The sequence below is a fragment of the Oncorhynchus keta genome, chromosome 19 (genome assembly GCF_023373465.1).
Source record: "Oncorhynchus keta strain PuntledgeMale-10-30-2019 chromosome 19, Oket_V2, whole genome shotgun sequence".
NCBI lineage: Eukaryota > Metazoa > Chordata > Actinopteri > Salmoniformes > Salmonidae > Oncorhynchus > Oncorhynchus keta.
In genome coordinates, this window is record NC_068439.1 from 54,186,530 (window position 1) to 54,258,618 (window position 72,089).

At 42.4% G+C, this 72,089-nt stretch overlaps 3 protein-coding genes and 1 pseudogene across 8 annotated transcripts in view; 2 read left to right on the forward strand and 2 right to left on the reverse strand.

The window, feature by feature from the left end:
* The first annotated feature begins 6,467 nt into the window (after positions 1-6,467).
* Positions 6,468-14,010, forward strand: crip2l (cysteine-rich protein 2-like). The gene is made up of 8 exons (XM_035793878.2): positions 6,468-6,676; positions 10,797-10,891; positions 11,447-11,504; positions 11,696-11,824; positions 11,983-12,051; positions 12,418-12,512; positions 12,943-13,000; positions 13,133-14,010. Exons 1-8 carry the CDS (start codon positions 6,634-6,636, stop codon positions 13,213-13,215), a joined length of 630 nt encoding a protein of 209 aa, XP_035649771.1. The 5' UTR covers positions 6,468-6,633; the 3' UTR covers positions 13,216-14,010.
* A 2,446-nt stretch (positions 14,011-16,456) lies between these two features.
* Positions 16,457-18,736, forward strand: LOC118398497 (retinol dehydrogenase 14-like; annotated as a pseudogene).
* A 135-nt stretch (positions 18,737-18,871) lies between these two features.
* si:dkey-174m14.3 (uncharacterized protein LOC563117 homolog) lies at positions 18,872-53,459 on the reverse strand. 6 transcript variants are annotated; one of them, XM_035793880.2, is made up of 7 exons: positions 53,201-53,458; positions 44,499-44,719; positions 41,211-41,372; positions 40,879-40,945; positions 23,936-24,043; positions 23,583-23,663; positions 18,872-21,493 (listed from the first exon to the last, which is right to left on the reverse strand). In XM_035793880.2, exons 2-7 carry the CDS (start codon positions 44,597-44,599, stop codon positions 19,994-19,996), a joined length of 2,019 nt encoding a protein of 672 aa, XP_035649773.1. In that variant the 5' UTR covers positions 44,600-44,719; positions 53,201-53,458; the 3' UTR covers positions 18,872-19,993. The 6 variants fall into 6 exon arrangements, with proteins under 6 accessions (XP_035649773.1, XP_035649772.1, XP_035649774.1 ...); XM_035793879.2 differs by lacking the exon at positions 53,201-53,458 and adding an exon at positions 52,564-53,157; XM_035793881.2 differs by lacking the exon at positions 53,201-53,458 and adding an exon at positions 44,827-46,579.
* A 16,633-nt stretch (positions 53,460-70,092) lies between these two features.
* Positions 70,093-72,089, reverse strand: part of LOC118398498 (protein transport protein Sec16A-like) — a 5,271-nt gene continuing 3,274 nt past the window's right edge. The window contains exon 8 of the mRNA XM_035793886.2: positions 70,093-72,089. This exon is cut by the window's right edge and continues 9 nt beyond it. Within this exon, the coding sequence (XP_035649779.1) occupies positions 71,917-72,089 (173 nt within the window). The 3' untranslated portion in view covers positions 70,093-71,916.

Below are 72,089 nucleotides of genomic sequence, written 5' to 3' on the forward strand. Positions count from 1 at the left end.
CTCTAACAGAATAACTCATATATCGTGACATTACTTTGTCAGGTAAAGACTGAATCAAAGCTCAAAAGAACAGACTGTTTCACCACGCTCCCCACCGGATCTGCGTCGCACTAGAAGGTGGGCGTCACAAACACCACGAATCTTCATCTTAAATTGCTTAACCTCCACACTTAACGCTACCCTAGAAATCCCTCCCGTCAATGGTGCCATTGTTATTACTGGCTTCAACAGATTCACACCCATCCTCTGCCTCCCTCAGTCTTTTCAACCTCCGCTCTCTTTCCCTCCAATCCTCCTCCCTTAACCAATTACCCGACTCCTTCTGAAAATATTAAACTTTTCAAAGCCTTCATCTCTTTTTTAGCCTCCTCGAGAGACATGTTAAGCCCTGTACTCCGTCCACTTCAAACTCCTCTGACCCATACCGCCACTTTGCTTTGGATTTTGGTAAATGTAGTCATATGGGACTGTCAAAACCACTGCACTGGGTCCCGATGCAGTCTTTTTTAGGCCTGGGTCAGCTTGATGCATTTCTCATGAAGAATTAATAGAAAACTAAACACATTCTTTCAAATAAAATATATTGAACATTTTGTGCTATTGTGATGTGGTGAGACTGTCAAATAGACAGCAGCAGCAAACATCACGACTTGAAGCAGTCTCACAGGGCTGTGTGATGAAATTCCAATCTCAAATAAATGACAGCTTGCTTATCGTCTCTCTTTCTCACTCTCCCTTTTTCCCTCTGTCTAGACCCCATCACTCCATCTCCCCCAGCCTGTGTCTGTATCAGTCCGTCTATTGTTTGAGGTGTGCCTAGTGCAGGATGTAGGCCCATGTAAGGCCATAATGGCAGGGTTCTCCCTTATCACCAGAGAGATAAGAACCGCTTCTGCACCCAGAGGTTGGGAGCCGTGTCCCTGTCGCTGAAGTGGCCAGTTAAAATAGAGGATGACTAAAGAGTACTGATAAGAATACCGGTAGTTTGCTCTGCCAAGTTATCCCTAATGGGAAAGGGGCAACACAACAGACTATTGTGACAGTTTTTGTAACACATGTAAAACATCATAAGGACACTGGGTAGGGTTCAATATAGAGTGCATGGCAGAGGATAGGTAGAGACAGATGGAGGACCATGGGAGAGATCAGTCTGGAGACTGGGGAACGGAGCTTGGGTGAGGTCTGATCGTCTGCTATCGAGACAAAAATGTCCCTTACACCAGTTCCATCCATTCTTGGTCACTGAGCCAAAAGGTCCTGGACAGACCATTCTGAAGGTGTTTATTTTATGATTAGTGCATTCCCAGGCTCCAGAGGGAAAGCAACAAAGCTGTTTCCATCTACATTCATTCTCTTCATGTGTGTTTATCTTATTATAAAAATTCAATATGCATTAGTTGGATTTTAATGGAATGGTATTTCTCTTGGAATCAGATCAAGATTCAAAGTGTAAATAATTGTGAAAAATGAGGTGGGCTGTCTGTCAGAGTTTTCTATAAGGCTTGTTGTGTAATGGGTGCGTGCTGGTGGCAGGGATGTCAGGCGCAGGAGAACGAACTTGGTATAAACGGAGTCGTTTAATAAGTGCTCACAAAACTCAGACAACCAAAATATACAAAATAATAAAAGTGGGTACAAAACTTGTCGCACACCAGAACATAACTTGCACATAACATACAATCAAACAATCACCGACAAGGACATGAGGGGAAACAGAGGGTTAAATACACAACATGTAATTGATGGGATTGGAACCAGGTGTGAAGAAGACAAGACAAAACCAATGAAAAATGGAAAATGAAAAATGGATCAGCGATGGCTAGAAGGTCGGTGACGTCGACCACTGAACACCGCCCGAACAACTCTTTTGAACAAATATCGATTATTATATTAATAGGGCATCATTTAGAAAACAATCCATTTAAATCCCTTCTCTTCTGAACAAATTCTAAAGCATGACTGTAACAACGATGGGCAGATTGGCCATCTGGCAATTCTGGCAAATGACAGCCTGGCCAGAACATCTTTTATTATTAAGGTGGGCTGGTCGAAATTGACAGGCCCATGAGCCTGTTTTTTTAAGTGAATTTTGTGCTATTTCTCTGTTGTCATAATCTTCTACATTAAGCATTTGTCTGAACAGTGGGCAACGGCCGGCCCCACTGCCAAAATGGACCATTTTTCTGATTGGCTGAGGTGATGCAGATTCACATCCAAAGTCAAACGAGCATCATCAAAGAGAGTGAGACCCATTCTGACTCTGTCAGTCACTCAGTCAAAACAGAAGAACGGAACGGTGTTCCCGAAAAACATAGGACCAAAATAGCTGATGCTGCTAAAAGTATGAAATTAACCCGATTATTTGCTAAAAGTTCTGGTTCTGCTTGTCCGAGTGCTGAGTTTGTGAGAAATTATAGATCAACTGCCATGGTGCAGTCGAGATAGGAAGAAAACAGAGAAAGACACACTCACAATACTGATATAGAACCTAATATTTTGACTGTATATTGTATGCAATATATTTTATACCTACTATAGGCCTGGTAGACTAATTAGGCAATGGGTATTTGGGGAACATTTTGACTCTAGGCTACTTGCAATATAGCCTAACAAGTCAAAATTGGCTTTTATAACACTTAGGTAAGGCAATAGCCATCTGCTAGACATTTATTTATATAGTGCTTTCTGCTAATCATCGGTGTATTCAGTAAAGGTCAAATCAGGGAGTGTCTGTGTATTTGAATTGTTTTATCAATGTATATTCGCTTAAGAATTTCAGTCTCTTCAGCCCGGTGAGTTAGTCTATGAGCTGTAAAAACAAGTGACTCTGGTGTCAGATGACATTACATGGCCACTGCAGTGAGGGCTGGAAAGTCCTGCCTATCTCCCGCTTACTTCATTCGATGAACGGCCTGTCACTTTTGGGTGGAACAATATGTATATGTGTGCAGCACAGTCAAACAAAGCACAACGCTGGACATCCATTCGCATCCATATGAACTCGTCCGCCATCATTATTCAACAAGCAGAATGTTTTACATTGAATTCAATAGAAGAAGAGAGAGGGACAGAGAGAAACTGGCAGTTCCTTAGGTTGTCTCTCCCCTCTGTCTCTCTCTGTTTTCTTCTATCGAATTATATGCAGCCTAATACTTAAATACTTATCTATATTGGCCGGGGGAACACTTGAAATGTGCTAATTTTAAATATGTAGTTAGGCTGTTATAAGCAAATGGCCCTCTATAAGGCATTTATTCAGTGATTTTCTTCCTTGTCTAATTTATGTGTTTATTCATTCACGACTAGGATGGGTAGCACTTTATTTTAAAAGTCCATAATAAGTCATTTATAAAGTGTGTGTTCTCCATTTATTAATCATCACACCCACATTCATAAACCATTTACTAATCATTAGTAAAGTATTTTTTGCAGTCCTTAATCTAAAGTGAGTGCTATTTTACCTTATAAATACTTTATAAAAGTTTTGAAAGACCCGTGTAATTTCTCACAAAATTGGCATGCCATTGGTAGACAATCCTGCAGTACCTGGTAAAAGAACAAGCACACAACATAGGAGGTTTAAGGAAATATATGTACATGTGTGAATAACTTGCTTACTAACATTTACAAATGTGGGAGTAATGGGTAAGAAATGTTGAACAAACGGTTTGTAAATGCCTTATAAATGGTTTACTCTGGACCCTTCAAATAGTGTTAACCTGACGGTTTATTTATACGGTGGCTATATTTTATATATGTAATAGTAATGAACCCTTAGGCACTTATATTTTCAGCATTAGGAATATTTGTCTTTATCTAATAAATGTGTTTATTCCTTCATTAGGATGCTGCTGGGCCTAGCACAGGCTTGGAACATACAGACCACATACACTCACTGGACAGTTTTTTAGGTACACCCATCGAGCACCGGGTCGGACCCCCCTTTGCCTCCGGAACAGCCTGAATTCTCTGTGGCATGGATTCTATAAGTCGGAAACGTTCGACAGGATTGTTGGTTCATGCTGGCGCGATGGTACCACATAGTTGCTGGAGACTGGATGATGGTGCACCGCCGCAGCAGCCTGTACCGTTGACACCAGGCAGGATGGGTCCATGCTTACGCCAAATCCTGACTCTGCCATCAGCATGACGCAACAGGAACCGGGACTCGTCGGACCAGGGGATGTTTTTTCATTCCTCAATTGTCCAGTGTTGGTGATCGCGTGTCCACTGGAGTCCATTCTTCTTGTTTTTTACTGATAGGAGCAGTTGCAGTGCGTGGGTAAAATCCCTGGGGAAGCCAGTGTCATACAGGACACCAGGGTTCAGCTCCAATAGATTTACATTTGGGAAACCACTGGGTCAGTAACTGGTTCAAATCCCCAAGCCGACGAGGTGAAAAATCTTTCTGTGCCCTCTGTCGCTTTGGATAAGAGGATCTGCTGAATGACTAAAATGTATTTTCATGGATCATATACAAATATAAACCCCCCCCTAATTTCTGTTAATGACGTAAATAAATCTCAATGGGATTTGATAGGAGTGATGCCACATCCAAGCTGGCTTCCCTTGACACTTTTTTTGGTTCATCAGGACCATTCACAGTTGAGTTCGCTCAGTTTAGCTCAACGCTGATTGGCTAATTTTTGTATACTTTTTTGTCAAGGGAGGCCAGATGCTAGCTGACTTCCCTTGCCTTCAATGCTACAGGCGGCAACAATGTCATACTCTTTATGACCAGACAGCATCAGATTGATGGCCTACACATAGAGAGAGGGTGTAAGGGTTTTCTTCTGGTGAAAGAGAGGCGGACCAAAATGCAGCGTGGTGGTTATTCATGTTTTTAATAAAGACGACAATACATGAACAGACTATACAAAACAAGAAAAGTGAAAACCTAAACAGTCCTATCTGGTGCAAACACAGAGACAGGAACAATCACCCACAAAACCCAACACAAAACAGGCTACCTAAATATGGTTCCCAATCAGAGACAATGACTAACACCTGCCTCTGATTGAGAACCATATCAGGCCAAACATAGAAATAGACAAACCAGACACACAACATAGAATGCCCACCCAGCTCACGTCCTGACCAACACTAAAACAAGGAAAACACATACGAACAATGAACAGAACGTGACAGAGGGGTGCTGTTTCGCTCACTCGGATGCTTTCTCCTGTGAGATACATTCAGCCTCTTGTGAATTGAAGGAAAATTATGAAACACAGAGAGACGAAAGATAAATGATTGAATTTAAAAATAATAACGAATTGGTCACTTTTGGGGGGAAAGCCTGACATCCATTGGCATCCATAAATAGACAGCTCGGAGGTGAGTGCAGTGGAGGTCGGAAGAAAACAGAGAGAGACAGATGTATTGCCAGTTCCTTAATATGTTGGCACTATATGTAATAACAATTAACACAGACAGACAGACAGACAGACAGACAGACAGACAGACAGACAGACAGACAGACAGACAGACAGACAGACAGAGACAGATTGTCTGCAGAGAAGATGCAGAGGCAGACTACACAACAGGGAGGCAACAGAGGCACATCTATAGCAGTGAGGTATATCATCACGAGCTGGTTAAAAAGAGCTGATTAAAAAAAGCAAAGGACTATGTTTTTTCACCGGTCGATGGTACAGTAAAAGTTGAGTAATGCTGTACTATAAATGCCTCTGTTATGTGTCACTAGCATTACCGACTGTCTGTGTTAGTAGCTGGGGTGCGCACGGTGCGTGAAGTGATGTGGGCTGGTGTGGCTGAAATGCCAGGGCAGATTTTTTTTCGTCCCAGTCCACCCTGGTAACAACTGTAACAGCAGTCATGACTGTAAGGACAGGTACAAATCCTGTCATAAAGCCCTTCTGAACTTTTAATGAGACCAGAAAAGGACTAGACCGTTTAGCCTCTTTTGGGATTCAAGATCATTTGTAGCAAATACCTAATGTGCATTATATGAATGCCAAGAATCTACAGTAACCTACAGTATCCTTGGGACTTGCAGAGCATCACTTAACATTCTGTCTAAGTAGGACAGGGGTAGGCCTATAAGAGAGTATCCTAACAACCACATGAAGCTGAAACAAACAGAGACGTCCAGTGTTGAAAAGATGAAGTGTGAGAGTAGAGGAACTGTCCCTGTTAGGTTGCAATGCGATTAATCGAGTTGACATACAGGGACACCTGATATAGAAGTGATGACATCGACTCTCATGGAAATGATTCACAATAGCCTGCTGTGATGGCACAAACCAAGTTGGCTCCCAAATAAGAATCAACCACAGTTATACTGCTGCTACTGGGTATATTTTGGTTTAAATATGTATAACGTTTATGTTAAATCTCTGTCCTCATGGATTAGGTTCTAGTCTGCTGTGCAGTAGCCAAAGGAGCCATTTTAAAGTATTGGGACGAGGCCAGAATCAGCAGCTCTTACGTCATCATAGAGGAGGGGCTATGTAAATTTAGCAGAATAACGTATGGGGATGAAGCCTGCTATTTCCACTTGCCCATCAATACAATCTAGGGGGGAAAACGTCGATTCAAATTGCTAATTTAAAAAAGAAAAAGGATATCACATTCTCTCGTCTCCAGGCATTAGTCCAGAATATATGGAACATGGCATCGAAATGTCCTAAATGCGACAAGACGGTTTATTTTGGTAAGTGCATTTTCCATATGATCATATAGCCTATCGTCCCATGTCTAGTGTGTGAAAGCCCCCCCGAGTGAGCTATGTAGACACCGTTACAGCTATTGTTTACTAAAATATAAACCCACTGTCACATTATAATTATACAGTAAACCTAAGACAATATCACCCTACAGATTGGGGAAGATCTAATTGGAAATTGTACTGCCTTTGATCTATTTTATTAGAATGAACCAGTAGGTTATTTACTTTAGGTATGGGTCAGCGGCGTCAGCCTAGCGTGCCTATATAGGCTCAACCAATTAGGCCCGGGTCCCTGACTGTACATGACTTCGGAAGTGTGGTATAGCCTACATCTGCTTTAAACCATGCAAGGAGGTGGGATCATTTCTTCCTTCATCAGGACATATGGGAAACCTACGTCCCACGAGTATTGGCTAGTCTATACATCGATCAGAACAGTGAAAATCTTCGTAATATCAGTCCAATTCAACGCCCTGCAGACGGGTCACGGCCAAGTCTACTTTCAGCGCACACCGCTAACCTGCAATTGATCAGTTGGGTTTTGGAGGGATATAGCCTAAAGTGAAAACATCTGTCCCCAGATTAATGACATAAACAGCCTTTCCCATTGATGGCTATTAGATGGATTTAAAAGTAATACATTTCTCCTTAACCGATAGCCTATTTACAGTAGGCCTATTCAGGGAATGTGTTCGTGGTTTAAAAATAATTGAGATAGCCAGCCTAGCTGCTTGGCACAATAATCAGATTGAGCTAAACCAATTAATTAGGCATGTTGCTGTGCTGATAGATAGGCCCTACCTTCCATATAAATAATTAATTTGTTGCATTGACTTTGCTCTGGCCTACACTACATGATTAAGTATGTGGATGCCTGCTTGTCGAAAATCTCATTCCAAAATCATGGGCATTAATATGGAGTTGGTTCCCCCTTTGCTGCTATAACAGACCCCATTCTGGGAAGGCTTTCCACTAGATGTTGGAACATTGCTGCGGGGACTTGCTTAAATTCAGCCACTAGAGCATTTGTGAGGTCGGGCACTGATGTTTGGCGAATAGGCATAGCTCGCCGTCGGTGTTCCAATTCATCCCAAAGGTGATCGATGGGGTTGAGGTCAGGGCTCTGTGCAGGCCAGTCAAGTTCTTCCACACGGATCTCGAAAAAACATTTCTGTATGGATCTCGCTTTGTGCGCTGTGGCATTGTCATGCTAAAACAGGAAAGGGCCTTCCCCAAACTGTTGCCACAAAGTTGGAAGCACAGAATTGTTTAGAATATCATTTTATGCAGTAGGATTAAGATTTCCGTACACTGGAACTAAGGTGCCCGAACCATGAAAAACAGCCCCGGACCATTATTCCTCCTCCACCAAGCTTTACAGTTGACACTACGCATTGGGGCAGGTAGTGTTCTCCTGGCATCCGCCAAACCCAGATTCATCCTTCAGACTGCCAGATGGTGAAGCGTGATTCATCACTCCAGAGAACCCGTATCCACTGCTTCCACTGAAATAACCGAATCCACTAATTTGAAGGGGTGTCCAAATACTTTTGTGTATATATATATATATATGTAGTGTAGCTCTGGAGAACAGTAAACATTCAGATTTCAGAACTAACTGGCATGGACAGCTTCCAAAGAAGGAAATGGAGTGGAGCCTCGCGCTAGCCAGCCGCCCAACCAAACCAATGGCAGAGCGTGCGTGTGAGTCCCGAGACACTGTAAACGACAAGCCGATTCAACATGTTCTCTCATATGGCCTACCAGACCCGGCCTACTATATGTTGAAACATACATGATTCAATCTAGTCTCTGTTATTTATTTCCCACTCCACTGTAAAAAAATTAGGCCCCTATGCACCATAGTAAAAAATAAAAAAACAATGAAAGAAACAGATTGTTTTGATAGTTATTCTTAGACTATTTTACACTCTTTTTCACGAGTTAAAAGCGGTAAGTGTGGGTCTATGATAGTCATCGGCAGTGCATCAGAATAAAACCTCTGGAAACCTCCTCGCAACACTTTTCCTTCATCTTGAAGCAGCTATTTCTTCTTACCTAATTAGCCCAGAATGGGCAATGTCTTGGGCTTTCTATCTGGTAATAACTGAATGCCTGAATACCAGATAGTACTTGAAATCTGCTTACTGTCTATTATCTTAATCCTTTCCCTTATGGAATGTCCCTCTGACCCGTTCGTTGGTAGCGTGTCACCAATAAAGAGGGCAATGCCACTCTGTGTTTATTCACATAATCACACGCTGCCCCCTTAGGCTCCTCATCTCTTAAGTCAGTGTCTGCTTTGATGCTACCATTGAGTGCTGCTAAATCTGCAGTGTTTGCTTCTCTACTCCCACTCTCATTATGAAATACTGCAGATTCTCTCTGAGTCCTTTTGCCTCAGGAGTTTAGATGATGTTTGATGTACGTTGCGTAACTCCGAGTCTTTGATTCGGCCCCCGCAAGATCTCCTCTCTCATTTCAACACTCTAATCTGGGCCATTGCGTAATCGTCATCAGCCATATCTCTGAAACTGTACTGACTTCATGTGTCATTTACTTGCTGTTCCTGTCCATGAAAGCTGATAACAATCCTCCGTCCTCCCTGACTGTCAGAGTCATAGGCTGTGCCTCCAATGGTACCCTGTTGCCTATGTGGTGCACTAAATAAGGAATACACTCCTTGAAAAAAAGGTGCTATCTAGAACCTAAAAGGGTTATTCGGCTGTCCCCATAGAATAACCCTTTGGAGAACCCTTTTTAGTTCCAGGTAGAACCCTTTTGGGTTTCAGGTAGAACCCTTTTCACAGAGTTTTTTTGCAGAACCCAGAAGGGCTCTACCTGGAACCAAAAAGGGTTCTCCTATGGGGACATCCAAGGAACCCTTTTGTGTAGGATGTCATTCGGGATCCTGCCATAGAGTCCTGCTCCCACACTGCCACTGGATTGATCTCATCAACAGATACAGGATGAGACATAGTCAGATATTGTACACAAGGGGAAACATAATACCCTTAATCAACCTTAATTATTTAGACTGAACAACCCCCACAGCCTTCCCTCTTTCTTTCTCACTTTCTCACTGTCTTTATCTCTTTCTCATTTACTCTCTCTGTCTCTGTCTCTGTGTGTGTGTGTGTGTTTGTTTGTGTGCATGCTTGTATGCCATCCATGCATGCAAATGTAGAGAGGGAGAACAAGAGAGAGAGAGAAAGAGAGAGACCGACAGAGAGAGAGAGGGAGAGAACACCCTGCAGGGACAGACTCTCATGACTCTCAAAGAAAAGTGGCTATTGTCTGTCTGCCGAGGTGACTATGTGGTCACTGCCTCCCACTTAACTGTATCTTGCATTAGTGACAGGTCGCCAGTCTAAAAAGCATGTGATATCTGGGTGTGCCAGAGGCATGTGGCCTGCCTCGGGATTCTGGGCTATATCTAACAGAGGTTAGAGATAAAAGCCTCATTGAGTAGCTTGTTCTATGTCCTCTCTCTCTCTCCTTGCAATCCCACAGCAGCCAGGGACAGGCATTAGACATTGGACAGGAAGCATTTGCAACATATTGTCTCCTCTCTTACTGTAGTCTAATTTGCAGGCAGATTGGGACTGTGCATGCGTGCCAATGTGTGCGTGTGGGCGTGTGTGTGTCTGGCAGAATGATGGCCAGGCGGAATGGTCAGAAGTGGGGCAGAGGCTTTGGGATTTGAGATATGAAACAGGCTTTTGAATTACAGTGGTGACTCATGCTATGGGAAAGTCTGGCACAGCAGGGGGGGACTGGAGGCACAATAGAGATGTGGAGAAAATGGTGGAATCAATATAATATGATCATCAACATGAAAGAGAATCTACTCCTCTGTACAACAGAGATAACCAGACTTCCGTTCAGAAGGCAATGGACAGGGTGGGGTTTAGGTTGATAAAGAAATGAATGACTAACCAATCCAATCCAACCACCAGAGAAATGTCCTTCCGTACCGAACTTGCTCACTCTGTAGCATCTCATACTCAGTTGACATCTACATATGTGAATGCAACCACAACATGTCCCTTTCCTCTACAGTAATGTAGCACCCCCCCCCTCTCTCTGTCTCTCCTCCCCCCAGCGGAGAAGGTGACATCCCTGGGGAAAGACTGGCACAAGTTCTGTCTGAAATGTGAGCGCTGCAACAAGACCCTGAACCCAGGGGGCCATGCTGAAGTAAGAGGAGTCTGTAGCTTACCCCACACAGAGACAGTCAGGGGACAACCACAGGGTGCTTTGTGTACAATAGAGAGGAGTAACTGTGCAGACGTTTTTGGCTCTGCTACCATAGATCTCTGGGAGGGTTAGAGAGGGTTAGGGCCTCATGGGGCGAGTAACCAGCATTCTGACAGAGCCTATTCATCAATATGGGCACTGTACAGTACTGCACAGGAGTCTAGGCCAGTTACGAACAGATGGGATTGGCTTCTATTGAGGTTCATACAGGCTACTAAAGGATATGGTTTTACGTGTAGTGTACAGTGCAATCTGAAATCCATTGGGTTCCTCTCGTATTTGTGGCATGTTTGTTTAAAAGATCCAAAGATCCCTCCAAGGCTACGTCAGCCATTTTAAACTCAAGTCAGTCATGCAGCCCTCAATGCTGGGATGGACATCAATATGTTATAGGGGTATTTTTTTGACTTGAGTTTAATACCAAAATGAAGCCCAACACAGTCCAATGTGTTTGTTCCCAGATACTTTTGCTGTTGTCTTTCCTTCTGTTCACAGCATGATGGAACACCCTACTGCCACAAGCCATGCTATGCTGCCCTCTTTGGACCAAAAGGTGAAATACATCAACTTTATTGTCAGCCATTCTTTTGTTTTGTGCTTATGTGCTAATAAAATGTTTAATTACAGTGAGCCCTTAAGATAGGCCTAATTTATACTTCTCCAGAGTCTCATAAAAGGAAACTGCTTTGGGTAATGTGCTTGCACAGTATGCAATAAAGCCTCTCTCTCTCTCTCTCTCTGTAGGTGTGAACATAGGAGGTGCTGGCTCTTACGTCTATGAGGCTCCCGTTAACGATACCCCTGCCAGCGTTTCCACGGAAACAGGGGCGAAACTCGAGGAGAAGAAAGCTCACGCCAGAGGCCCAGTGAAGGGTAAGGAACATGACAGAAAAAAAATGAAAAAGAGGACAAACTCAAAAAAGAAGGATAAAGCTACTGTCATGTGTTATCCCATATAGAGAGGGTATTCAGTGTATTTTGACCACTGGTTGTGTAACAGTCCTGTTCTCCACCATCTCTTTCTGACACAGCCGCAAGCTTCTCCACTTTTTCTGGAGAGCCCAGTAAATGTCCAAGATGCAGCAAGACAGTGTATTTCGGTAAGCCTGTTATGTTAATTAAGCCTGTTATGAAAAGAAGCCAACAAGTGATCAGCATATGTGGGAACTCCTTCAAGACTGTTGGAAAAGCATTCCTCATGAAGCTGGTTGAGAGAAGGCCAAGAGTGAGCAACGCTGCCATCGAGGCAAAGGGTGGTAACTTTGAAGAATTTGTGTATCTGTATGTATCATGTATCTGTGTATGCATCTGTGTATCATATATCTGTGTATGTATATGTGTATGTGAGTGTGTGTCTACAATGCACATGGTTGCTGGCAACTGTAAGTACTAGAGGAATGTTGTTTCCATGGTGATATGCCTGATATTGTGTGTGCGTGCGCTTCCGTGTGTGCTTGTGTGTGCAGCTGAGAAGGTAACGTCCCTGGGGAAGGACTGGCATCGACCCTGTCTGCGCTGTGAGAGATGCTGCAAGACCCTGGCCCCTGGAAGCCACGCAGAGGTGAGAGACAGAAAACAGGGAGAAGGGAGAAGGGGTAGGGAAGAGGGAGATGTGGGGAGTGGAGAAAGGAGAGAAAATAGACAGATTTAAGTAGATGCCCTATCTGTGCTCTCTGAATCTGAATGACATTTTCCACGTACTCGGAATTTGACTTAGTGAGAAGGTGCTGCTAGTGACAGACAGACAACACATAATCTACATAGAGTACATACAATATAAATACAATAAACAAAGAACAGTTACACATGATAAGAGAGTATGCAAATTTACAGTTGAAAATGTACAGAGAATATACTAAGAATATACTTATAAAATGTACAATTTACAGTGGGAGTGTAACGTAGTGCAGTTCTAGTAATTATATAATCATATTGCATGTGGCAGGAACTGTCTGGGTACAGTCAATGATATGAATTCCATTCTGTTTCAGCATGATGGGCAGCCCTACTGCCACAAACCATGTTATGCCACCCTGTTTGGGCCCAAAGGTATGCTATACTCACCCAAGACTTTCTTCCTCTTAACCAATTGAAAGACCAACCACCCTATTGCTATGCTTTACATGTATTATGATATTTCATAGATATCACCATAGTCAGATGTCCATTGTTCCATTCCAGGCGTGAACACTGGAGGTGTTGGGAGCTACATCTACGATGAACCCAGCACTGAGGCAGAGGCAGAGACTGAGGCCCAGCCTTGAGTCTACCCATATCCCCCACCACCTCCTCCTCCAGGCAGACCTCTTCAGCATTGGCTCTCTCACCTCATGCCTTGTTACTATCCCCATTCTTAGATAGGCTGAGTATATCTGTATTTCCAACCTGTCCCTACACTTTCTACTCTGCTTCTCCATTAGGTTATTCAGCATGTACAGAAAGCAAGTGTCAAATAGTACATGTTGTAGGCTTAACTCACAAGAATGGATATTTAGAATGTTCAGTTGTGTTTCTAGATTATTTATACCTCTACTTTTTCTATTGCAATTAATCTTTTTTTTGGCGAACATCTCCCCTGTGAAATGTACAGTAGGTTCATCGATGTCCCCTTCCTCGTTGTTCATGTCTCTCCAAGATGCCAAATCAGCAGAAGTGTGTGTAAGCTGTACAGTACAATGTGTATTAAATGAAAGCCACCCTGTGGTTTGACTCTACACAGTACAGCACAGACCTAGTGAGGGAAAGATGAGGGGGTGGTAGGCCTGCTTTTATTAATTCCCTGAAAATAATGTCATTTATCTGTGCACCTACAAATACATGGCATACACAACTGGCATGATGATTTCCAAGCTTTCTGCTATAGGCCTATTCAGTATGTTCTTGCCAAGTTCACCCTGCGTCTAGGAGAACGGGGTGATAGTGTAGAAACAGAATAGATAGAGCATCCAAGGAATGTGCATTATTGTTAGCCTATTGCTTTTGGTTGTGTATCAAAGGTGTGTTACTTAAGACAGTGGGTTATCAGATATTTTCTACAATAAAGTTGTAAGAACATGAAAGGTTTTTTTGTGTCTTATTTGGGGAAAAGTGTAAAGGGTTATTTACAGGAACCTGTTACATATTGGTAGTTATTACAGTGTAGGCTACAACTCAGACAAAGATAAATTATATAAAGATTAGCAAAGATATCTGATATAAAGAATGATAGTAAAAAGCTTTGGAGCACCTTAAATGAAATGTAGGGCAAAAAGGCAAACTCAGCCCCATCATTCATTGAATCAGATGGCTCACTCATCACCAAACCCACTGATATTGCCAACTACTTTAATGTTTTTTTCATTGGCAAGGTTAGCAAACTTGGGCATGACAAGCATTGAAATGTCGAATTCCGTAAAGTGAGTGTGGAAGAGGAGAAGCAAAGATTGTTGTCTATCAACAATGACAAGCCACTTGGGTCTGATAACGTGGGTGGACATTCACTGAGGATGATAGCGGACGATATTGCCTTTACTAGTTGCCATCTGTTCAATCTAAGCCTCCAGGAAAGTTTACGCCCTCAGGCCTGGAGGGAAGCAAAAGTCATTCCGCTACCGAAGAATAGCAAAGCACTACTGGCTCAAACAACCGACCAATCAGCCTGTTACCAACCCTTAGTAAACTTTGGGGAAAAATGACAACGCTATTTCACAGTAAACAAATTAACAACTGTTTTTCAGTAGACTTATAGGGAAGGGCATTCAACATGTATGGCACTTACACAAAGGACTGATGATTGGCTGAGAGAAATTGATAATAAAAAGATTGCGGGAGCTGTTTTGTAAGAATTCCGTGCAGCTTTTGACATTATCGATCATAATCTGCTGTTGGAAAAACATGTGTTATGGCTTTACACCCCCTGCTATACTGTGGATTGAGAGTCACCTGTCTAACAGAACCCAGCCTCTACATGAATGGTGGGTCCCCCTTGGGATGGTTGAGCTAACGTACACTACCATTCAAAAGTTTGAGGTCACTTAGAAATGTCCTTGTTTTTGAAAGAAAAGCCATTTTTTTGTCCATTAAAATAACATCAAATTGATCAGAAATACAGTGTAGACATTGTTAATGTTGTAAATGACTATTGTAGTTGGAAACGGCAGATTTTTCATGGAATATTTACATAGGCGTACAGAGGCCCATTATCAGCAACCTTCACTCCTGTGTTCCAATGACACGTTGGGTTAGCGAATCCAAGTTCATCATTTTAAAAGGATAATTGATCATTAGAAAACGCTTCTGCAATTATGTTAGCACATCTTGTGCTGATTAAAGAAGCAGTAAAACGTGCCTTCTTTAGACTAGTTGAGTACCTGGAGCATCAGCATTTGTGGGCTTGATTAAAGGCTCAAAATGGCCAGAAACAAAGAACATTCTTCCGTAACTCGCCAGTCTCTTCTTGTTTTGAGAAATGAAGGCTATTCCATGCGAGAAATTGCCAAGAAATTTAAGATCTCGTTAAACACTGTACTACGCCCTTCACAGAACAGCGCAAACTGGCCCTAACCAGAATAGAAAGAAGAGTGGGAGGCCCCGGTGCACAACTGAGCAAGAGGACAAGTACATTAGAGTGTCTAGTTAGAGAAACAGATGCCTCACAAATCCTCAACTGGCAGCTTCATTAAATAGTACCCACAAAACACCAGTCTCAATGTCAACAGTGACTCTCTAATGTACTTGTCCTCTTGCTCAGTTGGCCCCGGGGCCTACCACTCCTCTTTCTATTCTGGTTAGAGTCCGTTTGCGCAGTTCTATGAAGGGAGTAGTGGCTCAAAGTAGAGGAGAGATTGACTTCATCACTACTTGTATTTGTGAGAAGTATTGACATGTTGAATGCACTGAGACACCCATGAATTACCTACAAGACATGCCACCAGAAGTTTCTTCACAGTCCCCAAGTCCAGAACAGACTATGGGAGGTACACAGAACAACATAGAGCCCTGACTACATGGAACTCTATTCCACATCAAGTAACTCATGGAAGCAGTAAAATTAGATTTAAAAAAATATTTGTAAAAAAAATAGATAGATAAAAATACACCTTATGGAACAGTGGGGACTGTGAAGAGACACACACAGGCATAGACACATGCATACACACATGATAACATGTACTATACACACATGTACACGTGGATTTTGTGTTGTAGATATGTGGTAGTACACTAGTGGCTTGAGGGCACACACTTAATGTGTTGTGAAATCTGTTGTGAAATGTACTGTAATGTTTGTTAAATTGTATAACTGCTTTCATTTTGCTGGACCCCAGGAAGATTAGCTGCTGCCATGGGGATCCATAATAAATACAAATACAGACCATTTTCTACCAGCAGGGTGCGACTATTTCTTATTTAGCAAGGTGTCACGAGAATATGGCCATGCGAAAACACCGCAAAGGCTTGTGGGTGTTGTAGTTCTTCTCTAGCTCATGCATCTATATTTTGTAAGTGAAACCTAAAGTCCTCGCTGTAATGTCAGCTGCGATTCTTGTGGCAGCTGTTGTCGGTGGTGAAATATTGCTAATTGTTTCCGAATGTTTTCTCCTGGAAGAAATTGGTACAGTTGCTCCAGTACCCGGCAGATATGACGGGGGGAAAGATGGTAATTTTGACCTGAACGAACAGTGGCATAGTGAAAACCTTTGCCGGGAAGCTGCACAAACTCCAGTGTTTAGTAATGAAGGTAATCTTTCAAAGTGCGCAATGGTGTGCTGTCCAACGTGCTGAAACAGTCACGTGTGTACACAGTCGCTTGGTATTTGTTTACAAAAGCTAACAACGTCAATTAAGTTTTAAATAAATTCAGTACAGGGTTTAGTTATCCTAATTATAATTCCTTCACTGGAAATCACTTGCAATGATTGTAGTTTATTACAAATTATATAGATTGAGAGATATATATATAGAGACCAACACGACACAGTCATCCAGCCATCGTTAAACAAAACCCCTATGCTAATCATTCACTGTGTGTGCCTCTTACATGCCTGTTTTCCTTCTGTCTCCCCACATTAGGAAGAACAAAAAGTTGATGTGCTCATCTACAACGCAGGCATCTACACCAAGACAGGAGGGTTTCGAGATGCAGCTGGGGTTCAACCACCTGGATCACTTCCTCCTCACCCACCTCGCCCCGGACTTCCTGTTGAAGTTGTTTTGTGTATATTGTAGTCCTTAGCACAAACCAGTTTGCAACGGAAAATGAAAAAACGAAAGTTTCTTATGAGACAAGAGTTCAGATTAGTCCTTTCCTGTTTCAGACAGTTTTCTTCAATTTGGTGCCTCATGAATACAACCCTTGTGTAATGTCTGTTGTGTTTCTATGGATGATTTTCCCCCTGGAGGGATAATAACATGTTCTACTTCTACTACCACTCCTGTGAGAACAGCTGCAACAAAGCGTTCTGTTACAGCCAGAGCAAGTTGGCTAATCTTCCCGTGAGCTGACCCGAAAATGGAAGACGAGGGCGTCACGGTCAACACACTCTCCCCTGGCATGGTGAGGACCAGGCTGGGGAGGCACATCTACATCCCTCTTCCTGGCAAAACCTCTCCTCTACCTGGCCTGGCTGGCCTTCTTCAAGAGCCCACTGGAGGGCGCTTGGACGCAGCTCTACCTGGCGTGTTCGCCCAACATGGAGGGAGTGGTTGGGAAGTGCTTCGCTAATTGCGAGGAGCTGATGCCCAAGGTAATGGATGATCACTCGGTCAAGAGGCTGTGGAACCTGACTGAAAGCATGTTGGGGATCAAGTCTCAGTAAGAGACCTGGGATCCAGACAGTCTTCTAGAGACGATCCGAGATACCTTTCCCCGTGAATCAAGTGAATTGGGGGATGATTGATTGAGACTGTTTGGGATTTCATTGGAACTGGGATCAGTGGGCAAAGTTCCTGATGTTTTTAATTAACCTTGGTGTGGGTGTGTGCATCTGTGAGAGATGTGCAAATATTGTGTGGATGGAGTGTGAGTGGGATTGGAGGTGTGCATGCCGAGAGTGCTAATAATGTGAGCAATGTGCCTGTGAAACAGAGAAGATCCATTGAGAATTTCTACATGCAGTGTTCCATGAATGTGTAACTAAGTATACCAGTTCCCATAGGAACCTACTAGATTATATGTACTGTACTTTTTTCCACCAGTGTTTACTGAATCACAAATTCACACAATCAAAGTGGAGGGGAGCTAATTCCTTGTAGTGATTAGCAAAGGGAAGGTGGACTGTCATATTTGCTTTTAAAGTGTGCTTACGTGTTTGGTTATAGTGCTACCGAAATATCCCCGGAGTGGTTTGAAAAGCAAGCAAATTGATATCTAGTTCACCAGCTGTATATAAATGCTAAGGCAGCTAAGCTCATGCATACTGCATCGTGCATTTGACGGTGGGAAAAGGGAATAGAGGACTGGTTGTGTTGTGTTGCCTAATCCAGTTTTCGTCTCGTGAAGTGTTTGAATTGTAAATGCGTTGCCTTCTGCTGTGACTGGATGCACAGGAACAATTAAGTTTACAACGAGATTCAGATTCAGTTGGATGATGTTGCGATGTTGATGCTGTGGTGGCTCCCTCCTCTGGATAGATGTAATCTCTCAAGTAATTCCCTTTTCGCTTCAGAGCGAGTGAGTGAGAGGGGGAGTGCGTTTTGAATGTCAATGGGGAGGTATGGCTTATGCTATACATTAACAAACTAGTCGACAATCCAAAGATAGTTTCTCTCAAGCACACAGCTTGATTGGAATGCTTTTTAAAACAACATTGTTTCTGCAATCATTTTAGCAAATGGCATAATTATTATCGTCCACACACACGCACGGACGCACGCACGCACGCACACACACCAACACACACATCAACACTAAATCACACTTTAGCAAACCTTGGAGCATAGACATGTGTGGTTTGTGCTTTATTAGGTTAAATGAAACACAACAGAAATATAGAAACATGCATCATTGTGTGATAGAAACAGATTTGTGGTTGCTTGATTGGGGTGTGGGCATCTGAGGTAGAGTGGGACAGGAAAATGTCTCCAAGGGTTATAGAGCAAAAATAACATCAACCGGGTAAGACAAATGTTTACATCTCAAAAGAAGTCCATCAGTAGCAAAATGATACATACTTCGAACGGTCTCTTTAAGCGCTCTGGATATTTCAAAATGGTGTCAAAGCAAAAACTGAACGAATCAATGGAGCTGCACTCAAACGGGTTTAGGCTAGGGGCATCTCTATTTTTGAGTTACAAACATCTCTTAGTGCTGCAACTTTAACCCATGCCCCATTGTCATACGTATTTTACTCTGCAGAAATGCAGCACAGTATTCAGTATTCAGCCTGTGATTGACAAACAAATCTCTATGTGCAATTTTGACAGTCTTCTTTAACATTCCAACTATCTCTCTTTGATCTGCAGATGCTCTTAATCACCAGACATATTTACAATGTGTTGGTGTCCACATCTGATTGAATTGTAGTCATTTCTCTACAATCATCAGTTTTATATTTTCTTTTGAATGCAACTACAAAAAAAATATGTCTTTGAACACTCAATTGTTGTAGTTGTAATTAAATATATTTATATATTTCAACAGTTACTTTAAATACTTCCTTCATCCACATGGAGCAACTGTGGTCTCTGGTACCTCCAAATACTATTTTATGTACCAAATGTACCAAAGGTAGCAGAGTCCTTTCCTATATTCCTCACTCATTTGGCACAGTAATAAATAGTCAATTCACCTGACCCAGACAATCTTACACGTTCATTGTAGTGATGCGAACCACACTTTTGTCAGTTTTTCACAGCTGTGGCAACAATCTGATGAATTCATGCTTAACCTACTGTATCGTCCAAATGTCCTATCAAAATGAATGTCCTTCAACTGAACGGCTAGACTCACACTAATCAATGTGTTTTGCTGGATCTACCAAGACCTCTCACCTCACATCCCACCAGGGAAAGAGATGAAGAAAAAGAAAGAACAGTAAGTCAGGATGAGAATCCCTTCTTCTCTCAGTTCAGAAGTGTTCCATACAGCTGGGCTTTGGTGAGACTGTCCTTTCTGGAGAGTCCTAACGTACCAAATGTTTGGTATTGCGGGGGAGGGGGACAAGGTGGTAGCGGGGGCGGTGGTGGACTGCCCTGGGGGGGCGATGGATGCTGCATCTCGGTCTGGTAGTGCTGCTGCAGTTCGGCAGCCATCTCCAGGGACCTCTGGTTTAGGGACTCAGTGGAGCTGTTTGGGCTGACGTCCTCGTACTCCTTGTTCTGCCCTCCACCTCCTACCCCGGCCCCTGCTACACCGACACTGCCCTCCCTGTCATTGGAGCTTGCTGAGTGGTAGAGGCTGTGCTCTGACTCCTGGCTGTCCTCCTTTCCCCGGTAGAGATGGGTCTGGTGGGCCTGCTGGCTGTGGGACGGATGGGACTGACGGAGTCCCCCCACAGGGCTACACTGGGGGCTGGGCGTGGAGAAGCACACTGGGGTTTCCATGATGGGTCCTACCCCTGCCTGGTGGTAGAAGTCTGCCCCTTCCTGGAAGCTGCTGTATAGGGGTCCCAGTCGGATCTTGGCGGGCCGAACGGAGAAGTGCTGCTCGGAGAAGCTGTAGGGCGAGGCCCGGCCGGGCGAGTGGTACGAGTGGGCGCTTAGGTCCTCCACACTCAGCTGCCTCCAGCGACCAATCAGCTCCTCCTCCTCGGGCGCCAGTGTGCTGCCCCGGCGGCTGTCTCCATAGACGACGCTTGGCGAGGAGGAAGGAGGGAGGGGTTCGTAGGGCTCGCTGAAGCACGAGGACATGGTGCGGCTGTAGACAGGCGAGCTGCCGTTCTGGTGGTGTGCTCCGCCGGCCTGCTGGAAGACAGCGTGGACCTTGGCGAAGCCGCCCCCGCTGGGACTGTCCCTCTCCCAGGAGGAGTCACTCTTCCTCTCATAGTCTCCCCCATTCCTCCAGTCCATGTAGAGGGAGTGGTGGTGGGGAGAGGAGGCCGTGCTGCTTGGTGGGCCGTTGCCCTTGTTGTCGTCTGAGCCCCCTCCGCTGAAGCTGGAGTAGGAGCTGCCCGAGGTGGGGCCCAGAGAGGTGGGGAACTTGGCAAAGCACTCCTGGGAGAAGCCAGACCTCAGTCCCAACAAGGGACCCTCCTCTGGGTTACTATCTGTGGAGTTCTGGGGCCCGTAGAGCAGCTTTCTCTGGCCATGGAGGTCCATGCTTGGCCTGCGCTCACGGTTCTGATCGACCGGGCAGTACAGAGCTGTGTCGCTGCTGTACAGGTCTGACTTGTATGCTGCCCGGAGGCCAAGGCGCTCACCTCTGTCCAGGGTGTCCAGGAGAAAGCCTTGGTCCTGGGGTTGGGGGCTAGGCGAGCTAGAGGCTTGGCTGCCGCTGCAGGCCTCGTCGGGCTTCTCCAGCACCTTGGCGATGACGGAGGCAGGGACGGAATCGGCATAGGCAGTGTGGCAAAGAGGTGTGCCCTCCATGTGCATGGTCACGCGTTCCTGGAATTCAGCAGGCAACTGAGAAATAGAGAGAGAGAGACACTGAGGTATAGATAATGGTGATACAGACCGTGAGATTAGTGCATGGAAGTTCATGGACGATAAAAACAATGTTTTCAAACATTAGCAACAACATACTGATAATGGCACCATATGGAGATCAGGCATGAAACTGAAAACTATAACTGAGGAGGTGTAACCTGGAGTTATTTCATGGATGGTAAACATAGGTACATCATGAGATCATTAGTTTGATATGTGGCTGTTGCCTCTGCCTCTCCATAGCAACAAGAATGAAGCTTTTGCAGAATGTTATCAAAAGGAATCTAGTCAATTATCGTTAATTGGCAATGAGAAGCTAGCTAATTATAGCTTCATGGCTAATAGGAGCCAAGACTAAACGTTTGTACAAACATCCTTTCATAGCAGTTGTATCACACATTCGCTTTAACCAATGTAAATACCCAATTACCATGAGATATTTAGATATTGTTTGCACATATTTCCAGGACCAATTTTTCAAAGAACATAATCATTTTCAACAGCCTACACCAGCCTAACCTGGACGATGCAGGGCCAATTGTGCGCCGCCCTATGGGACTCCCAATCACAGCCGGTTGTGGTACAGCCTGGATTCGAACCAGGGTGTCTGTAGTGACGCCTCAAGCACTGAGTTACAGTGTCTTAGACCACTGTGCCACTCGGGAGCCATGCTTGGTATGCAGTGGAGCAAGTGACTAACGCACTTCAATCATGGCTGGAAACATGCATAATGTCTCTGTGTTGCACCACATTCCATCAATAACCTTTTGATTACTCTCCAGTCCACAAACAAACAGACTGCAGGACATAAGCAGAACTATAACCTTTGACCCCATTGCAGCAGTGGACAGTATATGCTCAAGGTGTCATCAGTTTATCTGTTTCTTTCACTCCATATAGTAACACACACACACACACACACACACACACACACACACACACACACACACACACACACACACACACACACACACAGCATTAGTTTATGACCATTACGTAACTGATGAATCGTGTTTGCATTGATATTTCCATTTAGGCGCATGGTGCCAAATGTGCTGAGGCATTTTTTAACGGTATTGGCAACGTGCCAGCTTTAAAATCTGCTCTTGCCACGCGGGCCGGGCAGGGGGCCCAGAGCTGATACAGCTGAAAGCCTTGCCAGTCTGCCCTGGCACTAACGCACTCATCAATACTCGCTCGTTCCTCTCCCGCTGGAAAACAAAAGTAGCATGGGCACTGTTGGGCATACTCAAATCTCCATCTTATGCATATAGTGTCTGAGCTCTCTGCAACCTTCCATCAATTACTCACTTACCTGTCACATAATGTAGCTGTAGTGTTCCATTGTTAATCACTGTCAAACATTTACCTCCTAACCAATCCATCAGTGGAGTAATCACCTTATGATTCAAACTGTTGATGTATTGGAAGTTTGGAACTATTTCAGCTCAGGTTCGAGGGCCCAGGTTTTAACCCGTAATCCTGGCTCATGCATTGATCGATGTGAATGGATCAAGACTTGTGCTAATATTTGCAGCACTGCACATCGTGCCCATACCTCAAGTCAGGTGGATTCAGCTGCTTAGATACAGGATGAAGGTTGTTTTAGCTCCTGGGGATTTTTATCCAAGTGAATTTCCCTCCCTGTGTAGTAGCTTCACTAACACCATCCAATGGCTGGGGTTGAGGAAGTCATAAGACCGTAGCTTCAGCTTAGCATTAGCTTTAATTTAACTTAGCCAGTGTAGTATGTTGATAATAGGCAGCAGCAGACTTGGGGTCAAATAGTATACATTTTCTTTCAAATACTTTAGCTGTGCTAAATTGCCCTTGCCAGGTGCAATGGATCTCGTAGAAAAATTGCCAAAGGTCAAATCTTGCCTATCTGTCACTCTGACCAAGCTCAACCAAGTGCTTAAAGTTTGAAAGAAAACAAAGTACTATTTGAGCCCAGGTCTGATAGGCAAAGAAGAATAACTAAACCACTGCAATTTCCCTGGACTCTTGGGTACATTCAATGTGGCTGTTCAAGTAATTATATGTCTGTGGTTGGGGGAGGACTCACCTCAGAAAGCTGGGTCCTGTAGTGGGACTTGTTGCACTGGAGCAGCTGGGCAGCCAGGTTACAGTCCTTCCTGTACAGATCCTACAGGACAGACACAGTGTTGGAATGTGTTAGAAGAAAACATGTTCTTAAGAAATTATTCATTCTAAAGAAACACACTGCATTGAATTCAAGGATGAGCCAGAACCGGGACTTGAACTCAGGTGTTGTTCGGTCCAACACCTTATATAACGAGCTCCAAACCTCTTGGCGAAGATGCTAGGTGTTGTATACTAAGGTTGTTACAATACACTTTGAGGGTTGTGACTATACTTTTGATGACCTATAGATCTGACCTCATAGAGTGCCCTTACATTGTCCTCCCTCAGTTTCTCAATGGTCAGCTTGGCCTCCATCAGGTGGTTGTTGAGCACGATGATCTCTCTGCTCAGGGCTCTCTTCTCGTCGTCATGGTGCTGAGACTGAGGAGAGCAAAGGCTAATGTCAGACTCACGTTGCAAATACATTGTTGTTTTTTCTTTGATTTCCGTGGCAGTGCAGTAGAACCCAGCCAGATGCCATACCCTACATATGTTTGCTTATAATCATATCATGCTTAATTAAACACACATCACTTAAAATGGTCTAAAAGTATACAAGAGTGTCCCATCATTCTCTGTGCCTCAGATCACACAGGACACGGAATTCTCAGAGGCCTCAACTCGTGACTATCTTACCGTGAACTAGCTGAAACGGCTTCATTTCACTCTCTGTTCCAGACAACATGACAACGTAGCAGAAGTCTAACTATTCTCATTGTTCAACTGAACTTTTTATCAGTTTCATATCAACCATCTGTACATCTGTAATGATGCATGTATATAATTCAGCATTACTTTATAATCTTAAACTTATTTCTTTATAATCTTTGCTATTAGATGTAAATTCCCCTGTTTTGGGGACCAGCGTGGGTCTGGTACCGGTTCGACCAACATTGTTTGCTTATAAGTCGATATGTGAACACCATAGATGGAAATGGCTTGCTTGAGTGGTAGCCCTGATTCTCATGGACACTGGAGTATGTCTCTTCTGCCTGTGTGAAGCAGGATGGGAAATCTAAAACCACTCGAAACTGGGATGTCCATCCTACCATTTAATTCGCTCTTCCAACTCTCCATCAACTCCTGGCTGAACCCTACGTCACAGACACTAACCGCGCATATGCCTGGAATCCTTACATCTTAACGCAACAGGAGAGAGTGGTTTCAGAGATAGATTTATAGCAAGTAGTCTAAAATAATTCATAGATTTTAAACAAAAAACACTTTATGATTCATATGAGATGAAAGGCGAGTTCCTAACGAGTTCGGGAAGCCAAGCTAGAACTCTGTGAGACGTTCACAGCAATTGGGGCAGACATTTTGAACAAGAGAGACCTTCAGAAAATATGCACATTTCTAGCACTAAATATACAAATATGTATTTTACACTTGTAAGGAAGGTGAAATCTTGTAGTTAGTTATTTTATAAATTGATTATACAATATTTAGAAAAAATATCTAAAATCGTTTCAAGTCTTCTTCATCTAGTTTTGTTGAATAGGAAATACATCATATGAGATTTGAATCTTTCTTTGAGTAGGCAGCATTATTAGTTATTTTTTATGGCCCTCTCATGATAAATAATTACTTTTGGGGATGACATCGATTACATTTTCGCTAACGTTTAGTTACATTTAAGAGGATTTATACCGTCCTGTTGGTGCTATTAGCATCTGGTGCTATCAGACTCTGGTGCTATTAGACTTTGCATTTTCACGACTATCTGTACCCCAAAGCTCTGTGGCCTCAATTCTTCTCTCTCTCTCCAGTCAAGTCAACTTATCAGAAATTACAGGTCTGCCTGCTTCACCATGAAGATTTATAACTCTAGGTGAGTAAATTAGGTGAAAGTCCACCAAGATGGCCCTTGCCTAAACTTGGCATTGTGTGCAGCTGGTCCCACCAGAATGAATTATCCACACATCAGTTGTAAATTGAGTTGCATCTTCTAGGTGCTCCTACACTGTACCACTGAACTGACTGGGGCTTCTGACTGAAGCCGACTGTCCTTGCCACTTGCCAAGACGCTCTGGCACTCCCTTGAATAAAGATGGCAGAATATAGCAAAATTCTGGTTACCACTGGAGATTTTGAATTGTTCCAGAAGCTTATACTGTTTCGACTATGCCTGCCAAACCTCATCCTCCCAGTCCTATTCGCTAGTTTTATTTTTGTCCCAAAAAAATAAAAAAAATAAAAATGTTATTTGTCACAACAGGTGTAGATTAACAGTGAAATGCTTACTTACAGGGCCCTTCCCAACAATGTAGAGAGAAAACAATAGAAATATAAAAATACACAATGAGTAATGATAGTAACAATGAGCAAAGACCTTTCTTCTGAAACTCATCAGTCTATTCTTGCTCTGAGAAATGAATGTAAGGTGTGGCGTCGTCGGATGAGGGGGAATTGGACCAAAGCGCAGCGTGTTAAGTGTTCATGACTTTTATTAAACAGAACAATCAGAGACAACGATAGGCAGCTGTCCCTGATTGAGAACCATACCCGGCCAAAACAAAGAAATACAAAACATAGAAAAAGGAACATAGAATGCCCACCCACATCACACCCTGACCAAACCAAAATAGAGACATAAAAAGCTCTTTAAGATCAGAGGTGCGGACTCTGGCCGCAAAACCTGAACCTATAGGGGAGGGTCTGGGTGGGAATTTCTCTGCGGTGGCGGCTCTGGTGCGGGACGTAGACCCCGCTCCACTTCTGGCTTGGCCCACTTAGGTGGCGCCTCTAGAGTGGGGACCCTCGCCGCCGACCCCGGACTGGGGACACTCGTAGCGGGCCCCAGACTGGGGACCCTCGTAGCGGGCCCCGGACTGGGGACCCTCGTTGTGGGCCCTGGACTGGGCACCCTCGTTGTGGGCCCCGGACTGAAGGGCGACTCAGAAGGCTCCGGACTGGAGGGCGACTCGGAAGGCTCCGGACTGGAGGGAGACTCGGAGGCCTCCGGACTGGAGGGCGTCGCTGGAGGGTCCGGACTGGAGGGTGTTGCTGGAGGCTCCGGACTGGAAGACGACTCGGGAGGTTCCGGACTGGAGAACGACTTGGAAGGCTCCGGACTGGAGGGCGACTCGGAAGGCACCGGACTGGATGGCGTCGCTGGAGGGGCCGGACTGGAGGGCGACTCTGGATGGAGGAAACGTAGAGACAGCCTGGTGCATGGGGCTGCCACAAGGCCCACCAGGCTGGGGAGACCTACAGGAGGCCTGGTGCGTAGAGGAAGCACAGGATGAACCGGGCTGTGGGGGAGCACTGGAGCTCTGGTGCGCAGACTTGGCACCACTCCTCCAGGCTGAATGCCCACTTTAGCCCGGCCCCTCCAGAGTGCAGGCACAGGTCGAAATGAACAGTCCCAGCGTACTGGAGACACAGTGTGCAGAGCCGGCGCAGGGTAAAAGTTTTGGGGTCTGCCTCTCGTGCCTGCTGCGCTGACTTGCCTCATATCGCCGACCTCTCAGCTTTAGCTGCCTCCAGTTCTCCAGGGTCCCTTTCCGTCCAATATCTCCTCCCATGTCCAGGAGTCCTGAACCCTCTGCTCCTCCATACCATGCTGCTTGGTCCTTTGGTGGTGGGTAGTTCAGTAACGGGTGTCGTCGTCGGATGAGGAGAAATCGGACCAAAGCGCAGTGTGGTAACCTAAGTGTTTGTGACTTTTATTAAACAGAACACTGAAACAAAAATGACAAAGTGAATAAACAAAACCGAAACAGTCCTGTCAGGTGCAAAACACTAAACAGAAAACAACTACCCACAAAACCCATGTGGGAAAAGCTACCTAAGTATGGTTCCCAATCAGAGACAACGATAGTCAGCTGTCCCTGATTGAGAACCATACCCGGCCAAAACAAAGAAATACAAAACATAGAAAAAGGAACATAGAATGCACACCCAAATCACACCCTGACCAAACCAAAATAGAGACATAAAATCTCTCTAAGGTCAGGGTGTGACAATGAAGGCTATTCCATGCGAGAAATTGCAAAGAAACTGAAGATCTTGTACAACGGCCTTGTACAACTCCCTTCACAGAACAGTGCAAACGGGCTCTAACCAGAATCAAAAGAGGAGTGAGAGGCCCCGTTGCACAACTGAGCAAGAGGACAAGTACATTAGAGTGTCTAGTTTTAGAAACAGACGTCTCACAAGTCTTCAACTGGCAGCTTCACAGAGTACAGCGTATGAATTAGGCTGTTTGAGAACGTTTGAAGTACAATACCAACATACAGTAGCTACTGTCATAGGTCAGAGCATAGGTGGAATAGGCATTGTGGTGCTCATGTGAATTTCCTTTATTTTACTGCTTCAGACCAATGCCTATTCTCACTTAAAACATTGTATTTTGTTTTTAATTTCCTTTTTACACCGGAAAGTGATTATATAACATCATTATACAACATCATTATACAACATTATAATAATACAAAATAACACAGCAATAAAAGTTCATTAAGAGCAAACAACAAATAAAAATGGCAACAGAAATAATGTAATTGTTAGTATTCATCTAATATTAACAGCTGATTTTCCAGAGGGAAGCGAATGACTAGCAACCCTTTTAAGCCAATATGGAGTAAACTGGAAACATTTTCCCTGATCTCTCTTTAGACAATTGAGCAAGCACCTGGAAAATACACAAATAATCAACATGTACCCATGAACTATGTACAAGTTTACATACCTGTAAACAAAAGTGAGTTATCACTAAATAGAACATTTACAACCAAATGCACATTCATCTGATATAGTCAACTTTGTAAATACAATTCACGGATGGCCACAATTGCTCTTGAGAAGCTATAGGTTTATGCATGCTTGTTTTGTTCAAGCCCAGTTCTACCACACCTGATCCTACTAGTCATGGTCTCGATGAACAGCTGAGTGGTAGAATCACGTGTAGTAGTACTGGGCTTAAACATAGAAGCCTGCATAACGGTGTGGATCGTCAAGAGCAATTTTGACAACTCCTTTTACAAACACTGCAACAAATGACAAATTGCTGAGAAACACCTGTAAAACAGTCATTAGACAAGTGCAAAACTCGGAAGAGAAATTATTGACATACAGTTTGAACAAATCTGAACTTGGATAGGTGCTCTAAATCCTTGAAAACAAAACTTCAGCTACAAATGTCCTAAGTAATGCTGTACACAGCTGTCCAACTCCAGTAAAAGAGCACAATGTCCTCATTTATAAATGGCAGTATAAACATGAAAACAGGTGGGAGTGGGAGTACTCAAGATTTGGAACAGAACACACATCTTAAGTATTGACAGTGGCAAAGTACCATGTGTACTGTGTGCATTTAAAATTGGTATAAGTCATTTGTCAGTTCCACATGGGCCAGCTTGCATTTCTCTGTGACAGGAACATGCCCACAATCCACCACTCTGCCATGAAGCACTGTGTCCCCGGGCAGTACTGTAGGGATGGCGTGCATCTCACTGATGAGGGCAACGACCTCTTTCTTCCTTGAGAGTCTGAGAGATGGTCTCTCCTCAGTTCTAGAAAGACGCACGCAGTAGTACACACCACCGCACTCACTGCCACTTCACAAACCAAAAGGCGCTTTTAAGAGCCACCTAATAAATGCAAAAAGCGCTGTGTGTCAAAACTATACACTAAAGAGAATGGTATGAATGTATCCTCCAAGATGCAAACCCAGGACCTTCAGTTCCAAAGGCAACTTGACACTCTAAAATGGACAGTCTGGTGATGACAGGAAGTTTTTATTTAGTTAATAACCTCTCTGGGGTATGTGGGACGGTAGAGTCCCACGTCGCCAACAGCCAGTGAAAGTGCAGGGCGCCAAATTCAAAACAACAGAAATCTCATAATTAAAATTCCTCAAGCATACAAGTATTTTACACCATTTTAAAGATAAACTTCTCTTTAATCCAGCCACAGTGTCTGATTTAAAAAAGGCTTTACGGCGAAAGCACAATAAATGATTATGTGAGGTAAGCACCTAGTCACAGAAAACAGCCATTTTCCCAGCCAAAGTGAGGAGTCACAAAAAGCAGAAATAGAGATAAAATGAATCACTAACCTTTGATGATCTTTATCAGATGACACTCATAGGACTTCATGTTACACAATAAATGTATGTTTTGTTCGATAAAGTTCATATTTATATCCAAAAATTTATATAGAGTTTACATGGGCGTGTTATGTTCAGTAGTTCCAAAACATCCAGTGATTTTGCAGAGAGCCACATAAATTTACAGTAATACTCATCACAAATGTTGATGAAAATACACGTGTTATGCATGGAACTTTGGATAAACTTCTCCTTAATGCAACCGCTGTGTCAGATTTTAAAAAGCTTTACTGAAAAAGCACACCATGCAATAATCTGAGTACAGCGCTCAGATATCCGCCATGTTGTGGAGTCAACAGAAGTCAGACATAGCATTATAAATATTCACTTACCTTTGATGATCTTCATCAGAATGCACTCCCAGGAATCCCAGTTCCACAATAAATGTTTGATTTGTTCGATAAAGTCCATCATTTATGTCCAAATACATCCTTTTTGTTCGCTCACGACGCGCAGGCAAGTCCAAGCAAAAGTTCCGACGAAAAGTTGTATTACAGTTCGTAGAAACATGTCAAACAAAGTATAGAATCAATCTTTAGGATGTTTTTATCATAAATCTTCAATAATGTTCCAACTGGAGAATACCTTTGTCTGTAGAAATGCAATGGGACGCAAGCTACCTCTCACATGAACGCGCGTGACCAGCTCATGGCACTCTGCCAGAGCCCTGACTCATTCAGCTCTCATTCCACCCTCCTTCACAGTAGAAGCATCAAACAAGGTTCTAAAGACTGTTGACATCTAGTGGAAACCTTAGGAAGTGCAATATGACCCCATAGACACTGTATATTTGATAGGCAATGACTTGAAAAACTACAAACCTCAGATTTCCCACTTCCTGGTTGGATTTTTTCTCAGGTTTTTGCCTGCCAAATGAGTTATTTTATACTCACAGACATCATTCAAACATTTTTAGAAACTTCAGAGTGTTTTCTATTCAAATCACTAATTATATGCACATTATAGCTTTTATGGCTGAGTAGCAGGCAGTTTACTCTGGGCACCTTTTTATCCAAGCTACTCAATACTGCCCCTGAGGCCCAAAGAAGTTTTAATTCACTCAGTAGTGATTGCGCGTTTATGTATCTTGCTTGATTAAAAATAAACCATCTAAAACAGTTGATTTGTTGAAAACAGATTCATTTAATCACGTAGCTAACCAAATTAGCAAGCATTTCATTTTCTTTTGACGGCACGCTGCTGCAACCTGATATCATAGCATTTCGTATTATTGTGTACCTAAATCTGAGACACTCCATTTAGTATATGTTATGTTTTGTATGGTATGTATTAATTTGTGGACGCTCAGGCCGTTACTTTACGACCCCCAGCACTCCAATCAAGCCCCAGGGGAAAAAGACGAGGGTATGTCACTTCTTGAGATGCAAAACAATATTGTAATTCTTTTGACAGCAAAGATAGATGTAAGGGCAAATGGCTTGGAGGACATGGTTGGGGTGAATACAATTAAAATTGAGACCATGAACAAATCTATAGACTTTATCTTGGGAGAAGTGAAAACCCTCAAAAGTGACATGAAGAAAGTGGAAGTTGTCTGCCAGGAAAATGAAAGGAAGGTGGCTGAACTCGAGCAAAAGGTAAATGAGGCGGAGAGATACCAGCGCAGGTGGAACCTGAAGCTTCATTGAATTCTAGAACAGGCGGGTGAGGACATCAAATGCACAGTTGTTGACATATGTGGAGCTGTCATTCCCGAATCAAAAGCCAAACTTCAGGAAAATGTCAACATCTTTACTCGTTTGGGAAGACTTAAGGATCAAGACAAGAGACCGAGGACAACCATTATCCAGTTCACCAACAGATCTTCAGGATCTTCTCTGGAGGCGAGCGAATAATTGTGAGTTCCTCATCAAGCAAAAATTGAGGTTCACGGAGGATCTGACCTTTGCGAACTAAGTGACACGAGAGAAACTATGGCCGATGGTGGCTGCAGCTCGAAAGGCAGGGAAAACTGCATTTTTTTGTCGGTGCAAGAGTGATCATCGTTGGGAAAGAATTGCGGCCAAATCAGAACATTTGAGAGAGAGCCAGTCTAACTCAAACAGAACTGGTAGGCCTAAATACTGCCTAATTGCCAGGTGAAAAGTAGCCTTTTATTATAAGGAATTCACTCAAACACTTGAATGAGAAAAGGCTGACCTGAGAACTGGTAAACTAAACACTAACTATGGGTGAATAACTGCTTATTGTAAAGTCTACACATTGTCTTCCCCTTGTGGGAGTAAGAATACTTTGGTAACTTTATGACCAGTATTCGTTTGTTTTTTGTTGGAGAGGTCAATAATGGGATGGAAATCCTTTTGAGTTACATATCCTTAGGAAAAGCTTATACTAGCATAACAAGGTTGTTGTTTGAAGTTTATGTCTTTACCTCTTTGTTCAACTAATGTCAGGTGTATTCGTAATTTACTCAAACGTAAGGCTATTTTCCTGAATTGCATACGGTTTAATGCAGACTTTTACTTTCTACAAGAGACTCATGCTTATTCTTCCGATTTCAGTTTTTGGAAAAAATCAATGGGGTAACAATATCTGGTTATCATATGGCAACAACCACTCTGCAGGTGTAACAGTGTTAAGAGGTGAATTTAAAGGGAAGGTCATCAGTAGTAAGACTCACCACTCTGGACGTTGGTTAATTTTAACTGTAAATTTCAACAGTGAAATGTTTCTAGGGAATATTTATGCTTCCAACAACAAGCAAAACAACAGGATATTATTTCAAGAATTTGAAGAAGAGATTAATAGAGTTATGTATAGAGTACAGAGTGTATTTCAGGATATCACATTTATTTTAGGTGGAGACTTTAATTCTCTATCTAATGTGATGATTGACAGATATCCCCCTCCTAACAGATCCAGCATTGTTAATCCTGAGATTAATAATCTATGTCTTGGTCTTGGATTAGTCGATATTTGGAGATCTAAATATCCTGATAAAAAGGAATTCATTTGGAGTAACAAGGACATGTCCAGACAGTCAATAATTGACTTCTGGTTGATTTCTAATTCATTAGATAATACTATAGTCAAGGTGCATTGAAACATCAATTCGTACTGATCATAAAGTTATATTCTTATCTTTAAATATTAATGGATCTGAAGTTAATAAACCAAAATGGAGTTATTGGAAACTCAATAGTAGACTGTTGGTAGATGATCATTTCAAGATGGATGCCAAAGATATTATACAAGACAATTGGAGGAAAGCCCAACTATTTAAGTCTTATGGAAAATATTGGGAATTATTGAAGTATGAAAGAAAATATTCTGAATTTACATCTACAGTGGCTTGCGAAAGTATTCACCCCCCTTGGCATTTTTCTATTTTGTTGCCTTACAACCTGTAATTAAAATAGATTTTCGGGGGGGTTGTATCATTTGATTTACACAACTTGCCTACAATTTTGAAGATGCAAAATAATTTTTATTGTGAAACAAACTAGAAATAAGAAAAAAAAACAGAAAACTTGAGCATGCATAACTATTTACCCCCCACAAAGTCAATACTTTGTAGAGCCACCATTTGCAGCAATTACAGCTGCAAGTCTCTTGGGGTATGTCTCTATAAGCTTGGCACATCGAGCCACTGGGATTTTTGCCCATTCTTCAAGTCAAACTGCTCCAGCACCTTCAAGTTGGATGGGTTCCGCTGGTGTACATCAACCTTTACGTCATACCACAGATTCTCAATTGGATTGAGGTCTGGGCTTTGACTAGGCCATTACAATACATTTAAATGTTTCCTCTTGAACCACTCGTGTGTTTAGCAGTATACTTAGGGTCATTGTCCTGCTAGAAGGTGAACCTCCGTCCCAGTCTCATATCTCTGGAAGACTGAAACAGGTTTCCCTCAAGAATTTCCCTGTATTTCGCGCCATCCATCATTCCTTCAATTCTGACCAGTTTCCCAGTCCCTGCCAATGAAAAACATCCCCACAGCATGATGCTGCCAGCACCATGCTTAACTGTGAGGATTGTGTTCTCAGGGTGATGAGAAGTGTTGGGTTTGTGCCAGACATAGCATTTTCCTTGATGGCCAAAAAGCTAATTTTAGTATCCTCTGACCGGAGTACCTTCTTCCATATGTTTGAGGAGTCTCCCACATGCCTTTTGGCAAACACCAAACGTGTTTGCTTATTTTTTTCTTTAAGCAATGTCTTTTTTCTGGCCACTCTTCCGTAAAGCCCAGCTCTGAGGATTGTAAGGCTTAAAGTGGTCCCATGGAAAGATACTCCAATCTCTTCTCTGGAGCTTTGCAGCTCCTTCAGGGCTATCTTTGGTCTCTTTGTTGCCTCTCTGATTAATGCCCTCCTTGCCTGGTCCATGATTTTTGGTGGTTGGCTCTCTCTTGGCAGGTTTATTGTGGTGCCATATTCTTTCCATTTTTTAATAATGGATTTAATGGTGCTCCGTGGATGTTCAAAGTTTCAGATATTTTTTTAGAACCCACCCCTGATCTGTACTTCTCCACAACTTTGTCCCTGACCTGTTTGCAGACCTCCTTGGTCTTCATGGTGCCAGTTGCTTGGTGCTGCCCCTTGCTTAATGGTGTTGCAGACTCTGGGGCCTTTCAGAACAGGTGTATATATACTGAGATCATGTGACACTTAGATTGCACATAGGTGGACTTTATTTAACTAATTATGTGACTTCTGAAGGTAATTGGTTGCACCAGATCTTATTTAGGGGCGTCATAGCAAAGGGGGTGGATACATATACATATATACCACTTTTCTCTTTTTTAGTAAACAAGTCATTTTTTTCACTTCACCAATTTGGACTATTTTGTGTATGTCCATTACATGAAGTCCAAATAAAAATCCATTTAAATTACAGGTTGTAATGCATCAAAATAGGAAAAACGCCAAGGGGATGAATACTTTTGCAAGGCACTGTATTCATAAGCTTAATATAGATGGCAACGAAAATGAAAACCCCAAAGATATTTCAAAATATGTTTCGTAATTCTATGGTAGCCTTTATACCAGTAATGCCTGTCCTACTAGTGACATATCTGCCTTTCTAGACACTGCCAAAGATTATGCAAAATTCATAGATGAAATACATTTATCTATGTTGTATTCATAGATAAATACAACAAAAGTCTCGTGATGAATTTATATTAATGACCATTTTTTTTTAAATGGATCAGCAGGTTAAAATTGAGCAAATCTCCAGGGAATGATGGCCTTATTAGTGAATTATATAAATATTTTCAGGAGGATATTGTTGTATTTATATTTAATATTTTTAAGGAGGCTGTTGACTTAGGGGTCCTGCCTGTTTCTGTGACACAAGGCCTCATTTCTGTAATCCCCAAACCAAACAAAGATCCTATGATGTTAGAAAATGTACATCCATCTTCGCAGAAAGACTTAAAAAAGGTCTTGACCAAATCATTGATGACGATACCCAGACTGGTTTTATGAAGGGCAGACATATATATAATAATATTCGACTAGGTTAGGTGGTTGTGACCCAGAGACTTTTGACTATTTATTTTGGGACTGTTCTTATGTCAGAAGATTTTGGAGTGAGTTTGAAGATTTTATTTAAAAAGAAACGACTATTAATGTTAATTTGAAAGACTCTGATATTACGTTTTATTTTGATCCAAATGTTATGGACCCTGATTTAACTTTCATTGTTAATTTGTTTATCTTTCATGGAAGATTCTTTATCCATAAAAAGAAGTGGGCAGACAACAAACCCCTCTTCACATTATTTAAGATAGAATTTAAATATTTTTTTAAAATGATCAGTAAATGTAAAAACCAAAAAGGAATACGCACTATACAACTTTTTGACAAATTGAAAATGTATTCGATATGTAATATATCCTTGTCTGTGAGGTTTATGTACTCTTGTTTGTATATTTCTGTTTTTGTATATGTTGTGTTCATAATTTATATATATTTTTTAAATAAAATAAAAAAAATATATAGTATGTTTAAGCTGGAAATACAGGCCTAAGCATTGTTGTTCACTAGTTTGCTCCAATTGGGGGAGGGTGGTAAGGGTTGGAGGGTAATAAAGGAAATATATATTTAAAAAAAGATGTGTGTGTATATATATGTATATTTATATGTATGTATTTATATGTTTATGTATGTATGTGTTTATATGTATGTATATGTGTGTGTGTGTGTATATGCCAAAAAATATATAATATAATAATATATGCCATTTAGCAGACGCTTTTATCCAAAGCGACTTACAGTCAGTCATGTGTGCATACATTCTACGTATGGGTGGTCCCGGGAATCGAACCCACTACCCTGGCGTTACAAGCGCCATGCTCTACCAACTGAGCTACAGAAGTATATGGGGGATTGGAAGTGATGCAGACAATTACAATGATGGAAGCCACAATCTTTCTGCAAAATTAAAGCTGATCTATCCCCTAAAAATAATTATTCTACACTGGATGAAATATTTTGTTCCCTCATCAATCTACACACAATACCCCATAATGACAAATTTATTTTAAAAATCTAAACTCAAATACCTTATTTACACAAGTATTCAGACCCTTTGCTATGAGACTCGAGTTTGAGCTCAGGTGCATCCTGTTTCCAATGATAATCCTTCTACAACTTGATTGGAGTCCACCTGTGGTGAATTCAATTGATTGGACATGATTTGGAAAGGCACACACCTGTCTATAAGGTTCCACATTTGACAGTGCATGTCAGATCAAAAACCAAGCCATGAGGTCGAAAGAATTGTACGTAAAGCTCAGAGACAGGAGGGTGTCGAGGCACATATCTGGGGAAGGTGCCAAAAGATTTCTGCAGCATTGAAGGTCCGCAAGAACACAGTGGCAGCCGTTATTCTTAAATGGAAGAAGTTTGAAACCACCAAGACACTTCTTAGAGCTGGCCGCCCAGCCAACCTGAGCAATTGGGGGAGAAGGGCTTTGGTCAGGGAGGTGACCAAGAACTCGATGGTCACTCTGAATCAGTGCAAAATTTAAAAAGAAAACAGTTTGGGAGTTGTGGTAGGAAGATTTAATACTGAGCTTCAACCAATACCTATATATTATGGGGACTAGATGATAGTAGATGATAGTAACAGTTCAAGATCAACCAAACTGTAGATCATGAGCATGGAGGTTTCACCAGTGGGACATTCTGGTCGAATCTTATATAACAAATAATCTCTTGTGGGAAGACTACATAAACATAAATTGTATTGTAGATCTGTCATGATTTGGTATTTTTTGGGGTATTTTATTAGGACCCCCATTAGCTGTTGTGAAAGCTGCAGCTACTCTTCCTGGAGTCCACACAAAACATGAAACAATGACATAATACAGAACATTAATAGACAACAACAGCTTAAGGACAGAACTACATCAATTTTAAAAAGGACACGTAGCCTACATATCAATACATACACACACATGTATCTAGTTCAAATAGGGGAGAGGCGCTGTGCCCTGAGGTGTTGCTTTATCTGTTTTTTGAAACCAGGTTTACTGTTCAGTTGAGCAATATGAGATGGAACGGAGTTCCATGCAATAATGGTGCTATATAACACTGTGCACTTTCTTGAATTTGGATTTGGGGACTGTGACAAATGTCTGGCCGGTTAAGTGTGTGTGTCAGAGCTGTGTGTACGTTGACTATGCAAACAATTTCTTATAAAAAGAAGTGATGCAGTCAGCCTCTCCTCAACTCTTAGCCAAGAGAGACTATCATGCATAGTATTTATATCGGCCCTCCCATTGCAACGAAGAGCAAGACATGCTGGGCCAGTTGCAGCTTAACTAGGTCTTTCCTTGCGGCACTCAACCACACGACTGGACAATAATCAAGATAAGACAAAACTAGAGCCTGCAGGACTTGCTTTTTGGAATGAGGTGTCAAAAAAGCAGAGCATCTCTTTATTACAGACAGACCTCTCCCCATCTTTACAACCGGCCAAACCCTCCCCTAACCCGGAAGATGCTGGGCCAATTGTGCGCCGCCCCATAGGTCTCCCGGTCGCGGCAGAGCCTGGACTCGAACCAGGAACTCTAGTGGCACAGCTAGCACTGTGATGCAGTGCCTTAGACCACTGCACCACTCGGGAGGATTCATTTATTTATTTTTAATACATTTGCTAAACACTATTTTCGCTTGCTCATTATGGGGTGTTGTGTGTAGATTACTGAGGATTTATATATATATTTGAATCTATTTTAGAATAATGCTGTAACGTAACAAAATGTGGGAAAAGGGTCTGACTACTTCCCAAAGGCACTGTAAATCATACATTTTGACTATGTTTGTGTTTTGTTTCTATAGATTTTTATGACAGTAAAGGAACGGCAAATTATTTAAAACAATTGAACTGCAATAACTTCAGATTGGGGGTTTGTAAAGTGTAAAAAAGAGTTGATTATCTACTGAGCACAGGATAATTGCATCATCGACTTGATAACCGCTAAAGCGGGAGCATTTGAGCTGAATAAGTATCCAACTGATAAGAATTCACAGTTTGATATACAATGAAACCCTTTGATAAATGATCCTGTCCCTTTACGTTCCATGAAACAAAGACCCTCTCCACTCCTCCTTGCTATCCAGCCAGGTCGTAATACAAGTCAGTATTCAATGTCCATCCATGTATGAGGACGTCGGGAGATGACGTGGAAACCGGCCACTAAGGGAAACAGTGAGCGCTGTTACCTTCAAGTAGGTTTTGGTTTTGCTAGGTTGTTGTGGACAGCGATGTCGGATAGGCGTAAGCATCTGCCTCTGATTCCGAAGGTTGCAATTTTGAATCCAGCGATATAAAGGTTTTTTTTCTGATACTTTTGTTTAAAGCCTATCCCAAAACGTAGCCCTTACCTTAACAATTTGGAGTTAGTGCCAAAACCTAACCTTAAATACCTCAACATTTTTTGAAACAACTTCAAAATCAAATTCTGACACGAGACAGTGAGAGCTGGTCACGGGTGCACCTCAGCCACACTCAAGGTACTAAATGATATCATAACCGCCATCGATAAAAGACAGTACTGTGCAGCCGTCTTCATCGACCTCGCCAAGGCTTTCGACTCTGTCAATCACCAAATTCTTATCGGCAGACTCAACAGCCTCGGTTTTTCGGATGACTGCCTTGCCTGGTTCACCAATTACTTTGCAGACAGAGTTCAGTGTGTCAAATCAGAGGGCATGCTGTCCGGTCCTCTGGCAGTCTCTATGGGGTGCCACAGGGTTCAATTCTCGGGCCGACTCTTTTCTCTGTATATATCAATGATGTTGCTCTTGCTGCGGGCGATTCCCTGATCCACCTCTACGCAGACGACACCATTCTATATACTTTCGGCCCGTCATTGGACACTGTGCTATCCAACCTCCAAACGAGCTTCAATGCCATACAGCACTCCTTCCGTGGCCTCCAACTGCTCTTAAACGCGAGTAAAACCAAATGCATGCTTTTCAACCGATCGCTGCCTGCACCCGCATGCCCGACTAGCATCACCACCCTGGATGGTTCCAACCTTGAATACGTGGACATCTATAAGTACCTAGGTGTATGGCTAGACTGCAAACTCTCCTTCCAGACTCACATCAAACATCTCCAATCAAAAATCAAATCCAGAGTCGGCTTTCTATTCCGCAACAAAGCCTCCTTCACTCACGCTGCCAAGCTTACCCTAGTAAAACTGACTATCCTACCGATCCTCGACTTCGGCAATGTCATCTACAAAATGGCTTCCAACACTCTACTCAGCAAACTGGATGCAGTCTATCACAGTGCCATCCGTTTTGTCACTAAAGCACCTTATACCACCCACCACTGCGACTTGTATGCTCTAGTCGGCTGGCCCTCACTACATATTCGTCGCCAGACCCACTGGCTCCAGGTCATCTACAAGTCCATGCTAGGTAAAGCTCCGCCTTATCTCAGTTCACTGGTCACGATGGCAACACCCATCCGTAGCACGCGCTCCAGCAGGTGTATCTCACTGATCATCCCTAAAGCCAACACCTCATTTGGCCGCCTTTCGTTCAGTACTCTGCTGCCTGTGACTGGAACGAATTGCAAAAATCGCTGAAGTTGGAGACTTTTATCTCCCTCTCCAACTTCAAACATCAGCTATCCGAGCAGCTAACCGATCGCTGCAGCTGTACATAGTCTATAGGTAAATAGCTCACCCTTTTTCACCTACCTCATTCCCATACTGTTTTTATACTGTTTTTATTTATTTACTTTTCTGCTCTTTTGCACACCAATATCTCTACCTGTACATGCCCATCTGATCATTTATCACTCCAGTGTTAATCTGCAAAATTGTATTATTCGCCTACCTCCTCATGCCTTTTGCACACATTGTATATAGACTGCCCATTTTTTCTACTGTGTTATTGACTTGCTAATTGTTTACTCCATGTGTAACTCTGTGTTGTCTGTTCACACTGCTATGCTTTATCTTGGCCAGGTCGCAGTTGCAAATGAGAACTTGTTCTCAACTAGCCTACCTGGTTAAATAAAGGTGAAATAAAAAAAATAAAATAAAAATATCAGCCTGCAACATCTTAAAGTTACAAACTCTTAACAAATTCAGAGAGGGGACATATTCAGCTGTCTATTCGTAGTGAGGAAGAAGACACTTGATGATCATACAATACTGGGATGGCAGGCTGGTTAATTGTATGCTTCCTTTAGAAAAGCTGCATCTGACAAAAGATGTGAGTCGCAGGGCTAGCCCAGAACAATAGGCTCACTATCATCCTGCCATAGGAAGGAGGACAAGCTATTGTAAAAGGCTGTAATTAACGTCAGTGGTACCAACAGCTAGTGTATTCATATTCAAATCCACTGCTCAGTGCTTTTCACTACCTTTTCTGAAGAGTAAAGGCCACTACTTGCTTAGACACGTGTGCATGTACACACACACACACACACACACACACACACACACACACACACACACACACACACACACAACAAATATGCATGCACTTTTGCGCATGCGTGCTCTCACACACACACACACACACACACTCACACACGTAAGCATGCAGACACACACCTACAGGTACACACAGACATGCATGCGCATATGCACACACACTTCACTTACATTTCTATGGATCTTATCCTCCAGATCCTGGTTGATCCTCTGCAGTGCTGAGTAGCTGCTTTGTATTCTACCAGGAGACACACAATGACACCGGCTTACCAACTCACACTTTTAATAATTGAACACTTTCTGCACCCATCGGGTTAATGATGTCTCTGCTATGTATCTGTCATGATAATGTACCACAGTGTTAGTTTTAAGGCTTTACCCTTAAGAGGTATTCAAAGACTTATTGTGAATGTGACTATAATATGGGGCATATTTCCCAAGAGATGAACGCACAAATCAATGCAATGAGATCCATGAGGGTGTGGTTTTGCAGCTTGGCACACCTGCGTAGTTTGTCTGTGAACTTGTCGAGTTCCTCCTGGGCGCGGCGTAGCTCTGTCTCCAGGTACTGTCGGGTGGAGTCAAACTCGCTCTCTAGCAGCTCCAGCTTGTGGGTGGTGTAGGACAGACGCTTCCGGAGGTCCTCTTTCTGCTCCTGCAAAGAGCTGTGAGGGACACACACCAGGCATCAGCCATAGTTGAAGTAGCATATTACAAGGGTATACTTCATGTTATATTATATGCATATACTGTATATTTTATGACACGTGGAGTATAAATAAGATATAATGGGAGTCGTGTGTGATGATTCATGAACATCATGTATCATACAGTGGTGATGTATAAATGAGGAGGACGGATATATACAGTATTTTGTGTAAAGGAGACACATGAATAATACATATGAGACTCCACGTTATGATTCTATATGCAGCTAAGGTACAGTACATTAAGGTTTGGATGTCTTTGGCCTCCCAATAGCATTCAGCTCTAATACCTAATAATCTACAACCTTGCTGCATAGCACAGAACACCACCGTCATCAGCCAGAGGGGTTACAGTGGCTTCCAGGACCACTTTCAACGAAGGTTTCGTCCCAATTGGAACCCTATTCCCTATGTAGTGCACTACTTCTGGCCAGAGGGCTCTGATCGAAGTAGTTCATTCTCTGGAATGGAATGTTGGTGTTCTGTATATTTGACTGTGATATGTGGTTGTCTCACCGAGCTATCTTAAGATGAATGTACTAACTGTATAACTCTCGTCTGGATAATAGCATCTGCTAAATGACGAAAATGTCCTAGGTCAATTTTTTACATTCATATCTCATATTACTGTGTTGATTCATTTTTTTTGTTGTAAAAAAAACAATATATATTAATGTCACAAATGTTTGCACTGTTTTTTTAATTGAAGTTGTAGTTATTTACCATATATAACATTTTGCAAAAAAAAACATGACTAATTGTGTCTCTGAAATGAAACCAGTGATAGATTTCAAACAAATACAGTGAAGTCCGGAATTTTTGACACCCTTAATAAAGATGAGCAACAATGACTAAATCATTCAAATATTGAACAATATTGTACGCTCCAAAAATGTGGGGAAATGTATTATTTTATACTAATACAATTGCTCAGAGAAAGATACATGAATGGTAAATAATGTATTGTGAATCATTAATAATGATGAGTGAGAAAGTTACAGAGGGTCAATGAACATACCCCCAAGACACACTTAACCTCCCATGTTATTGGTAATGGTGAGAGGTTAGCATGTCAGGAGGGTATGATCTTTGACCCTCTGTAACTTTCTAGCTCATCATTATTCATAGTTCATTCAGGGTTATCAGTAATCATGGTAGCATCCACATTAATGTAGAAGTGTTTAGAAACATATTATATTCTTATTCATAATAAAAGTGACTCCAAAATGACACAATACAGAATTGACCTTTCATTTCTTATTGGGAATAAAATAATTTGAAACACAACCAAAACGAACTGCAAATGCATCCAACAAGTTTGTAGAGTCACAAGCTTGATCTGGTGATTGCGTGCTAGGAATATGGGACCAAATCCTACACTTTTGACTACTTTATTTCTAAAAATCTCTACGGATGTCAATAATTTTGACCCGTCACTTTTTGAGATAAAAAATAATCTCTTTCTCTGAGCAATTGTAATAGTATAAAATATTCTAATTTCCCATTTTTTTGGAGCATACAATATAGCTTAGCATTTTAATTATTTATTTTATACAGTCATTATTTATCAAAGGTGTCAATAATTTCAGACCCCACTGTGCATGTTTGTTATTGAACAACCCCATGCCATGATTAGAGAGTGAAAAATCACACCAATCTCTTTCATAAGTTCTTCATACAATAAAAGCTAAATTTCCAAACATTTCTGACAATGAATATATAGCTTTTTGGAATTCAGCTCTCCAATATGGTTCTATGAACTGTAATCTATCCCAGGAATATAAGTTGACGGCTTAGATTCATGGAGTAGTGATCTCCAATCTGTAATTCACTGAGACAGCACCCTGTGGACTATTTATAGAGCCTCGGCACTACCTGGGATTCAGTGTTATAAAGGGTAAGTATGAGAGGTAAAAGGAAACGTATCCCTCCCCCTTTTGATGGATCTGAGTGTCCATGGCAGGCTAATGGGCCTGTATTGATGGACAGATGGAGGAAGGATGGTAATGACTATCTGTCGGGAGATCACAGATAACGGAGAGTGAGAGAGAAAGCGAGAGTGAGAGGGAGAGAGAGAGCAAGCGGTGAGAGATGTGGTCACCCCGCTCTCATCCCTCTATCTACTTAACAAGATCATAGAAGGAGGGAGAGGTTACGGGTTCAGACCAAGATAATGTAAGAGGATGAAAGTGAAGATGTTTCCTTTCAACAGTGAAGTCTCTAAATTAAAGGGTGATACAATTTTCATTTAAATGTTGTTGTTTTTTTAAATCATGGAGACGTCAGTATAAAGTGACTGTGTAATGACATAAATTCACACGACCAATGCAAACACATATACAAAAAAAAAACGCTCCAATCTACATTCCAAACACACAGACACACACACTACTATAGCACACACACACAAAACACAACCACCAAAGCCAGACGATACACATGCAAAAAAAAGCTCTATAGCTTCAAATTCCCATTAAGGCAAGCAGAGCGTGCACTTAACACATGAGAGAAAACTAAGCTATTGGTTCGGAAATGAAAACAAAAGTCAGTGGACTGATAATACCATTATTCACTCCTAATTGCCTAGTGTTGAATGGTAATCATTACCAGACAATGCTCCGGACACCATTGCACTTGCTCTAAGTCTCACACCTAATGGTTTCTGACTAAATGGAATGACAATACCCTAATATTTGAATAGCATCCCATTTTCAAGTCAATGGTTACTCCAATGTGTTTTTGCAGTGTTTGAATGCTTTTCATGCCATAACAACCCCCCTCCCCCCCTTGCAACACGATACATGGCACAACACAGGTGTTTGTTACGTGACAAGAGCATGAGCTTACAACGCCAATCACACATTAGTGACCTCTGGATATGGCCACGACTGAGTCACACGGTAATGAGTGCTGTCATTTCAACGGCAGTCGGCGATGAGAGAACGATGAGGCGGGATAATGACTCTGTTTTTGAGGAAGAACACTTGAGTTGTTCAACACCACTTCACAAAGATGGGGGGGGGGGGACCCTGGTGGGCGGATGGAGGGATGGAGGGAGGGATGTTCTGCAGCATTCTCTCTTACCTCTTTTTCTGGTGTTTACTGCCATTTCGGGAAACTTTTAGGGCCGTTTTTCCGACATATATCTTTTTCATGGTTTGTCTGCTGTGTTCGCTCCCTCTCATGTGCTTTTTTGTTTTCGAATCGTCGGAGGGAGTGGGGCCTATTTTTCTCGTCGGAGGGGGGTCAGTTAAGTTTGCCCTGCTGCGTGAGTTGTCTGAGTGAGTTTTCTACCTCTGTTGTTCCTGTCAACAGAGCAAAGAGACAGTTCAGCAGCCATTAAAAACCACAACAGTGATTAGACCAAATCATCCAAACAAATTCATTCCTCAAGTGTACGTGCAGTGCATACTGGGAGAAACGGACACATCTTCACTTCTTCACTCTCTAGCGTAAAAGCACTATGACAGGGGTAATGGACTTGCTCCGGCAGGGCCCACTTCTGTAAATATTTCTGCTCCCGTCTCGAATGGGTCCACAGCACAGGTGCAGCTGTCATCAGGCAGACAAATTGTGCGGGTGATGAGAGGAGACAGACTTCGGCTTGATCAAAGCACCTCCGGTTTTAGAATAAGATGGACTCTCAAGCCGTGAACACAGCGAAGCTCAAACACAGCCAAAGTGATGGAGGGCAAGAGTGGGCCTTATAAACGTCACACTAAGGCTGGCAGATAGATGCATACACATACACGCACGTGTGTACATGCAAACATACACACAGATGCACGAACACACACAGATACTGTCATTGAGAGATCATTTGTTATGCCCCTTGAGTTGAGGGGAGTCAGGGAGACTTGTATTCCTCCAGATGGTGACAACTCACCCTCACGACTGGGGCCTCAACTCCAGCTGCTCCCCTCTGAGTCATCACACACAATGTGTGTGTGTGGGTGTGTGGGTGTACGCGCGCGTGTGTGTCTCTGTGTGTGTTTGCGTGTGTACATACATTTGTGTGCATGTGTCTTTGTGTGTGTGCATTTCTTAATGTGTGTGTGTGTGTGTGTGTTTCCTAGTGTGTGTATCACACCAAGACTCCCACTAAATCTAAGCCTCCCTGGGAGAGAAATTAACATTGTTTTCTAGCTGGGAGGTAACGCACAACTTTCACTGACACACGCACACATTTCTCTTGGTGTCAAACTCCCTCACTAAGTCTCCTCTGAATGCCCTTTCTGACCCAATCCTCTCATATCAGAGAAAACATACACTGTTCTCGATTCAGATGGAGCTGCAGCTGCCTCCCACTCATGTGCCATGCTGACATTTCAGAGAAGGGCTGAAAATGAAGGTATTGAGAGCAGCGAGAGGAGGAGGGGTGATGAGGGGATGAGGTGGGAGGGAAGAGAGAGAGCAGGGGCTGCAGGGGAGGAGAGGGCCTGCTTTTCAGATCTGCCATCCTGCAGTAAAGAGGAAGAGCGAGAGAGAAAGAAAGAGGGAGACGGAGGGGAGAGAGAGAGAGAAAGAGAGAGAGGTGATGAGAGAGCGAATAAATGAGAAAGACAGAGAAAAAGAGAGAAAGAACGAAAGGGAGCGATGAAAAGAGAACCAAGCATTGCTCCCATCACTCCGTCTCTCCCTGCACTCGTCTACCCCGGTAGACCGATTAGCTGGCAGGAAAGCCCTGATCGCAGGCCCAGACTCAGCATTAAAGCGGAAGCCCTGAGTGGCTGCCTGGCTGACTCATGTGGCTTGCCTTTAGACAGCCAGAATATCTGCCCTAACCACACAGCCACGGCTCTACTCTATGTCACAGCCAGACCACCAAGGAGCCAAAGCTCTATTCGGTCCCGCAGGAGGTAGACAATCTGCAGGATCTGCCATGAGGGGTTTCCTTAACACATGACTTGACCAGTTAAAGCAGGGCTCCAGGACCTATAACCAAGGACTCTTTACTGCCCACATATCCAAAAATGTGCGCACAATCAGAATGTGGACAAGATCAGGACAAAGGACGCATTTAAGAACCAGGTATAAATGGGGCTGTAGTTTCCATTTCCAAGCCACCACATCCTACTATTTCCTTACCAACAGCATTGGGCTAATTACTGGGAGAAGGGATTTCATCCACTGTTACTGGCACTTAGCTAGGAGAAGGGGTTATAGTCAGATCCTGGGAGGAATTTGAAAAAAAAAAAAAACCTGATGGAACCAATGTTGTAAAAACGACACAAGCAAAGAAACGACACGAGCAAGTGTGCTTACACACCCAAAATGGAAAACAACACACGCACACACACACAGAGAAAACAACACACACACAACGGACGGAAAACAACACATGCACACACACACAGAGAAAACAACACACACACAACGGACGGAAAACAACACACAAACACATGCTGTTCCGAAATCAAAACAGCCTCTGCCCTCAGGCATATAAAACAGGTTATGGTGCCAAGCAACCCTACAGGGAATTCTCCATTCTCCTGGAATTTGATTTGTTTTCCCAATGTTACACTTAAACTGAGATGTAGAACTTTTCTGGCAGAGTAACACTGAGTCACAGATTGTAAAAACAGGTCATTCTTTCAAAAGGAGGTTGACTTTGTCACACATTATGAAAGCCCAAAATTATATAATTAATTCAAAAGGCAACATATCGTGGAAAATATTCAATACTTTTTAATTGAGACAAACAGTTTATAGAACTGGTTAAAGTCGTGCAAAATACAACATACTCACACAGAGAGACCTGCACCACACATTGTTTGTGACTGTGGCTGAAATGGACAGGGAGTGATTAGGCACATTGCTCGGAGGCCTGTGTGTTTATGTGTGTGTGCATGCGTGCGTGTGAGCGTGCGTGCGTGTGTGCGTGCGCTTGCGCGTGTGTGTACTGTCTGTTCACGTGTCCATACACAGGATACTGTAGGCCCCAAAAGAAAAGACAGCTTAGGAAAAAGAGGATGCCCCCATAACAAGTCGTCATCCTAACTCAGGAACAAAGGATGTTAGTTTCATTTAACCTAGTCCAGCACAAAACAGCTATTTCAATGGAAATTCTCCATGGAGCGTGATTTCTAATCCAAGACTAGGCTTAATCTGAGTTTGGGAAACCAGGCCGTTTGTTTGAATAACAATGCAAAGAAAATAAATGTCAAAAGCGAGAGGATTAACATCTCCTTCGCAACCTACGTGTAGGCTTACATTATTAGTGAGCCTACCCTTTCCTCAGGTACACCAGCACCCCACAATTTTCACCCATGTTGACCACCTGTTTAGGGTGGAGGGGAGACAGAGAAAGAGAGAAGGCGCGAGAGAGAGAAAGAGAGAGGGAGCGGGGAAGAGTAATGATGGTATTGAGACACAGTAATGCCCCGCAGAGGATCCGTCAATATCTCACATATTATGAGTGAGAGAGAACGAGAGAACGAGAAGATTGAGAGAGAGGGAGAAAGAGAGAGAGAGAGAGAGAGAGAGGACCAACCGGTGACAGGTCTGTCTTCTAACGCACTGAGGCATGTTTGAGAAGCTCATTAGCGAATAGCCATCTAGCCCAGTCCAGTCCGTGAGACAGCCTCTACCCAACTCACCAGTTCTGCATTCAACACTGCATAGCTCCTCACTCCTACAAACCATGACAGGGCCAAAGGTCCATCTCTCGATAAAATGTACATCTACTACGTCCGGCTGAGGCCAAAATACATACAAGGAAATTAGAGACAGAATGAGGAAACACAGTGGAGAGATTGCAACACATTTCATCATTTTTTGGCTGGGAGACTGGGGTCACTGGCACGGTAGCACTGAGTGAGGCACTCTGGGGGTTGGAGTCAAATCTGTAGGAAAGAACGGTAATGTTATAAGGAATGAAGGTTACCGTAACAGTTCTGTGCAGGTTGATGTTTATTGTTATGAGTCTTGTCTTGGAGGCATAACTGATTGATTTCCCATTAGATAGGCCAGCTGTAAAGAAAACATTTGCCATTTATGGTCTTAATGTAAGGTTAGGGCTAGGTATTAGGGTTAGCAGTGTTATTAAGGTTAGGGATAGGTTCAAAATCAGATTTTAGAACTTTGTGGCTGTGCCAGCGAGTGACCAGTCTGTAGAGCTGCCTCCAGAACAACTTTAAGGATGAAAAATACTAAACTGTGATTTCTGTGGGTTTAATCCTGCCCACATGTCCACACCTGGCAGCACCCAAGTAATCATCAATTCGGAGCGCAGCTGCACGAGACCTGATCGTAATGCCAATGCTCAATTTGGTTTGACATTCGATATCTCTATGGGGTTAGTTAGGGACAATCAGTAAATTACACAATGTACATGGGACAATATTTTAAAATTCCAATCACTTTAAAACATCAAACACAGGGCCGTAACTACAAGGAGATCGTAAAAATGTATATATTTTCTACACACTAAAGAAAATCAACTATTTACTTAAGAATTATATTTATTTTAAGTAAATGGGAATGCCTAGTCAGTTGTACAACAGAATGCATTCAACTGAATTGCATCTTGCACATTTAACCCAACCCCTATGAATCAGAGAGGTGCAGGCTGCCATAATCAACATTCACATCTTCAGCACCCGGGAGAACAGTGGGTTAACTGCCTTGCTCGGGATCAGAACACCATATTTTTACCTTGTCAGCTCGGGGATTTGATCCAGCAACCTTTCGGTTACTGGCCCAACACTAACCTGGTTAGTCAGGTTGGAAGGGTGGGCATATAACACAAATCTCTAGCAATTCGTAACATATCATATGTTTTTGCAAATTCGTAACATATTGTACAAAATGAATGATAGACTTCCACTACTTAATACATATCAGACCAAACGTGACCTATGGTACTAATTGGAGTGTTCTGGATTGACTTTTACTATGTTACGTCTACCCCAGTGTGCAGGTTGTTTTAGCAGCACATCCACCCCTCTCTCTAACGGCTAACTCCGCCCTCTCGTGGCTCAGGCTGAGGGCCTGAGACATGAACTGAACTACCCCAGCTCGGAGTAGGCTCAAGTAGGTAACCAGAGATGCTGCTGACAGTCTGTGTGAGATGATGGACAAAAGGCCATTTTGAAACCGTCCTGAGACTCCTGCCATGTGTATAGACATCCCCAAACAAACAGAAACACAAGTCTCTAAGAATGGGCGCACAAGTGGGAAATCGTTGTTTATAGATACAGTCAGTCAGGTGACTAGCTACTGGCAGAGACTTCTATTTGCAGTGACGCTGAAGGACTCTGGCTAGTCTTACTTAGCCAGCTACTTGTATGTGGAGGTGTATTTTACAACTGTTTAATCAATTCAATCAATCAATCAATATAACATTGAAGTAAGAAGCTAATGTTAAATTATATGCAGTCATTGCGTTAAACAGAGCCTACCTCAGCAGGAGGGAAAAAAATAAGCTACTAAATTCTCATAATACATTTTGAATTCCAGAGAGTAGGCCACTGGTGAGACAGTGGTGAGGCTGAGGCAGGGTGCAATGCATGCAGGAGGAAGCAGAGGAGACAAAGAGATAGGAAAGAGAGAGAGAGAGAGAGAGAGAGAGAGAGAGAGAGAGAGAGAGAGAGAGAGAGAGAGAGAGAGACAGCCACAAGAGAGAGCAAGAAAGCAAAATTCGTCTTGTTACCAAAAGCACTCACAAACTTTTACAGATGCACAATCGAGAGCATCCTGTCGGGCTGTATCACCGCCTGGTATGGCAACTGCTCCGCCCACAACCGTACGGGTCTCCAGAGGGTAGTGAGGTCTGCACAACGCACCACCGGGGGCAAACTACCTGCCCTCCAGGACACCTACACCACCCGATGTCACAGGAAGGCCATAAAGATCATCATGGACAACAACCACCCAAGCCACTGCCTGTTCACCCCCGCTATCATCCAGAAGGCGAGGTCAGTACAGGTGCATCAAAGCAGGGACCGAGAGACTGAAAAACAGCTTCTATCTCAAGGCCATCAGACTGTTAAACAGCCACCACTAACATTGAGTGGCTGCTGCCAACATACTGACTCAACTCCAGCCATTTTAATAATGGAAAATGGATGTAAAAAAATGTATCACTAGCCACTTTAAACAATGCCACTTAATATAATGTTTACATACCCTACATTACTCATCTCAAATGTATATACTGTACTCTATATCATCTACTGCATCTTTGCCATCTTTATGTAATACATGTCTCACTAGCCACTTTAAACAATGCCACTTTTATATGTTTACATGCCCTACATTACTCATCTCATATGTATATATTGTACTCTATACCATCTACTGCATCTTGCCTATGCCATTCTGTACCATCACTCATTCATATATCTTTAGGTACATATTCTTTATCCCTTTACACTTGTGTGTATAAGGTAGTTGTTGTGGAATTGTTAGGTTAGATTACTCGTTGGTTATTACTGCATTGTCGGAACTCGAAGCACAAGCATTTTGCTACACTCTCATTAACATCTGCTAACCATGTGTATGTGACAAATACAATTTGATTTTTTGAGATGGTCACTAACAGTTACCACAACCACAAAGTCCTAGTTATGGCTAAACCCCACCTATTTTTTTTTACAATTCCTCTTTTTGATATTGTATTTGAAACCTAACCTTAACCACGCTGTAAGCCTTTTTCCTAACCCTAACCTTAATTGAAGACCAAAAAAGCAAATTTTTGTTTTCATGAATTGTTTCGATATACAGACAATGATGACTTTGTGGCTGTGGTAACTAGTGAAAACCGGTACCCTGACAAAATCTGTCCTATTCTTATCAAACAAGTTAGGAAGTGAATAAAATAAGATATGATTCAATATGAACGTCTCCACATGGTCTATCTTCCCTATAGGTCTACATGAACATGCAATCAACATGTCATCGACCAGCCTTGTAAAGATAGGGGAGAAAGAAGAGGGGATGATATGTTTCTTTATGTCAATGGTGTGTTGTGAAGCCAAAGACAAGAATAGAGAATAACTTTATCGTCCAATTTCATGTAGATTTGGCACTTGTGATGTTGTACTGTATAATTAAAATGCCAAACAGTTAGCGGCTAACACCGGTCACAGAGGTGACGATAATCAATACTGTTGGGCTGTTGGTGAAACAGTCCATCAAATGAATTTACCCTCCCTGGTGTTTTGAAAAGCAATTTAACCTCGTAAATCTTTAAAAACTTTACACAGTGTATTATAGCCTAGGTATATAGAACTACGTGTTGCAGCCAGTCAACCAAAACACAAGAGAAGACTCGAGCTGATCTGATGGAGATGTAATGATGTTGCATTAAAAACAATATAATTGAGGGAGGAGCAATAACATTTTACAGAGGCAATCAAATTTACCAGGACTATTTTAATAACATGAGATGGGTACGAGAGGTTTATAAGGACTGTTCGTAGGACAAGAATACTTTTAGCTAGGTATCACTATTTAATCAATTCATTAAATGTATTTTTCACAAAAGTACTTTACAGATACAGAGCCAGAACCCCAAAGAGCAAGCAGTGGTTGGGAAAAACTCCCTAGGAGGCAGGAACCTAGGAAGAAACCTAGAGAGGAACCAGGCTATATAGCTCTTGTTCTCCCTCTGAATGACAGTGCACTGAAAAAAAAATTATTTGTGGCTTCGCTGAAACCACAAGAGACTTCCCAGAACAATATTAGAATATCAGAGTGCTAAAACACCACAGACACATCCTAGTTCACGCAACAAACCTTTAAGCACCTTATTAGCAAGCCTTTTAGCCAAGCCTTTTCTCTCTCTTTCAGAGGAGGACAGTAGGATGTGTCTGTTGTGTATTGTTTAAACACAATATACGCCACTTCTTATTTGACATGTTCACTGTATTGAACAATAAGCCAGAAAAACAATCGGTGGTATAACTGTACCAGTGTAAATGCATATAAGTGAAGCTACATGCTCTAATGAGGCATTCTAATAGTATCCTTATCAAATCATGAACTGTATTATCATTGCAAATGCTACACAAGCTCTAAGCCACACCGATGTGAAGCAAACTGAAACTGCGCAAACGTACCAATAAATCACACACAGACAGACACGCACACCATGCCAACCCCAGATCCCAAATCAAAGACGTTCCCTCTGTTGAAGAAGCAGTACCTTCCGCTGGTGCTCACACAGAGCCTCATTGTGAATCGCTGGTGCTGGTGATGATGACACAGAAACCTGGCTGCCTGCTGCCTTCTGCCTCCGCTCCTCGCTGTATGTGTGAGGGGAGCAGTGCGGAGGGTGTGTGTGTGTGCGTGTGTGCGTGTGTGCGTGTGTGTATTTGTGTGTGTGTGTGTGTATATTTGTGTGTGTGTGTGTATATATGTGTGTGTGTGTGTATGCTAGGGCTTCTGGTGAAAGCCCTGCTGTGTGATCCAGAGCTGGTTTACTCAACTCCGATAAGCGTGGAGAAACCCCCAGTTGCGGAGGAGAGGAGAAGTGGAGAGAGGGTGGAGAGAGGGATGAGAAAGAGAGATAAAATAGAGGGATAGAGAGAGAGAGAGGGATAGAGAGAGAGAGAGAGAGAGAGAGAGAGGGGGATAGAGAAAGGAGAGAGAGAGCAAGGGAGGGAATATAAAGTGAAAGAGACAAAATGAGAGAGATGAGAGAAAAAGAGTCAAAGCTAGAAAGAAAGAGAGAGAGGGAGGGAGAGAGAGAGAGAGAGATGGATCTGAGGGGGCTGCTTCGTGCTTCGCAGGCAGGGATAGAGGTAGGCAGGGAAGAACAGAGAAAGAGAGCGTCATTTTACCTTACGGTGTTCATCTGCTCATCAGGAACCTACAAGGAAATCACAGGAGATTAGATGAACGGACGAGTCCATTGGCCCTGTAGACTACTGACAAAAGCATTGCTAGTCGCAGTTGAGTAGCAACACACTCAATCACACACACATTTCATTTCACACTCGCACTCTTCGTTTCCATCTCTGCTCTCTCGCCCTCACTCACTCCCGCTCTCTCTCTTTGTTTTCTAAATTCTCTCTCTCCTTTCCTCTCTCTCTCTACTTCTCTCTATCGCTCATGCAGAGAGCACGTCAGGCTATATCTGCATTTAGCAAAGGTGTGAAGAGAACAATCCTGTCATATTAAGAGGGAGAGAGAGAGAGAGAGAGAGAGAGAGAGAGAGAGAGAGAGAGAGAGAGAGAGAGAGAGAGAGAGAGAGAGAGAGAGAGAACGAGAGAGACTGCAGATACATAGCAACCCCCCAATAGATGCTGGCAGTGACTCAATATCTATAATGAGCTGAAGGGAAAAGAAAGAGAGCAAACAAAGATATAAAGAAAGAGAGGGGAGACAGAGAGAGAAAAGAGGGAGAGAGAGAGGTGGAGGGAAACAGGTGGCCCCATCTGTTGAATTTCACATGTTATGTCACCAGGCGGTGGAGAGGAATGAAACTCTCATCTCCACTGCAAATTGGTTGGATTCTCTAGGTTGGATTCATCCCCCCCCCCACTCTCTCTTTCTCTTTTTCTTTCTCTCTATCCCATCTCCATCCGCCCCTCTCTTTCTATCCCCCCTCTTTCCCTCTTTCTCTCCCTCCCCCCCTCTCTCTTTACATATATCTCTCTCCTCTTTCCCTCTCCCCCTGTCTCTCTCTTTCTCTCCCTCTCTCAATCTCTCTCTCTTTCTCTCTCTCTCTCTCTCTCACCCCTTGTACATTATGTATCAGGTGAGATCATGCTATACAAGGAATTTTCATCTCCATTCAGATTTAGAGTTCAGTGCTAACCAAGTGGCAGGGACATTCAGCAATATTTTACTGAGCTATCTCATGAATAATCGTAGAACTTCATTGTCTATTGTTTTCAATGAGGAAAAAATATAGTTTAATATACCACGTAATAAAAACTATTCATTGAAATATACTGAACTAGACAGTTCACACAATAACATTTATAATGTAGTTTTATATATGTATCTAATCCGAATAGAAAGAGTGGGAGGCCCCGGTGCACAACTGAGCAAGAGGACAAGTACATTAGACTGTGTACTTGTCCTCATGCTCAGAACAAGAACAGACTGACGAGTTAAAAAATATATATATATTTGTTTCTGGCCATTTTGAGCCTGTAATTGAACCCAAAAAATGCTGATTCTCCAGATACTTAACCAGTCTAAAGAAGGCCCGTTGTATTGCTTCTTTAATCAGAACAACAGTTTTCAGCTGTGCTAACATAATTGCAAAAGGGTTTTCGAATGATCAGTTAGCCTTTTAAATTGATAAACTTGGATTAGCTACCACAACTTGCCATTGGAACGCAGGACTGATGGCATCCATTCACTTATGTAGATATTCCATGAAAAATCTGTTGTTTCCAACTACAGTAGTCTTTTACAACATTAACAATGTCTACACTGTATTTCTGATCAATTTGATGTGATTTTAATGGACAAAAAAAATGAGCTTTTCTTTCAAAAACAAGGACATTTCTAAGTGACGCCAAATTTTTGAACGGTAGTGTATTTATATACACAGTACCAGTCAAAAGTTTGGACACACCTACTAATTCAAAGGTTTTTCTTTATTTTTTTACTATTTTCTACGTTGTAGAATAATAGCAAAGACACAAAAACTATGAAATGACACATATGGAATCATGTAGTAACCAAAGAGATGGTAAGCAAATTAAAATATATTTTATATTTGAGATTCTTCAAAGTAGCCACCCTTTGCCTTGATGACAGCTTTGCATTGTCACAACCAGCTTCATGAGGTAGTCACCTGGAATGCAATTCAATTAACAGGCGTGCCTTGTTAAAAGTTCATTTGTGGAATTTCTTTCTTTCTTAATGCGTTTGAGCCAATCAGTTGTGTTGTGACAGGGGTGGTATACAGAATATAGCCCTATTTGGTAAAATACCAAGTCCATATTATGGCAAGAACAGCTCAAATCAGCAAAGAGAAATGACAGTCCATCATTATCAGTATCTATAAGACATGAGGGTCCTTCTGTAGCTCAGTTGGTAGAGCATGGCGCTTGTAACGCCAGGGTAGTGGGTTCAATCCCCGGGACCACCCATACGTAGAATGTATGCACACATGACTGTAAGTCGCTTTGGATAAAAGCGTCTGCTAAATGGCATATATTATGAAGGTCAGTCAATCTGAAAAAATTTCAAGAACTTAAAAGTTTCTTCAAGTGCAGTTGCAAAAACCATCAAGCGCTATGATGAAACTAGCTCTCATGAGGACTACCACAGGAAAGGAAGACCCAGAGTTACCTCTGCTCCCGAGGATAAGTTCATTTGCGTTACCAGCCTCAGAAATTGCAGCCCAAATAGTTGCTTCACAGAGTTCAATGAACAAACACATCTCAACATCAACTGTTCAGAGGAGACTGATGGGAATCAGGCTCTCATGGCCAAATTGCTACAAAGAACCCATTACCAAAGGACACCAATAAGAAGAAGATCCTTTCTTCTGCCAAGAAACACAAGCAATGGACATAAGACCAGTGGAAATCTATCCTTTCGTCTGATGAGTCTAAATTTGAGATTTTTGGTTCCAATTGAAGTGTCTTGGTGAGACGCAGAGAAGGTGAACAAATGATCTTTGCATTTGTGGTTCCCACCGTGAAGCATGAAGGAGGAGTTGTGATGGTGTCGGGGTGCTTTGCAGGTGACATTGTCAGTGATATATTTTGAATTCAAGGCACACTTAACCAGCATGGCTACAGTGGCTTGTGAAAATATTCAACCCCCTTGGCATTTTTCCTATTTTGTTGCCTTACAACCTGAAATGAAAATAGATTTTTGGGGGGTTTGTATCATTTGATTTACACAAAATGCCTACCACTTTGATGATGCAAAATATTTTTGAGGGGTGAAACAAACAAGAAATAAGACCAAAAAAAACAGAAAACTTGAGAGTGCATAACTATTCAACCCCCCGCAAAGTAAACACTTTGTTGAGCTACAGCTACAGCTGCAAGACTCTTGGGGTATGTCTCTATAAGCTTGGCACATCTAGCCACTGGGATTTTGCCTATTCCTCAAGTCAAAACTGCTCCAGCTCCTTCAAGCTGGATGGGTTCCGCTGGTGTACAGTTATCTTTAAGTCATACCACAGATTCAGATTGAGGTCTGGGCTTTGACAAGGCCATTCCAAGACATTTAAATGTTTCCCCTTAAACCACCCGAGTGTTGCTTTAGCATATTGCTTAGGGTCATTGTCCTGCTGGAAGGTGAGCCTCCGTCCCAGTCTCAAATCTTTGGAAGACTGAAACAGGTTTCCCTCAAGATTTTCCCTGTATTTAGCTCCATCCATAATTTTTCCAATTCTGACCAGTTTCCCAGTCCCTGCAGATAAAAAACATGATGCTGCCACCACCATGCTTCCCTGTGGGGATGGTGTTCTCAGGGTGATGGGAGATGTAGGATTTGCACAAGACATAGCATTTCCCTTGATGGCCAAAAAACTCAATTTTATTCTCATCTGACCATAGTATCTTCTTCCATATGTTTGGGGAGTCTCCCTAATGCCGTTTGGCGGACACTAAACATGTTTGTTTATTATTTTCATTAAGCAATGGCTTTTTTTCTGGACACTCTTCCGTAAAGCCCAGCTCTGTGGAGTGTACGGTTTAAAGTGGTCCTAAGGACAGATACTCCTATTTCCAATGTGGAGCTTTGCAGCTCCTTTAGGGTTATCTTTGGTCTCTTTGTTTTGGTGGGCGGCCGTCTCTTCGCAGGTTTGTTGTGGTGTATTTTTTGATAAAGGATTTAATGGTACTCCGTGGGATGTTCAACGTTTCTGATATTTTTTTATAACCCAACCCTGATCTGTACTTCTCCACAACTTTGTCCCTGATCTGTTTGGAGAGCTCCTTGGTCTTCATGGTGCCGCTTGCTTGGTGGTGTTGCAGACTCTGGGGCCTTTCAGAACAGGTGTATATATATACTGAGATCATGTGACAGATCATGTGACACTTATATTGCACAGGGTGGACTTCATTTAACTAATTATGTGACTTCTGAAGGTAATTGGTTGCACCAGATCTTATTTAGGGGCTTCATAGCAAAGGGGGTGAATACATATGCACGCACCACTTTTCAGTTTTTTATTTTTTTCATCAATTTGGACTATTTTGTGTATGTCCATTACATGAAATTCAAATAAAAATAATTTAAATTACAGGTTGTAATGCAACAAAATAGGAAAAACGTCAAGGGGGATGAACATTTTTGCAAGGCACTGTAGCATAGCTACATTTTCTACAATGTTGAAAATAGTAAAAATAAAGAAAAACCATTGAATGAGTAGGTGTGTCCAAACTTTTGACTGGTATTGTGTGTACAATATATGTTTAATTGCTGTAATAAAATGAAAAACACATTTATTGCGTTGTGCAGTCATAAAAAGTAGTGATAATGTTAAAAAAAAAACACATAGTTAAGGAATTCAGTGGTTATTTCACAGGAAGTGTGATGAGAGCAGAAGGCCATGTACATGCCAGGATGGAACTGTGATGGATGTGACAGCACTGATCTCAACCAGCACCGTGTATTGTACAAGGGCTCCTGTAAAATACTACTGAGAGAGAAATTAACTTCACAGCTACGCACACACACACACACACAAACAAGCTCACATACACACTTGTCTCTCAGCCCCCTCACCGCCCACCTTTTTTCAAGCAGTTGCTAAGGTGACGGCAAAGACTGAAATTTAATCAGACAGTAAATTGAGCAATGTTATTTTCTCTTTCAGTATTGACTGTCTGTGATACCTATGGTGAGATGATGTGTCAGACATATTTAGGCTTTTGAAAACCTTGAAAGTAAATATCATATGATCTTTACTGCATAAAGGCAGAATGAGACATTGAATATTTCCCTTGTTGCCAATGAAACCCATATTAAAACTTAAACAATTCTGATTTACAATGCACCTAGCAACAGCAGCAATATCTGTTGTAATCTCTCGTGGACAGATGCAAGTAACATTTTTTAAAAAGTAGCAGCATCTGTCAAAAGACTGTGGGATGCAACAACTAACAAAGAACTTTGTTCCATTATGGTGATTTTTCTTCACTGATTATTAGGACAAATCACAATTTCTCAGGTGCATGCAACTTTCACATTTTGGAAGGGGAGGGGACATTTGGCTCACAGGGAGAATCTTAATCGCACACTGCTCTCCTCTTCCTCAAAGCACATTGGCTGAGAAAGGCAGAGGTCCCGCCTCTCTGAACTTCTGCTCCAAAGGGGTTTAAGAAGGAGGCAAGGAGAGAGGACACGAGGAGTATGCAGTTGAGAATCTCCCGTAGACTTGCCCGAATCTGGCAGAGACTTGCAGTTTAAAAATGGGTGGAGACTTCGCTGGTCTCTTTAGTATGGTCTCTAACCCGTCTCTCCCGAGAACTTAATCAAGTATCTGGCGCAATTACGCAAGATTTTCGTTCTGGTGTCCAACTCGATAACTGTTGGATAACATATATTTAATATTTTGATGTCACATTCTTTATTCACAAATAATGTCATACTGATGTTTTATTATACAATATAACACTTGGGAGTTGCATAGATGTCAGAAATCAGACGGACAGAATGGTGGAGAACTCTTGTTTGGCTACACAACTCATCGCTCATACACCCTACAGCAGGGGGTCGGCAATATGCCAAAACCGGCTCACAAGTGTGTGTCTGTGTGTGTGTGTGTGGGGGGGAATTGTCATTTTTGGTCAAGAAAGATACGTTTAATTTAGGAAATCTCTTCCCAAGTATTCACACAAATTAAGCGACGTGGATCTTGTCTCATTGTAATCGAGGTATGAAATGTTTGTGATTTTCCAGTATAATCTCTTTTTGGGCTTAGTTGTGGTCAATTTGCAGAGTACAAATTATTATAATTATGTTCTGGCCCTCCGACCATTCGCACCATTCGCACCATTCGCACCGACAAAACTCGGCCTGCGGCCAGTCGCCTACCCCTGCCCTACAGAGTAACAAACAGTACAGAGAAAATCCATTATTGTCAACTTGCTGATATTGAATAGTCTCTGGACAGGGAAAGCATGAGCGGAAGCTGCAAATGCATGACATTCCATATTGATTTAGTGATTGGCAAGCTTTTTTGGTTGACTTGGTATAATGGCTGTAGAGAGATGTGCATAAATTCTAGTGTTCTAGGTCTATTTTTATGATAATAGCTGTGCCTCGGTCTAGGGCCAAAGTATCTTTGTGGAGGCCACCATTTGTTGTTGTTGGAGTATATATCTGCCTGTTTACGTTAGTTCTATGTTTAAATGAGTTATACCTGCAAGTACGCATTTCATTGCACTTTGTATACCATGTACAGTACATCATGTGTATGTGACGAATAAACAAACGTGAATTTGAACTTGTGAGTATTTGCAAACCCATATTCCTTCCTAGACTTGGCTACATGCTGAGATAAGTAATAATAATAGCCATTTATCTGAAGCTTTTATCGAAACAGTCATATGGGTACATACATTTCCATATGTATGGTCCCAGCAGGAATCTTACCCACAATCCTTTGTCCCGTATGGCTCAGTTGGTAGACCACAGGGGGCGAGTATGAAAATGTATGCACTGATTAAGACTGGAGCGTCTGCTAAATTTCTAAAAGGATCATGTAAATCCTGGACCTCACAAGCACTGTGCTCTACCAACTGAATCACTAATGATAGATGGCATACATAGGGATGCTGGAAAATGTGTGATTGACAAGATTGTAATACGGTTGACTAGTTTGTGTGAGGAATCTGGTTAGTGCTATCTATAATAATGCACATGCAAATACAGTGTAATGTGATTGGTTCTTAGCCGTCTATAGTTAACATGGCAAAAGCTTCTAGGTCTAGGATAAGACACAAACAGTCATGGCCCATTATCTACTATGGTTTGTAGCGATGAATAGAATTTGAGTTCATGAATTACTTCTCATTTCACATTGCAGTTAATCAGTCAAATACAAGCATGTACAGTCCTTTCATTAAATACAGCAGATGAATCACGTGAGATACACATATTTGGTCATTTTTCCCGACCCAAGTAAACTGTCAAATAAGTTGCAATTTTGTCAGTATACACATAACTTTGCAGGTGCATGTCATTTGAAATACTAGACTTCATCTGTTTTAGACATGATTTAGTTGAAGATATTCTGAAATTATTGTGCATCAGGCTTTTTGAAAATGTGTTTATTGGCTTTCGGTAATGGCACAAATGATTCTACGCACTATTGCGCAATCACAGCAATGTATTGATTATGCTCAGAAGAAAAACATGATGGGTATAATAAAAAAGTCACACCACACCAGTGTAAGATTAAGAAACATAACGATTTGTCACTCACCATGCTGATCTCTCTGGGTAGAGAGAAGGATCGGTAGGGGTATCTCATCACTAGTCCCTCATCCCACAAAACTGGACTTGGACTCCTTATTCTTCCCAAAGTTTTCTGCCGCAATTCTGGAGGAGCCGCTGTTCCTACCACACCCCTTTTCCTCTCCCTCTCCAGAGTTGACAATGTGTTCTCCTTCTTGAACTTAATGTCCTTCAGCTCATCCTCCCTCCGGACACTGTCAATGTCTGTCTCCAGGTAAGCTTTCCCCACAGGCATTTCTATGGGACCCTGCTCCTCCTGCATCCTGCCCCGCTGCAGTGCCACTGAGCAGGGCAGACTGCTCCTCCACCGGTACTCCACTTGGATCACGTCGTCTTCCGACCCTGTGGTGGTGCTGGGGCAGGTTCTGGGGCTGAGGGAGCTGGATCTCTGGGGAGGAGGGGGAGGCTGTAGTTTCTGGAAGGCCTCCAGGCTGCCTGGGACGAGCACTCTGCCACCGACGTCGTCCAGGAAGTTTGAGAACTTGAGTTTGGCTTCAATCTTTTTCTCCAGCCAACAATAACGTGTTGATCGTTTTGCCGCTGTTGCTGCTGCTGCTGGTGGCTGTTGTGGTGTCCTGGCTACTGGCTCTGCACGGAACCAGCCCTCCTCCCCCTCCCCCTCCCTCTCCCCCACCAGGCTCCCCCTCCCCATGCTGCCTGTTCTGCCCCCTCATGCATCTCCACGAGGCTGCATGGCCCTCCCTGGACTCCATGGGGACGAGCTCTGCTGTGAGGCCCTCTGGCTAAGATGGAGCTGTTGAGTCTGGCCTGGAAGGTCTCCTGGCTGTGCTTCCTGATGGAGCTGCGGAGCAGGCAGACCTCCCCGGAGCTCCAGTTGTCTAGGCTGGCTTAGGCCTCACTGCTGCTGCTGATTCTGCTAGGGCTGGGGCTGGATGTCAGGCTGCATTGGAAAGACCTGCTGTAAGTGGGGGCTGAAACATCAGATTCCTCCAACCAGAAATGCATGAATCCAGGGCAGGAGCCAGAGGTGGTGGAGCCTGAGGATAGCTTGCCCAGCCCCCTGAGAGAACAGGGATGCTGGGGAGGCTATCCCTGCCAGTCAGGTTGACCTAGGACCAGTCTGGTTCGTTAACACCCCAGGACAAACGAGTGGCCCCCTACCATGCCAATCTGTTCCAGGACCACCCTAACTCAGATATTAAACTAGGTGCCACATTGCCCGTTCATGCCAATCTTACAAAATGATCACTGTAGCCTAAATGTGTGGTCCCCCTACTATAACTCCACCCCCCTGTAACAGCCAGGTTAAACTGAGAGCTGTGTTAGTTACTACCCCGAAATCAACCCTATAAAAAGGCTGAAACTAGCATAACAAGAAAACTGCAAAAATACAGTTTCCTCTAATTATATCCCACAAAAGCAGCAAGCCAAGCAACCTTGGAATATCTAAGTTTAATATGTTCATAGGAAGTATCAAGCAGTTCAACAGGCCCTGCTCTGAGAGCACAGCCAAAGTCCTTAATTAGACCATCTATAGATAGCATTGGAGCCAATGAGACTTTTTATGCCTTTTCCAGGTCAGTGGCTCCAACAGAGCATTGGTCACAGATAGAAACACATGGCAATTGATGGGGAGAGAGAGAATAATGGGACGCAATGTGAGAGAGGGAGACACTAATGGATAATAATCAAGTAAACAGTCACTTGTATGGCATACAAGCTACAGGCTACCGTGGCCTATATTTTCGCAGTACAAAAAGCACAGATCTGTGCAAACAATACTGTAAACCGTATTATAATCTGGCAGCTTGATTTAATTTGAAACGTTCTTCTACAAGGGGCATTATGAGGGCGTTATGAGGAGGCGCTGACACTGTCCTACACATCGATCCAGAGCATCCCAAACATGCTCAATGGGTGACATGCTTGGTGAGTATGTAGGCAATGGAAGAACTAGGACATTTTCAGCCTTATAATACTGAAGCATGGTGTGATGGCGGCGGATGAATGGCACGACAACGGGCCTCAAAATCACGTAGCGGTAACAGTGCATTCAAATTGCCATCGATAAGACGCAATTGTTTCCATTGTCCGTAGCTTACGCCTGCCCGTACCATAACTCCTCCGCCACCATAGGCACTCTGTTCACAACGTTGACGTCAGCAAACCGCTCATCCACACATCTGCCATCTGCCCGTTACAGTTGAAACCAGGTTTCATCCGTGAAGAGCACACTTCTCCAGGGTGCCAGTGGCCATTGAGCATTTGCCCACTGAAGTCGGTTACTACGCCGAACTGCAGTCAGGTCAAGACCCTGGTTAGGACGACGAGCATGCAGATGGGCTTCCCTGAGACAGTTTCTGACAGTTTGTGCAGAAATTCTTCAGTTGTGCAAATCCACAGTTTCATCAGCTGTCCGGGTGGCTGGTCTCAGACTGAAGAAGCTTGACGTGGTTACATATGTTCTGCGGTTGTGAGGCCGGCTGGACGTACTGCCAAATTCTCTAAAACGACATTGGAGGCGGCTTATGGTAGAGAAATAAACATGAAATGTATGTCCACATGCTACAGCACAAGGTGCACCTGTGTAGTGATCATGCTGTTTATATGCCACACCTGTCAAGTGAGCGGATTATCTTGCCAAAGGAGAAATGCTCACTAACAGGAATGTAAACAAATTTGTGCATAACATTTTTGAGAAATAAGCTTTTGTGCATATGGAACATTTCTGGGATCTTTTATTTCAGCTCATGAAACATGGGACCAACACTTTACATGTTGCGTTTATATTTTTGTTCAGTTTACATAGGGAATTGTTGACATGCTGTCAAATTTTTATTCTCAATTAAATGTTATTTATACTTTTTAAAATGCATTTTTCATACCTTTCTTTAATATTTTAAAGATAGAAAGATGATCGGCTATGTGTAAGTCCGGTTTGCGAGTCTCTTAACAAGATGAAATCAAAATATTTAGGCTGACATCATCCACTGTCCCAAAATGTGTATTTGTGTGATATGCAAATATGTGCATACTTAAATAAATATAACCTCATTTTCATATTTATTACAATATTTCCCAAAAAATGTTAATACAAAAAAGTGTGATATTTGTGTCCACGTTCAACTGATAACAGTTGATTGTGATATGATTAACCGTGGTGCGGTGCGTAGCCTTAAATCACACTGCCAGATTATAATGAGGTTTATGGTACTTTTTGCCCAGATATGCACTTCTTTTGCACCACAAAAATGTCACCCTATTTTTCTACTTGTCAATCCCTATCTTTGTAGTTCCTACCCTTATCAGGGTTGGGGTGAATTCTAATTCCACATGTTCCTCATTGAAAAGCATGGAAGAGAATAGGAATTGGAATTTTAGTGTACTTCTTGAATTGTCTGGAATTGACCCCAACCTTGACTCCTTAAAAATCCTTAAACTTGGAGGGATAAGCGAAATCTACATTAACAGACATGAGTGAGTGTAAGGGGAATACTGAATATACTGTGCATACTCTATTCAAATGAGAGAGCCATAGCTGTGATTTTCATCAATATTCAGCATGTTACATAACTTAGTCGATAACGCCTCTGTTCCTCTGTGTGTGCGAGAGCAGAGGGGTGTGTGTGAAAGATTATGATTGGCTATCGAGTGGCAGATAGTCAGACAGCAATGAACTCTACTTATTGCAATGGAGCAGCAGGCCAATTGAGTCACATTATACTCATCCCTGTACCAAGCTCTCCAATTTGCATGCACCCTAACTAGGGAGCCATTTAATAACATACCCCACCCAAAATGCTCGCTCGGAGCTCGTATAATGACGCCTGCTACAGTCAGCATAATCACAGAGGATCAAAGAGCCGAGATCTGAGATCAGCACGACAGCCTAGCCTAGCCCCACAGTGTATCCCTATGAAGTCAACTTAGATACAGCCATAGAGATACAGTATAATAGTGTTCAAGTTCATTCTGTGGATACAGTATATTGTGGTTTAGCTAGTATGTCTGTATTGTAAGTCTCTTGATGGGTAAAACCCAGACTCTCCCAGTCTCCAGGGTGGTCATTAGTGGTCCATCCGTTATGTAGGGCTTGAGCGATGGCTGTGCTGGGGGGGCCCTGCGCATGCGTGCCCCCTGGTGTTGGGCCCCCACACCCTGCCTGCTGCTACAGCCCAGCCGGTCCAACGGGCCCCGAGGGGCCACCAGCCTGTCTGCTGCTGGGGAGGACAGTCAAGCCTGGCCTACAGTACACGGGGCTCTGTCTCTCTATTTCTCTCTCTCTCTGTCTTTCACTCTCTGTCTGTCTGTGTTTCTCTCTATTTGTCTGTCTGTCTGTCTGTCTGTCTGTCTGTCTGTCTGTCTGTCTGTCTGTCTGTCTGTCTCTCTGTCTGTCTCTCTCTCTCTCTCTCTCTCTCTCTCTCTCTCTCTCTCTCTCTCTCTCTCTCTCTCTCTCTCTCTCTCTCTCTCTCTCTCTCTCTCTCTCTCTCTCTCTCTCTCTCTCTCTCTCTCTCTCTCTCTCTCTCTCTCTCTCTACCTATCCCCAGACATTTCTCGACAGTCTCAGTCTCTCTTATGATAAATGTTTTTAATAATCTCTTTTCAATCTCAGGAGGAGATGGGAGGTAGCCAATTTAGAAGTATTGCCCTGACAGGGAGAGACTGTCAGCCCGTGGCTGCTGCTTGGTAATGTTCTTAAAATGAATTCCTGCTATACAGGCAGTAGAGGTGGAGATAATTGGGGGATGCTTGTTCATTGGTTGCACTGTATTTTGCTCCCCATTGTCGACTGGTTCTGGGGCTCTGGGCCTACATGGACCTGCCTGGCTGGTCAGGGGGTCTCTGGAGGGAGGAGTCGGCAACAGCCGGTCGACTCGTACTAAGCTCTTGTTTATTGCAGGGAAAAGGCTGTGTGTGGCTGTACAGTATGTCTCCAAGCATTTACTATGGTATTGTCTTGTGTCTGGGAGATATGTCAGGAGACCTATTAGGTCGCTCTCCCATTCTGTCAGTCGGTCAGTCATTGATCTGTCTATCTCTCTGCATGCTGGTTATGTGACTGGCTATGTACAGTGTTGTAACAATGTGCAAGTAATTGAAGAATTAAAGGGTAATTAAATAAATAGATAAATATAGGTTGTATTTACAATGTCGTTTGTGCTCCACTGGTTTCCCCTTTCTTATGTCAACGGGCCACAAATCTTGCTGATGTGATTCCACACTGCGTTATTCCTCTATTTCTGATGTCCATCCAGTTTGATTTCTATTTGCCATATATTTGTAACTGTACTATTTCACAAATGTTCTGATCCTATATACATTCTACAGATCCTGTATGTTTTACATTGTTTATCTTGTTATTAGTCCCACCCTTCAGCTCCATTCAACCCCTCCCATCTATCTCTGAACACCATACATTTTGGATTTCTATTTGCCATGTTTTTCAACTGTGCTGTGATGCTTCACAAAAGTACTGAACATTTTTATTCTCATAGTTTCTACAGATTGTAAATTAAAGATGAACATTTTTGCTAAAATAATGATTATACTATTGATCGATTGACTATGACTTTTCAAATCACCCAGTATTGCTATCTGCAGCTTTAGTTCTAGGTAAATGTTGCAGGTCTTCAGAGTCTGTTCATTCTTAATTTGAGATCAGTCACAGTGGTCAGGTATTCTGCCACGGTGTACTCTCTGTTTAGGTCCAGATAGCATTCCAAATAGTTCTGTTTTTGATTTCTCATCATTTGGTTGGGTCTAAATGGATTTCTGTCCTGGGGCTCTGTGGGGTCAGTTTGTGTTTGTGAACAAAGCCCCAGAACCAGCTGGCTGAGAATACTCTTCTCTATGTTCCTCTCTAGGCAAGGGCTTTGTGGTGGAAGGCATGGGCATTGCTTCCTTTTAAGTGGTTGTAGAATTTATAGAATTTAACGTCTCTTTTTCTGGATTTTGATCATTAGTGGGTATCGGCCTAATTCTGCTCTGCATGCATTATTTGGCGTTTTACTTGTGCACAGAGCATATTACTGCAGAATTCTGCATGCAGTCTCAATTGGGTGTTAGTCCCATTTTATGAATCTTTGGTTGGTGAGCGGACCCCAGAACTCATAACCATATAGAGCAATGGGTTCGATAACCGATTGAACTATTTTTACCCAGATCCTAATTAGATGTTGAGTTTAATATTCCTTTTAATGGCATGGAAGGCCCTTCTTGCCTAGTCTCTAAGGTCATTCACAGCCTTGTGGAAGTGACCTGTTGTGTTGATGTTTAGGATCAGGGGGGTGTAATTCTTTGTTTTCTCAAGGGCAACAGTGTCGAGATAGAATTTGCATTTGTTGTCTGGACCTTTTTTGGAACACCATTACTTTTGTTTTACTTAGAAGACTTTGCTTATATTTTGTTTTGTTAGTTTGTCAAGGATGGTGTGCAGGGTATATACGTGGTCTGTTGATCAGTATTTTGGTAAGAAATGTTAGTTGATAGGTCAAATATATTGTTCAGGCTTCCTCCTGTTCCTAAGTTTATACCTTCACTATTGCAGGAAAACATCTTGTCTAGGAGGGATTGGATTTGTTGTTGGCCAATAGTTTTTTGGTCGGTTTCTACACTACCCTCCTTCCATCTACAGTATTTCTCAATAATATGCAGTTTGTTCAGCTTCGATGTCTCATGGTTGATTATTGCTCCGTTCAAGTAGATTATGATTTTGCTGTGATCTGATAAGGGTGTCAGTGGGCTGACTGTGAATGCTCCGAGAGACTCTGGGTTGAGGTCGGTGATAAAGTAGTCTACAGTACTACTGCCACGAGATGAGCTATATGTACAGTATACTTACCGTAGGAGTCCCCTCAAAGCCTACCATTGACTATGTACTGCGACAGAGCTGCAAGAGTTGTGACCTGTTGTTGTTGGTTATGTTGTCGTAGTTGTGTCTATGGGGGCATATGGGGGAGGGAATGCTGTCACCTCCCGGTAGCTGTTTGACCTCCTGTTTGCTGAGGGTGTCAGGTTCCTGTCCAGTTCTAGCATTTAGGTCACCACAGACTAGTACATGTCCCTGGAGCTGGAAATAATGGATCTCACCCTCTAGGATGGAGAGCTGTCTTCATTAAAGTATGGGAATATACAGTGCCTTCGGAAAGTATTCAGACGGTTTGCCTATTTTTCACATTTTGTTCGGTTACAGCCTCATTCTAAAATTGATTAAATCGTTTTCCCCCCAAATCAATGCACACACAATACCCCATAATGACAGAGCAAAAACAGGTTTTTAGAACTTGTTGCTAATTTATTTAAGAAAACACTGAAACATGACATTTACATAAGTATTCAGACCCTAAAGTACAGTAGAATAGAATACAGTAGTATTATACATATGAGATGAGTAAAGCAGTATGTAAACATAATTAAATTGACTAGTGTTCCATTATGAAAGTGGCCAGTGAATCCAAGTCTATGTATATAAGTGCAGGGTTGCGTAACTAGGTGGAAGCCGGCTAGTGATGGCTATTTAACAGTCACCAGACCAAGTCTGATGACCTTGAGAAAGAAGCTGTTTTTCAGTCTCTCGGTCCCAGCTTTGATCCACCTGTACTGACCTTGCCTTCTGGATGATAGCGGGGTGAATAGGCCGTGGCTTGGGTGGTTAATGTCCTTGATGTTCTTTTTGGCCTTCCTGTGACATCGGGTGCTGTAGGTGACCTGGAAGGCAGGTAGTTTTCCCCAGGTGATGCGTTGGGCAGACCACACCATCCTCTGGAGAGCCCTGCGGTCAATCACTCCCTTTCCTGCTGTGCCCACCCTTTCCTGCTGTGCTCTCAGGTCGTTTGTGCCTGTGTGTATTATTATGTGGCTGGGTGACCCTAGTTGGGTCTCAGACGATAAGGTCTAAGGTCTCTCTCTCTCTGTCTCTCTGTCCTAACGACCACTCTACCACAGGCTGGTGTTATTTGGGAGCCAAACATCTCGGAGTTTAAGTTATGATTTCGAGCAACATTGTGTGATAGATAAGATAAATCTCCAACCCTGAGACACAAAAGCAATCATCCTCACCACTGTATTCTCACACTCAAGAGCAGTTAATGCTATTCCTCCCGAGATAGATAATATTTTGTCAGTGAACACTACTAGGGCACTTTCCCTCTCATCTCTAGGGCTAAGTGTCTTATCAACAAAAATCCTGCTTTCTCCATTCTTTGAAAAAACACTGGCAAAGCAACCATTGATTTTAGCTTGTTTGCGGCAGTCTTTCAGAGACTCGTTCACCTGTTTCTTTTCTTTGGGCATCAAATTTGAATTGGATCTTACGAATGTGTGTTTCTTCACTTTGCTGTGGGTGTCAATAACAGGTGATTTTGTGAAAGCCATGATGGTATAGGCCTGGCAGTCAATATGACATCAATAATCCATCTCATGCTGTCGATGCCAGCAAACAGCTATAGGGGGGCTTTCCGTGCAATCGAATGAAACACAGGGATAAACTGAATAAGGTAAGACCAAGTAAGATTGGTTTCCTGGGATCTCAGTGGAACAACGCCGTTAGGTCTGCAATAACATCAGTTACTGACCAATTACAGTCCAACAAAACGTTGAACTTGGAAAACAAACATCTATTGCTTAGAGGAGCAGTGTGAAGCAGCAGGATTCGAACCGGATTTGCACAATTCAAGGCTGTTATCCCACTGAGCTAAAGCCTGGGCAATAACTCAGGGAGTCAACGCAAGTCTTCAGGTCTCAGTTTACTCACCACACCCATACAGTAGAGCAGGCCCGGACCCAGAATTAATCATTTGGACTGGCATTTGTATTCCATTGGGGGGGAATTCCCATTGTTATAGAGCATTTCAAACCCGTAATAAAATGCACAACATGCATAAGCCTACCCATGTCCACGTGGCTTGCTGCCGATCAGCTTCGGCATTACCTGTACATTGATCTCTAACTTCAGCACAATAGACAATCCCGTATATTTGTATCATGCATGGCCTGGTACCTACATGACATAGGAAACACTAACATTTAAATTAAATTCAAATGCGTTTACTTACACTCATCGCAGCTGCTTAAATCACCTTTATAATAGGCTAATGCAAATCTTTGATCGCATTTGCAGAGGAAAGATGCATTCATGACAATAATTAAGTAGATTGGGAAGCATCCAAAATGGAATTGCCTCATTATAACAATACAATGACAATAATCACTCTGTTAAATTATAGGCTATAACACATTTTTCTGTACAATTTTTGAACCAACTTGTGCGTTCAAGACCATTCGTGAAATAGTCACATTATGGTTATTTTGAACAGATCACCACCGCTTGGGTAAAATGATAGTTTATTAACAAATTCTTATCAAATAATCATATACGATCAAATTCATTGCTTCCAAACTACAATAATAATGACACAAAAAGTTACAATAACAACAACACGAAAAACAACTGCTTTAAATACAAAGATCATCTTATTTTAACATACAGAGCATCCTGGAAAGTATTCAGACCCTTTGACTTTTTCCACATTTTGTTTATGTCACAGTCTTATTCTAAAATGTATTAAATACATTTGTTTCCCCCATCAATCTATACACAATACCCCATAATGACAAAGCGAAAACAGGTTTTTTGAATTTATTGCAAAAAATGTATCAAAATTTATCAAAATAAAAACTGAAATATCTTATTCGACCTTGAGATGTTTCTACAACTTGATTGGAGTCCACCTGCAGTAAATTAAATTGATTGGACATGATTTGGAAAGGCACACACCGGTCGATATAAGGTCCCACAGTTGACAGTTTGTCAGAGCAAAAACCAAGCCATGAGGGTGAAGGAATTGTCCGTAGAGCTCAGAGATAGGATTGTGTCGAGGCACAGATCTGGGGGAGGGTACCAAAACATTTCTGGCGCATTGAAGGTCCCCAAGAACAGTGGCCAGAGACCGGACTTTCTGACAAAGTTGCTTCAACAAAATACAAAGGGTCTGAATAATTATGTAAATGTGATCTCAGTTTAAAAAAAAAAAATTAAATACATTTTCAAACATTTCGAAAAACCTGTTTTTGCTTTGTCATTACGGGGTATTGTGTGTAGATTGAGGAGGGGAAAAAACATTGTAATCCATTTTAGAATAAAAAAAATGTGGAAAAAGTCAATGGGTCTGAATACTTTCCAAATGCACTCTATACGAAGGAATCCGTTGAGAATGTCCATGTCATATCAATAAAGAGTCAATTATTTCATATCCTTGCTGTGTTGTGGCCAGATGTTTTAAGACTACTTGTTGCAGCAGATGAGGCATTCTTTTTAGCAAACCAATTTTTAATATTCATTTCGACCACGATGAAGAAAACAAGTTAAGGTAGCCTACTCTTGAACATGACATTCCGAACAATCACAAGGCTGTTTACATAACACTCCGCCCACTATTAATTTGACTCATCAAAAAGAGAAATGAGCTTCATGCTGCATTTATGATAGGTCTAAATCCCTGTCAGTCATAATTTCTTGAGACATATTTATTTTAACAAGAAAAAATGTTTTGCGGTAATTAAAACTTTCAAAATTGACAAATATCATACATTAGTGTTATAGTAACAACAACAAAAAAATCTAAGTCTTGCAAAGTTTCATTCAACCATGTATTTTATTTGGACGGGCTAGGAGGTGCGGTAGGGCAAGCATGGCTCCCTAAGGCCCACTCACAACGCTAATCCTGCAGTAATGTCATATATTGAAATATATGGTGTACAATTTAAAATGCACTTTATTTACATTTGATATTATGTTTATGAAATAGATTAATTATTTTTTAAATATATTTTGAAAAACATATGTATAAATAATATACCCATCTGTAAAGTATGTAACATAGAGAAATGTGCACAAGCAATGGGCTTGTAAAGGATGCCAGAAAACATATCAAAGCTACGTGAACATACAGACTTTTAATAACTTTTCAAAGCCCGAAATCTTATTTGATTTTGTCTTTTAAAATGCTGAAATATCAAATGATCCCTCCTGGAAAACGACCTGTGAGACAAAAATAAATAGCTTAAAAATCACTGCAACTTCAGCCAAGTGTTGCTGTATATTAAAGCTAATTAAATAAATCGTTGCAGAAGGATTGCTCAGTGTCGATTCTCAAAAGGGTAGAGTGCCTGGGCCAAGTTTCTGCCTGTCAACATCGAATGGCACAGTCATCGGTGCCATGAGTGTTGCATGCTGGGCAGGGAGCGATCCAGGACCCTGGTATGGAGGCGTTGTGGTGATCCCACCATGGTACAATAGCTTGGGATACCTGTCCCCTAGGCTTC

What these genes read in the sequence shown, in the direction of transcription:
- crip2l (XM_035793878.2), top strand. Translation starts at nt 6,634, where the DNA reads ATGGCATCGAAATGTCCTAAATGCGACAAGACGGTTTATTTTG. An exon ending in CGCCAGAGGCCCAGTGAAGG is followed by an intron (nt 11,825 to 11,982) that starts GTAAGGAACATG and finishes TTTCTGACACAG; the next exon opens with CCGCAAGCTTCTCCACTTTT. An exon ending in CCCCTGGAAGCCACGCAGAG is followed by an intron (nt 12,513 to 12,942) that starts GTGAGAGACAGA and finishes ATTCTGTTTCAG; the next exon opens with CATGATGGGCAGCCCTACTG.
- si:dkey-174m14.3 (XM_035793880.2), bottom strand. Translation starts at nt 44,599, where the DNA reads ATGAGAGGGAGCGAACACAGCAGACAAACCATGAAAAAGATATATGTC. An exon ending in TTCACAGACAAACTACGCAG is followed by an intron (nt 40,946 to 41,210) that starts GTGTGCCAAGCT and finishes GTCTCCTGGTAG; the next exon opens with AATACAAAGCAGCTACTCAG. An exon ending in AGAAACTGAGGGAGGACAAT is followed by an intron (nt 23,664 to 23,935) that starts GTAAGGGCACTC and finishes TCTGTCCTGTAG; the next exon opens with GATCTGTACAGGAAGGACTG.